The sequence below is a fragment of the Electrophorus electricus genome, chromosome 15 (genome assembly GCF_041902795.1).
Source record: "Electrophorus electricus isolate QZ-2024a chromosome 15, ASM4190279v1, whole genome shotgun sequence".
Lineage (NCBI taxonomy): Eukaryota > Metazoa > Chordata > Actinopteri > Gymnotiformes > Gymnotidae > Electrophorus > Electrophorus electricus.
In genome coordinates, this window is record NC_137511.1 from 15,924,128 (window position 1) to 15,994,048 (window position 69,921).

General features: G+C 39.9%; 5 protein-coding genes, 1 long non-coding RNA gene and 1 other non-coding gene across 22 annotated transcripts in view; 3 read left to right on the forward strand and 4 right to left on the reverse strand.

The window, feature by feature from the left end:
* The first annotated feature begins 5,397 nt into the window (after window positions 1-5,397).
* mapk8b (mitogen-activated protein kinase 8b) lies at window positions 5,398-17,343 on the forward strand. 7 transcript variants are annotated; one of them, XR_003410303.3, is made up of 13 exons: window positions 5,399-5,562; window positions 8,711-8,887; window positions 8,992-9,121; window positions 9,681-9,739; window positions 10,090-10,228; window positions 10,472-10,637; window positions 11,853-11,924; window positions 12,269-12,451; window positions 12,808-12,932; window positions 13,639-13,702; window positions 14,046-14,123; window positions 14,411-14,704; window positions 15,879-17,343. XR_003410303.3 is itself a non-coding variant. In XM_027005050.3 (12 exons), exons 2-12 carry the CDS (start codon window positions 8,766-8,768, stop codon window positions 14,557-14,559), a joined length of 1,287 nt encoding a protein of 428 aa, XP_026860851.2. In that variant the 5' UTR covers window positions 5,398-5,562; window positions 8,711-8,765; the 3' UTR covers window positions 14,560-17,343. The 7 variants fall into 7 exon arrangements, 6 of the variants coding, with proteins under 6 accessions (XP_026860851.2, XP_026860853.2, XP_026860852.1 ...); XM_027005050.3 differs by lacking the exon at window positions 11,853-11,924 and adding an exon at window positions 11,130-11,201 and having other exon boundaries at window positions 5,398-5,562; window positions 14,411-17,343; XM_027005052.3 differs by having other exon boundaries at window positions 14,411-17,343.
* Window positions 17,344-17,636: 293 nt separating this feature from the next.
* Window positions 17,637-35,611, reverse strand: arhgap22b (Rho GTPase activating protein 22b). 7 transcript variants are annotated; one of them, XM_081698321.1, is made up of 10 exons: window positions 35,262-35,595; window positions 31,216-31,415; window positions 28,246-28,333; window positions 23,922-24,050; window positions 21,518-21,725; window positions 21,109-21,241; window positions 20,686-20,759; window positions 20,452-20,597; window positions 19,371-20,286; window positions 17,637-19,158 (listed from the first exon to the last, which is right to left on the reverse strand). In XM_081698321.1, exons 1-10 carry the CDS (start codon window positions 35,302-35,304, stop codon window positions 18,936-18,938), a joined length of 2,160 nt encoding a protein of 719 aa, XP_081554447.1. In that variant the 5' UTR covers window positions 35,305-35,595; the 3' UTR covers window positions 17,637-18,935. The 7 variants fall into 7 exon arrangements, with proteins under 7 accessions (XP_081554447.1, XP_026860900.1, XP_081554449.1 ...); XM_027005099.3 differs by having other exon boundaries at window positions 20,476-20,597; window positions 35,262-35,594; XM_081698323.1 differs by lacking the exons at window positions 28,246-28,333; window positions 31,216-31,415; window positions 35,262-35,595 and having other exon boundaries at window positions 23,922-26,541.
* Window positions 21,876-34,893, forward strand: LOC113574292 (uncharacterized). Of its 2 annotated transcripts, none has more exons than XR_003410305.3 (5): window positions 21,876-22,008; window positions 22,315-22,363; window positions 22,471-22,509; window positions 22,601-22,634; window positions 33,298-34,893. It is a non-coding gene; the product is annotated as an uncharacterized LOC113574292 (long non-coding RNA). The 2 variants fall into 2 exon arrangements; XR_003410304.3 differs by lacking the exon at window positions 33,298-34,893 and adding an exon at window positions 23,202-23,927 and having other exon boundaries at window positions 22,601-22,626.
* A 4,947-nt stretch (window positions 35,612-40,558) lies between the features above and the next one.
* Window positions 40,559-41,615, reverse strand: lrrc18b (leucine rich repeat containing 18b). Its single transcript, XM_027005060.2, has 2 exons — window positions 41,593-41,615; window positions 40,559-41,315 (listed from the first exon to the last, which is right to left on the reverse strand). Exons 1-2 carry the CDS (start codon window positions 41,613-41,615, stop codon window positions 40,559-40,561), a joined length of 780 nt encoding a protein of 259 aa, XP_026860861.2.
* A 3,513-nt stretch (window positions 41,616-45,128) lies between these two features.
* On the reverse strand, window positions 45,129-50,911 carry vstm4b (V-set and transmembrane domain containing 4b). Its single transcript, XM_027005116.3, has 8 exons — window positions 50,764-50,911; window positions 49,159-49,557; window positions 46,772-46,825; window positions 46,293-46,400; window positions 46,063-46,096; window positions 45,856-45,977; window positions 45,646-45,710; window positions 45,129-45,463 (listed from the first exon to the last, which is right to left on the reverse strand). Exons 1-8 carry the CDS (start codon window positions 50,843-50,845, stop codon window positions 45,338-45,340), a joined length of 990 nt encoding a protein of 329 aa, XP_026860917.2. The 5' UTR covers window positions 50,846-50,911; the 3' UTR covers window positions 45,129-45,337.
* A 1,671-nt stretch (window positions 50,912-52,582) lies between these two features.
* LOC113574311 (uncharacterized) lies at window positions 52,583-54,273 on the reverse strand. Its single transcript, XR_014117342.1, has 3 exons — window positions 54,045-54,273; window positions 52,771-52,824; window positions 52,583-52,661 (listed from the first exon to the last, which is right to left on the reverse strand). It is a non-coding gene; the product is annotated as an uncharacterized LOC113574311 (transcript).
* An 8,753-nt stretch (window positions 54,274-63,026) lies between these two features.
* The window catches only part of LOC113574309 (uncharacterized), a 7,845-nt gene continuing 950 nt past the window's right edge, over window positions 63,027-69,921 (forward strand). The window contains exons 1-3 of one of the 3 annotated variants that reach the window (XM_035533799.2): window positions 63,027-63,051; window positions 63,231-63,343; window positions 64,594-69,921. The exon at window positions 64,594-69,921 is cut by the window's right edge and continues 950 nt beyond it. In XM_035533799.2, coding sequence (XP_035389692.1) covers window positions 64,627-69,921 — 5,295 coding nt within the window. In that variant the 5' untranslated portion in view covers window positions 63,027-63,051; window positions 63,231-63,343; window positions 64,594-64,626. Of the gene's footprint in view, window positions 63,052-63,115; window positions 63,344-64,593 lie in introns of those variants that run through there. The other 2 variants (XM_027005129.3, XM_081697806.1) reach the window with 2 other exon arrangements.

Below are 69,921 nucleotides of genomic sequence, written 5' to 3' on the forward strand. Positions count from 1 at the left end.
GCTAACTTAAAGCTGTATATCCTCTTTATACACAAACCAAGTTTAGGAAACAATCTATTACACTAAAGCAATTTCCATTCCCTGTGTTTTCTTGATTGCTATACAATGTGTGGTGTTTAAAATTATTTTATTGCTGGAATAACGAAAACCATTAATGTCATTAATTAAAGCCAATTAATGTATTTTCTGATGATGTATTGGTGTCATAAATCTACCCTAGTAAGGATGCCTTTGCCAATATTGTGGCAATATTAACAACAGATAATTGTTGCAGTATAACAACAGTGTAGCCTTGAGACTTGCTATCACAGAAGATGCCAAGCATCCACATTAAACATTTTATTAGGTGTGTTGTCATCTGAAACCCTCTGTTGTCACAGTTCCTAAATGGTTTATGTTTACACAAACTTATGGATCACAGAAAATTAACATGTGAAATGTTTTCCAGCATTGTAGTGCTTAGTATTCTCAATTCAAAGCCACATCCCACATCCAAGGTTTACAAATAAACATCTCAAATTTTAAACAGGAGGAAATGCTCAACAGCCACATATTCCTACAACAGAGACCATGTCAATGTCTTTTATATATTTTCTCTAATTGTATTTGAGTGTTATTAGTCAGCCAATAAAGATTGAAGATTTGCACTAATGAGGCACTGCTATGGCCTTCCTTCTTTCCCTCCATTCTGCCAGCACGGTAACAGCATCAAAGAGCACATGAAACATAAGGTGACTTTAACCGCATCAGCGAGAGGTACTTGAGCATATCAGAATAAGGCACCCATTCACTATCTGCTACTGAACTCCTTCAGTGGGGAAGCCACCTATTTAATACAAGTTAGTTTCAAAAGGACTGGAAAAATGGGGTGATGAATTTGTCACAACCAGAAAGACATTACAGAGAAAGTAAGAACAGTGCCATTTATCAACGAACATATATTATATGACTTGTGACAATTCTTGCACTATGTTTAAGGAGTATAGCATTTTATCGTAGCCAAAAGAAATTAACATTTATAAATCACTCTCTGCTCTGACCTAAATGTTAGGACATTTTGAAAAAAACACTTAGTCATACACTTCTGGGTCATTTGAAACAATATCTTTTGTGTTTTATTATTGTTTTTTATATAAAAGATCAAAATATATATGGAAATATGTATAAAACTAGACTGACAAGTTTCTGTTGTTCCAGCTATTGGCTGGACAGTAATAATATTTATAAATTCACTCTTGGCAACATTGCAATAGAAAAAATTAACAATGAGTAGTGAACAAGTGAAATTGAAAACGTTTTATCTTTAACCAAAGCCATATGTCTCTAAATTTTAAAAGAAGCTAAAGCTTTTAGGTCTGTAAATCTTCATATAATTTATTAGTGTCCTAGTAATTATGTGATTACAGAATGCTCAACATTCACATTTAGGTGAAAACCAAATAGCACCATCCCAAATTAAGTAACATCTACACTGCTGAATTAACATCCACAGGGAATTGTCCAGGTGCAGCTGGACAAATTAACACTGTAAAAGTTCATTTAAAACTTGAGACTTTGCCATGTAGATTCCAAATTAACACTTATATTTAAAACAAACATATGGACACAGTTTTGGAGTTAAAATGATGATGCACATATGCAATGATCATCTCTCAGCATATGTTTTACTGTCATTTTGCGTTTTCAGCAAGGCTGTCTGAAGAAAAAGTCTTTCTCATGCTAGCAGTACACTCCCTGATTTTTTTTAGCATTAGGACATAATAAATTAAAAAGCAAATTCATTATTTATATGTTAGCTACTCTAACATGTCAACTGCCGGTGTCCTGTCTCTGACTCACATCATGGCCAGCAGTGCTGGACACACTAGGATGCTCTGCTAGCTAGGTTAACTAATGTCAAAGTAAACAAAAGAAAGAATGTAATTCTAGTGGAAGCTATTTTATTCAAGTGTATCTCCCTGTATCAGGACTCCGGCCCGTTTCATGTGGTCAAACAGGAGAGCCGAATATTAGAGGGATAATGCGGACAATACAAGGGGCTGAAAGACTTTTCTTTCAATTACACCTCTATTAGAGGGAACAAACCTGCCATTTGCTGGAGTTCTGTAAAGTTATTGTAACTGTCTTACATTGTTCAGGGTGGCCAACTGACTGTGTAGATAACTACTAGAGTTAATGTATATGAGTAGATAACTACTAGAGTTAACGTATATGTGTAGATAACTACTAGAGTTAATGTATATGTCTAGATAACTACTAGAGTTAATGTATATGAGTAGATAACTAGTAGAGTTAATGTATTTGAGTAGATAACTACTAGAGTTAATGTGTAGGTGTAGATAACTACTAGAGTTAATGTATATGTGTAGATAACTACTAGAGTTAATGTATATGAGTAGATAACTACTAGAGTTAATGTATATGTGTAGATGTAGATATATTTATTATAATAAGGTAACGGGAGTTTGGGTTCAAAGCATGCACTTGTTTTGTTCAGCGGTTGTAAGGGGACGACTTAAGAGTCGTGCCCAGAATTGAGGGAGCTGTAGTTTTGGTTCACGTTATTGAAGCAGGTAATTTTCCAAATAGAAAGGGGGAGGATAAAATTGTGATTAATGGTTCTGTTTTTGGATATTTGGTATATTTATTTTAATAAGATAATTTTTGGATAATGGGAAATGATAGCCTTTGTTTTGAACCATAGGGGAGAGATATTATGAATTTAATAAATTAGGTATCTAGAATGGTACAGTCTAAGGGGCGAAGATTAAATATAAGGAGTGGCGATGGAATGTAAGAGAGATGTATTGATTGAATGCCATAATTGGGAGCACCTTAAGTTGCCTTATTTTTTGTGGAAATTTAATTTTTGTCTACTTTTGCCATCATGCCCCTGTCACTGGACTTTTTGAGGAAAATAAATCTCCATTATTGGCATAATTACTACTGGAATCACCCTCTGTTTGATCTTCCCACGCTATCCTGTTACACTCCCCCACAGTTAAGGCCAGACTAGCAGCATTTAGTTATTTAGTGTTATATTTAATCGTTATCATCTGCTTCACTCATCACTGTCATTCTTTATTTTCTCCTCTTCATTTTTGCTGACTGGCTTTTGTTGTTGACACTTTGTTGTCATTATTAATTATGCATGCAGGCAATGGAAATGAGTGGTCAGGCGGGGCTCCTTAGGGATTTCAGGTCTCATACTGTCATTGCGAACTTTTCACATTTCCACTGCTATAGTTTAAAGTTTGTCAACCCTCATGAGCCCCGCAATGGCCCCGGGCCCCAATGTCCTGAATCACAAATCAGTTGCCTGCTTTGTGTAGTAGGAAATGGTGCTTCAAGGTTCAAGGTTCAAGCTTGAAAAGGCTTTATTGTCATTTCAGTTATATACAAGTACACATCAAAAATGAAACAATGTTCCTCCAGGACCATGGTGCTTCTGATCACACAACAATTAGCTGAGAAACTAAGGCCCACTTTCAGACAAGACATATCTTGGAACATCCCATCTTGTGAAAATCTCTTAGGATTCTGCAGATATGATGGCTTAAGCTGTCTATCCCTAGATAAAGATCAACCCATTTAGAGGAATAATCTTTGATTACAAACATAGAAACATTCCCCCTTATTTTGGGGGGAAAGGTCTCATGAGGATATAACCTGGCTCTTTAATCTTTGTACTCTGTAGGTACCAAATGGCTTGTACTTCTGACAGACTGGGCATTCTTTGAGATATGAGCACACATCTTTACATACTTCTGTCCACCAAGCGACCTGAAGGATTTTCAGAAGGGCCTTCATTCTGCTTAGATGTACTACCAGGGGATTGTCATGGAATTATTTAAGAAAAGGTATGGTCAAAGACTTGGGCAGTATCAACTGGTCCTTGACATCCCATGACTCAACTCTATACAGTATGTATATACAAACGTCCAACCTGACAGGATATCTACCAGTCCCGTTGTTTGACACAGGCATGGTTACAAACAAGACACATTCAGTGAAGAACTCCAGCGGCAGGCCATACCATGTGACCAGTGGAAGGGGAGCGTTCCGTGACAACCAGGCAGGCAGAAAAGTCTACTCATTCAGTTAGATACTTTAATAATGCCCCTAAGGGCATCTGGGGACACGGAGCAGAGAGATTCAAGGCCACTGTGCAGAGTAAAGCAGATTATTCTGGTTTGTTGCTGTATTAAGTACTAAGTGATACATAAAATTTACTTATCAGTTTAGGGGAGGGTAAATGAGATCTTTTTTTTTTTTTTTTTTTTTAAAGGAAAATCTATCATATAATGGTGTCAAATTTCAATGTACATAATGACCGTATAATGAATATTTGGATATAACATAAAGGTGGTAACTTCAGACTGGAATTTAAAAAAAAGGAGGGACAATTACCTCATCCCTCTGAAAACTGAATAAAAAGTGGATTTTCTTTGTGTAAATCAGTCATTCTCTGGAGCGTGCCTCAAACGCATGTTATCTTTAATCTGCAATAAAGAACGGTACCACCTAATTCAGATAATCCTTGAGTCTGAATCTTTATTACTTATAAGAATAACAACTAAAATACCAGCAAACTGAAGGATTTAGGAACCACAGAATCCAAACCCCCAGCTGCAGCCCTCATTTTTAAAAGAGGTGGGCTTGAATATATGGATGTACTGGTGACCAAGCATGGGCACAGAGTACAGAGAGGATAAGGGGAAGGGGAGGGGAAAAAAGGATCATACTCCTTTGACTGGCAAGCGTTCCTCTGCCTTGGTTCTATACAAGATGTCCACCACTTCAAGTTATTACATAAAACAAGAGTTCTGACTGGATCAAACAGGAAGCAGTTGCAGAACAAAATACTGTATAAACATGTAACAATGTAAACACAACAAGCAGTCGCATATGATTTTCTTTCCTGTGAAAAAGTACATGAAGATAAATTAGTTTTTTTTTTTTTTTTTTTTTTTTTTATATTCTGGGATATCCTACGTAACACTATCTAAAAATCTGTCCCAGTGTTAATTATTGAAACATAGGTACTCTGCAATGGTAGTGTATGGTAGTGTCACAATACTCTGTTTATGCAAAGCAATCTAAATTACCTGTGTATATGAAACAAGCCATATAATAGCCTTGCTTCTCATAGGCATATGATTACAACTAGTCTAATTAAATTATAAACATGCATATATGATCATCGGTATAATATTACATGTATTTGTGGTGCTATGCAGTTTCTATGCTCACAGTTTAGCGTGATGGTTGACACCACACAAACAGTCCACAAAGGTTCACTAAAACAGCGTGGTTATTCGAGTGGTCGTCCACAGTTATTAGCATAAAATCGCAGAAACTGCTTATGTCACACCAACGCAAAGATTACGTGACGTATTACACGAGTCTCAGATCCTGGCCTGCCAGGGGAAGGAAGCGCAGTGGACGCAAGGGTTTTGTCTCGAAGTGGAACATAGCTGGAATATTAAATATTCTGTTGTGTTTGTTTAAGAAAAAAGAATATAACCTTTTCTGTCCGTGGGAACAAATATATTTTAGAGGGTAAGTAAACATTGCTTATTGTGAGCTTTTTGTTTTTTTGGTCGTGGGAAAGAGTATGAGTATGAACCAGCTAGCTTAGCTAAGCAAACTAGCTACCGATTACTGATTGTTGTAATACGTGTAGTAGGCTAAACGCACTAGCCTGCCAGCAAAGAGTACGCTAAAGGTGAATGTGGCACCATTTGTTAGCTGGTGATAGCTATTTAGCTAACTAGCTTCCATTTATCCCTGCTGTTATATATGTTAAGATAGCTAGCTAGCGACTTTTGAGGCGTTTTGCCGTTACGTGTCCAAGCATATATCGTTTCTATGCAGTCTAGCCAGTTTAGCCAACCGCTAACGAAGTAGCTTCATATGAGACATGGTTAGCTAAAGTTAATTGAATCCGCTAACATTTGGTTAATCCTTATTAGCTAGCTAGAAAGCCAGCAGCTATGCTTTAGATTACCCCGGGATGGCTGTTGGCGTGGCTAGCAGTTTTCCATGTTAGCCGTGATATTGACAGGAAACAGCTAGGAAACGACAGGGAAACTTGATTGTATCTGAAGGCTTACTGTTTTGCTCATGGCAGTATGTCTGTACACCTTTAGATAATTTAGAATGATTATCTGTGGTTATTCAAAATGGGAGGTGGACGTGGAACATATCTAAGAGCTAAACGGAACCCTAGCAAAACAAATACGATTAGTCCAAAATCTGTGCTGTATGTCCTTGTCAATTATTTGACATTTCCTTTGAAAGTAACACTTCAAGAAGCATATTTTTAGAGGTCGGTGTTTGTTCTGCATTTAGGCCGGTACGAAATGATCTTTGGTCAGTGCTAGAAGGCTAGTAGAAAATGCACCCGTTTGCTTTGGATGAAACGTGCTGGATGCGCAGTGTGTTTCGGCAGGTCAGGTTGGGCTTGTATTGGCTATGTTGCCTTGCCTTGGGGTTTTGACATAACAATGCAACCATGGTGTTTCTGCTGAGAAGCTGCATTGGGGAGATGCATTTCCTATGGTCAGCGACTCTTAGAAATCATTTTGGTGCCCTGAGTTCTTCTGAGTGTATGTATTTTATATATAATTTAGTGAGTGATATGCACCTGCCTCATGCATGTAAACTTGTTCAGCGGTCCAGCGAAACATTGCATACTGTGGGTCTGGCAAGGTGTCTTGATTCAATGGTGTGTGTTAGACTGGAACAGATTTTGTTTCAAAAAATAGTTTGATTATTTTTAAGTTACATTAGCCTTTGTCTAAGGGTATTGGGAGCATGCCAGTGCTGAACTATGTGGATATATATATGTATATGTATATATATGTATGTATATGTATATGTATGTGTGTGTGTGTGTGTGTGTGTGTGTGTGTGTGTGTGTGTGTGTGTGTTATCCAAGTATATTCTTTTGACAACTGATTTTGATAAATTAGCAGGAACTAGTACTGAAAGTACTTTTTAACAGCTAGATATTGTCTAATGAAAGTAATCTTTTTTTTTTTTTTTTTTTTTTTTTGAGGCAATGGGATGTATCTTGAATGATATATTTCATACTGTAACCCTAGATGAGTGCACAGATGAGTTCATTGCTTTTGGTTGCTTGGTCTGTTTTGATTGTGAAACAGGACTGTTTGTCTGCAAAATGACACACAATCCTTATGAAACGGACCTGTTTCTGCTGGCCATGCACACGTGCTCATATTGCTTTCTCATTATTTTACTTTGGCTCAATAAAGCATGTAGTGAAAAAATTGGAAATCTTCCCTTAGGCTTTGCAGCTCATGCATGAGCCCCAGGCCTTTGACATACCTTTTTTTTCTGAGGGTGTGGGGATCATTTTGCTTGGAAAGACAGAGAGGAAAAGCAAGAGTGAGGGATGTGTGTGTGAATGCACGCCTGTGCTGATTGGTGTGCACTCATGCAGGTACTTATGTTGGTGTCTGTGCTTGGGTCAATGTGTTCATGTGCGTGTTTAGAGGGGCTTTCAAGCATATGTGATGTTATAGGCCAAATTATATACTGTATACTACAAAAGGAAATGTGGAAAATATGAGTAACCAAATGTTGTCTTTTCACATATGTGAAGAAAGTGGTCATTTATATTGGACCAGTCAGTTTAGTCTCAAGAGGGTTTGCCTACTTAAATAACTTAAACACTCACTACAACAATAGTATTTAGCCCAGCTTATATTAGCCATAAGGTACTCAGGTATTATTGATACCAAAGATTCCAGTAACTCTCAGTTCATGGGTTTGTGTTTCTAATAAAGTTTCTGTTGAATTTGCATTTTTTTATGGTCTTGGTGTTCACTTACAGGTTGTACACTAAGAAATACTGTAAGATAATTAGGATGTGTGCTGTTCCGTTTGTGGTACATGGCCAGAGAATTGGTACATTAGTGTTAATATACACTCACACTACAATCTACTTTATTAGAAATATCTACCTGGTGTCTACACTAACTGACCCCTTCTTGAAGGTACATTTTTAAGTATACTAGTACAGACAGCACCCGATATGTTGGTATATACTCAATTAATTAGCTGCCCTGTACCTAATTCATCAGTGGTCAGTTTTTCACCACAGACCTTTGCTGACTATGCAGAATTTGGGTGTCTGGCTGTTTTAAATAGAGCATTAATGCTCACATGGTAATGGCATTTTTGTAATGGTTAGAATAGGTCACTCAAAACATCCAGCCAACAGCACCCCTGTGTTCAGAAGCCATCAATAAAAGGCTAGTAAAGGACTAACAAAAGCAGTGTATGGAAACATATAGTATATAGACTGTTAAGACTGTAACTGTACCCGTACAAGTATATAATTTACAGTTTCTAATAAGTGGCTGGTGAGTTTGAGTAATCCTCAACAGTAAAGCACAGCTCTGTCATGAGTGTTGCAATGCACTAAAGGTTTAAAGTGTACTTGATTTAAATCTCTCTTAGACTCATGGAGAGTAGCATGTGCATTATGGATGTAGTACCTACCACTGTTCTCTTGTGTTCATTTGAAGAATGAGGTACCATGTTGAAACACACTCATATAAACTCTGAAATGTCCAGCCATTGGTATATAGTTTTCAGTGCTATCCTCCATCAGCAAATTCATCTTTTGTTGCTATATGTCCAGAAGAACCATCAACATTACTATGTCTTTGTCTTTCAGATCTTGTCACAAGTTCCATTTGAATGCCCAAGACAAAATTAATGCGAATATCATCATGAATAGGAATAAGCGTGAGAAAGAGTATTATAGTATAGATGTAGGAGATTCAACATTCACTGTATTGAAGCGCTATCAAAATTTAAGACCCATTGGATCTGGAGCACAAGGCATCGTCTGGTATGTTATGAGAGTTATGCAGTCAATTCTGTGCACAATATGAAATGCCAGTTTGCTCTCCTTGGGCAACTAAAAATATTTGTAAAAGTGCTTTTCTTCTTTAGCTCAGCATATGACCACATCTCGGAGAGAAATGTTGCCATTAAGAAACTCAGTCGACCCTTTCAGAACCAGACTCATGCAAAACGGGCCTACAGGGAGCTGGTGCTCATGAAGTGCGTCAACCACAAGAATGTAAGCAGCATTGCTGTGTCTGTCTGTGTGTGTCTGTTTTTGTATCTGTCTGTCTTTGTCTCGGTCTGTCTGTGTCTGCATCTGTAGCTCACCTGGTTGGGCAGGTTATGGTTTCAGTTCTCAGGGAGCACACATATACTGTCATAATAAATATGTCAATTACTCTGGATAAGAGCATCTGCCAAATGCCATAAATGTTAAATGTGTGCACGTGAGGGTGGGAGTACACGTGTTTGTGTTTGTGTTTGTGTTTGCGCGTGTGTGGGTGTGTGCGGAGAGAGCTCTTGCATGTGCATTTGTCTACTTGTCAGTTCATTCATGCATGTACAGAATATAGGCTTATATAGGGCCTGTCACATAGGCTATTATGCCTGTGCATTTAGGCGCTTTATACCTGCTTATAAGGGTGCGTCCACATTTAATATGCACTGGGTGTTGCATGAACATTACTGATCCATTAGCCAAGATTTATTTTTTAAAAATATTTTTGTTTTAAAGCATAACATCGAGCAGTGTGACGTGGAGCACATTCATAAAAATGTTTCATTGCCTTTCACAGATCATTGGCCTATTAAATGTATTCACACCACAGAAGACGCTTGAAGAGTTTCAAGATGTGTGAGTTATGTGCTGTTTTTGACTGAGTTTGAAGTTATTCATGCAGCGAGAAGCAACTCAGCAGTGGTACAGTTTGTTCTTCTCTCTGAGTCCAATTACGCATAAAAAGATCTAGAAACAGAATTGATCTTGGGTGAATATGCTCATCTCTGGATGAAGTTGACAAGTTTATTGGCTGACTTGTACATTCGTTACTGCTGCATAGAAGAAAGTAATGCAGTATTGATGCACAATCTGCAGTTAAAATCTCACTTAAATTTCTCATTTGTTCTCTGCATATTTTATTCCTTCCTGCTTCTGTATAATGATTTTGTTCTTGAATGGATCTTGTGCTGCTACTGCATATGTAGTTATCTGGTGATGGAGCTGATGGATGCCAACCTCTGCCAGGTGATCCAGATGGAGCTGGACCATGAAAGACTGTCTTATCTCCTCTACCAGATGCTCTGTGGCATCAAGCATCTACATGCTGCTGGCATCATACACAGGGTGAGTCTTGAGTATTTATCATAGTTAAGGATATTTGCTGCACCCCCCCCCCCCCTTCTTTTTTTTTAACCTCTTGTTCTTTTAGCTTGCTCATGCAGTCATATATGTCAGTGTTAATGTCAGATACATGACATTCTCTAGAATACATACATTCAAGCCCCTTGTGAGTTTTGGATGTGAATGAGTTGGTTCAACTGGACTGATATATCTGTCATGTCCTTCAACGTCCATCTCTGCTACCAGGACCTGAAGCCCAGCAACATTGTTGTGAAGTCTGACTGCACGCTGAAGATCCTGGACTTTGGCCTGGCCCGGACAGCTGCCACGGGCCTCCTCATGACTCCCTATGTGGTGACGCGCTATTACCGGGCCCCCGAGGTCATCCTGGGCATGGGCTACCAAGCCAATGGTGAGTGCCAGGCTGGCACCATGCCATAGCCTCTTCATGCCTTGCCGCATGCCCAGACACACCCTCTTTTCTGCTCCTTTCCTGTTCCAGCATCCAGGGTCACACCTTCACAAGCACCTCTCACACCTCCCAATCTCAGTGTGGCTATTGCATTTTGGCAGCCAAGGCCTCTGTGCAGGTTCCTTGGTCCGAGCTGGGCTGTGTCGGAGTCGGTTTATGCATGGCTTTCTCTCACTTGGACACATCCCTTGCTAGCACTTAACATTGTCCAGCCAAAATGGCCCGTGAGCACATGCAAGGAGCCACGATTTTCAAGCCCTGTCTTCTAACATGAAATTGGCCTGAGGGTGGATGTAGTTTGGAGGAGTGTTTGACACAAAATTAGGCGCTACAGTTAGAGTTGGAATAATGGAGCAGGAACCCATGGCAATGGACTTGATGTTTTGTTCACACAGTATGTTCTCTTCTTCCTCCTATGCTACACACGTTTAGTGGATATATGGGCTGTGGGCTGCATAATGGCAGAAATGGTTCGCCACAAAATCCTTTTCCCAGGGAGAGATTGTATCCTTGTAATGGCTGTCTGGCATTGAGTTTTCCCAGGGAAAGATTGTATCCTTGTAATGGCTGTCTGGCATTGGGTTCCCAGCTTATATCATTTGGTCTCATAAATAGCTTTTCAACACATTTCATACATACCATCACATTGTTACATAAAAGATCTTTTTAAAGATAAATGTAAGCTGTTAACTTGGCCCTGTTTTGCAAACCTGTACAAAATATAGATATTGCAAGAGAGTTGTACTGAGACATTTTAAGACACTTGTAAAGAATCACTGATCTTGTGTACATTTTGCAATAACAGCATATCTGATCTTCCTTTAAGCATATTTAAAGATTCTGTGTTTTGTGACACGTCAGCATGTGCGTCTCCATGTCTTGTCCGACAACATTGCATTCACTACATTTTCTATCATTACAATGCAGTTTCTGCAGGCTTTGGGAGTCAATGTCCTGCCCCCTTACCAAGTCTTAGGAACTGTGGACCTAAGGAATAATACTTTATCTTTATCTTTATTTGCATGTCTTTTTTTTTTTTTTTTTTTTTGTCTTTCTTAAATTACATCTCCATCACCTTGTCTGGCTATTTTAGTTTGTTTGCATTTAAGCATGTGGTTTTGCCTTTATAATTTGGGTTGTCATCTCATTTTTCAGTTGATGTCTGGTCTATTGGCTGCATAATGGCCGAAATGGTCAGAGGCAGCGTGCTGTTCCCAGGCACAGATCGTATCCTTACGTGTACTTCATTGTTCTTCCATTGCGTTAGTATGTGTGTGCCCCCCCCCCCCCCCCCATACATCCTGCACTGCTAAGGTTTGCAGGGTTATTTGTAGGACCTTGTTTGTTCTCAAGTGTTCACCTTGATGGAAGCTTACTTTGGTGGAGTAACCTTGACACATACAGAATGTTAATATGAATCAGCATTGACCTCACTTTGCTAATTATTACCCTGGTAACATTGCCAGATTCTGAGAATGTAAATGTCATTGTGCTCAGACTGGCCTTGCAGTCTTGAGTCTTTGCCAGTGTGTGGGTTATTTTTTTCTTTTCCTGAGCTGATTGAACTCTAGACATTGACCAGTGGAATAAGGTGATCGAGCAGCTGGGCACGCCGTCTCCGGAGTTCATGATGAAACTCAACCAGTCGGTGAGGACATATGTCGAGAACAGGCCACGCTATGCAGGCTACAGCTTTGAAAAGCTCTTCCCAGATGTGCTCTTCCCTGCTGACTCCGACCACAACAAACTGAAGGGTGAGGGTGGTTTATTTTCCCTTCACACTACATGTATAGTTTCCTGGTTTAAAAAGTACTTATTCTTACATTTTAACACTGCTAACGGAAAGAAAACTACTTACCCTTATCATGTATTACAGTACTTGCAGGTTGATTCTAGATTGCCTTTATTAATTGTTAATTTTACATTTTGTATGAGCAGTCTCAAAGGAACAAAGGTTTCCCAAATGGGCATTAAAAATAGTGCTTTGTTTTGTCTCCTTTCAATGAACAATGATGAACTTGAGTAACCTAATTGTCTGAAGAAGCTAGACAAAGAGGACAGAGAGTGCTCTTTCATATCAGTCCTCAACTGCCCTCCATTTCCTCTGCAGCGAGCCAGGCCAGAGACCTCCTCTCTAAAATGCTGGTAATAGACGCATCCAAACGGATCTCTGTGGATGAGGCCCTTCAGCACCCCTACATCAATGTGTGGTACGATCCATCCGAAGTGGAAGCGGTAAGTATTTATTTGGAAGCTGATAGGTTGGAAGGGGCGGGGGCCCGATGTAGCCCATGCGATGGTTGGGCCAGCCTTTATGTTCAGTCTAGAGGTAGGACGTCCACTGCCTTTGGAGGCTCCGAGCATGGGGTGCTTTCTCTGCCATACCACTTGCCAGACTCCTTGGCCCATGTAGCCAGTGCAGCATGCCGTGTGTTGTCACACCAGCGTTCTCACAATCAGCAGCTGGTCTCTGCACCAAGCTAAGCAGTTTCCACAGGCGTTGTGTAGATGCACATCCACTGGCACATCCACCAGTCACAGTGAGATGTAAGAAGCACATGGATAAATGTTTAAGGTGATGGTACGGCTGTCTGTCTGTTCAGGCTTGATTCAGACAGCATCAGGAATGAGTGTTCTACAGCAGTGCAGAATAGAAATGGCCTTTTTATGGGTTCTCATGATTAATACATTTTTTGTATTTTTGATATGATTTGTGCATTTTTCTGATTTTAAATATTGCGTGTCGAAATTAATCGTTCTATACATTAGAAAAAAAATCTATATTCATGTTTGTCTGGGCATTTTGCAAATAAGTCATTTGGTTAATGCCATCATTGCTCATATACCAGTCAACTGCAAAATTGCTCCAATGGGCACGTTTGTGTCGTGCAGTAGATTCACTGGTAAATGTGTCTGAATGAGAACTGGTTTTCTATTCTAGCCCCCACCGCTGATCACAGACAAGCAGCTGGATGAGAGAGAACACACTGTTGAGGAGTGGAAAGGTAGGGTATTAAGATCTTCATTATTGCTGGAGAAATGTAGCATGGATTCCCCTGTAGATGTGGGGGGTAGATGAAACGAAGTATTGGGATTGACTGTTTTTTTTTTTTTTTTTTTTTTTGGTTTTTTTTGCACATTTTAGGAAGCAACTATAATTGAGGAATTGTGAAATCACTGTATGTCTTTTTACTGAAATGATAAGTCTCAAGAGAAGAACTGCTAATTGCTCATTATAACCTTCTGAAGACACACAGAGAAGCTTATCAGTTTAGTGCTTATAAAAAATGTCCAGTGGATTTTCTGACCATACTCTCTCTCCTCTCCATAATTTTGCTCCCTATTCAGAGCTAATATATAAGGAGGTGCTGGACTGGGAAGAACGCTCGAAAAATGGGGTTATCCGCGAACAGCCCGCCCCAATAGGTTAGTTTTAAAAAGCATTCTTATTTACGTGTGTGTGTGTGTGTGTGTGTGTGTGTGTGTGTGTGTGTGTGTGTGTGTGTGTGTCTGTGTCTGTGTCTGTTGGGCCTTTTTATTTTATGTGGTATAATGTTTAAAAAAGTGCTGTTTTATCATGTAATTGTCACAATTTAAACTTTGTATAATCATATATATTTAAGGTGTTTTGGAATCAGAATGAAAACCGATTACTATTTCTTGGTACAGTTCCCAGTCTGATATTCTCATGTTCTCTGTTTCTCATAGCACAGGTGCAGCAGTGATGGGTGGCTCCCATCACCCTTCTACATCCTGCACATCTGCTAATGAAGCGTCGTCCATGTCCACCGACCCCACGCTGGCCTCGGAGACGGACAGCAGTCTGGAGCCCTCTGCCGTGCCGCTGGGCTGCTGCAGATGACCATCGTCCTGTTCCCCTGTCCCCGCTTCCACCTATGTCCACTGGCAGAGAGTTTACACCAGTTTACACCACTTCAGAAAGATGCCCTCCCCCCCGCCCTTCAATTTCAGACGAACAGTTTCTTCATTGGGAAAGGCAGAATAAGGTGAGAGTTTTTGAGGGCACCTTTAAAAGCTTTTACACCAAACCAGCATTACTTTGATTACGTTAAATTCAGGTCATTTGACTGGGTGTCTGATTGAAGCTATCACTACATCTTCCCATGCAGTCGAAGACTGCTCTGAGGTCATTTCTCAAGACTGTATTCTAAATCTCATTTTAAGGTGGTTTTGAACTTCTTACTTTGCAGTGAGCACTGTTCACTGTGATTTAGTTGAACGTCAGCAGAGTTGAGATTTATTTGCATGACTCCACCCTCCCACCAGTGTTGGGAGATGAAGAGCTCTTCCATTCTGTTTCTGTGTTTTGGCGCTGATGGTGTACAGAACACATTTTGTTTGACTGAAGTTCTAGCTTCATCATTTGTCTACTAAGAAAATATTAGGATATCGGCTGTCGCATAACTTCATGCTTCAGAGATATCAGTCCACTCATTCGATATTATCTTACAAAGGATATCTTCAGATTCTTTTAGTGTTTAAGATTCTGATTTTGTCCTCGTGTGTGCGTGTTGTTTTTTTTTATTTTTTATTTTTTATAAATACTTCAGCCTCAGTACTTCACAAATGTTGCTGTATGATCTGGACTGTAAATTATTTTAAACAAATAAATAATACAAAATAGTGGGCAATATAAAAGTTTTACAAGGTCATAAAGGTTGAAGATTATACTATTATTTGATTTAGTTTAATGTGCATCCCACCACTGGAATATATCAGTGAGTGTTTTGAGATTCTTGTGTGCACTTATTTGATACCAGATGGTATTTGACTTGGAGGATGAAATGTCAGACGTATGAACAACAGTACAAATGAAAAAAATCTTAAGTGATGTTTTGGCATTGTTTGGGAATATGATAAAATCTAATACATAATCTAATCTAATTTAGAAGACTATACTGAAAGGACTGCTTTCACCCATTTTATTTTCTGATGATTTAGCACACAGCCATATATTTTCAGCAACAAACGTCCTAATAACATTTTAATAACTATGGAAGAGTACAGCTCCATTATAATACTGTCAGCAAAGCTATGACTAGACTTGTATGCATGTATGTATGCATGCCCTTGACAGTTCCCACAATTACTTTGAATGCAACAGTATCACAACCAATGTCTGTGCTACATTCTAAAACTGTATGCAATTTTTTTTTCCAGAGCTATTTTAATTTTGCTTATAAAAGGATGAAGTGCCTGGGTGAAATATTCATTTGCAAATAACTCATAAAAGGAGAAAGTGAAAACTCTTTCAGGTGGACTGTTCTTAAAACCTAATTAATTCCTCAAGACTGGATTATGAATTTAACAGTTCATATGTATGGATCATGTATTTTTAAATTTTTATTTTATTTTATTTTTTTTATTTAGTATGAAATTTAAAGATTGTTGGAATGATGGGATGTTTGGATATTGTGACTTAATGTAACGTAGTTCTTTTATTTGAGCAGGGCAGTTTTTAGCAGGGTCTTTCATCAAAGTAACTGAATTTTAAATGTTTGGCAGTGATAGTAGTACATGGTTCGCAGCTTTACTTAATGAAAACATGCATGGTTCTACAGCATATGCTAATGCTGATGTGGTGGTGTTGAAAATGAAATCTTCCTAGAACGTAAAATGACAAGTTATTGAACGTTTGTGTATGTTGTGACTGGTGAAGAATGTTGGAAAGGTGAATGGGAATTGAATGCTGAACAGTTGGCCAACAAATTGTATTCATTTTGAATGAGGGAAAACAAGTTTCTACATTTTTGTTGTTAGCTTTTACTTCTTTTTTTAAACAATAAGTGCTCTTATTGTTCTTTACCCACCAGTAGGGATAACCACGGTATTGGTTTTGTGCTGAGTTTGCTTTAATTACAATTACAGTTCTGTCATGTACTAATTACATTATGATTCTAATTATGTAGACTTTGATGAACTACCTCAGTCTAAATTTCTAAAAGTTCTTGAATATTTAGCTGCCCGTGTATTAAATGTTGAAATGTTGAGGACATGTTAATACAGATTCCATTATTTATTTATTTGAAAGTAAACTATTGTTAATAGTAGGAAACATCTAGTTTTGTACAGTATGTATATTTCATCTAGATTTAAAATCTCTGTAATGTAAATTTAAGGGTATTTTTTTTCTTTGTTTCTTTTTACAGATCATGTGCAATACTATGCTATCTGTGCTTAGTTGTAGGAGTTTTATCTAGCTACAGTGTATTAGCTGTATGTAGAACTGTTTGGTACTGTTGGTTTAGTTAATTTTCATCCAATTAAATTCATTTCATGGTTTTTATTTTTAAGCATTTGGATGATCATCTCTGTCTCCAGTTAACTTGTCTTATCAAAACTGATGATCTAGGACTAGGATTCAGCGCATTGGGTTATTCTGTTAAGGCCAAAAGGTTGGGTGGGGTGGGTGTGAAGGATCTTATGTTATGCCTGAAGCCAAATTATATAAGCTGGACTGTATTTTTGCTAGCAATACTGGCCCTGCAAGTAGTTAAGAATTCCTGGCTGTGTGTGCACCTTACTGCATACACACAATGTGAAGTGCACTAATAGAATACATGCACTGGGATCTCACAATGCCAATGTTACAACATGTACTACAAATAAATACTTCTGTTTCAGACATGCTGTTTTGTCTGCCTGTGTCTCCTGAAGCACAAATTTGAGAGGAACCCATGTTGAAAACCTTCACTGAACAATTTATAGCCATTTATCCACTTCATTATGATCTGCCATGTGAAGAGAAGTGATGGCTGGTATTCCATATGCTGGAAAAAAAGATATAGCTTTTGTAAACAGGTAGGTCAAATGTGTAAGTTAGTATGTGAAAACAGAAAGATGGTGATATTCACTAGTAGACAAAATTAAAAATGCTTTTAAAATTAAATGAAATGTAAAAAAGGAGCAGGGATAATGTTATTTTCAGATTTCTGTTTATTGTATGTTTGAACAGTTAAGCAGCACCACATGGATCAAGGAATGGAGGGGGGGTGAAAATCTTCGATATATTTAAAACCCCATCATAAACTCAGCATAGCTGTAAGTGGTTATGATGAATAATGTAAATGTTGAAGGTACTGTTAAATATTTACAGGTCTAATATTTGATGGGTATTATAAGTAAGAATAGGTCCAGCTAAAACTTGTAATTTGGTCAGGTCTATGAACAGATGAAGCATTAGCAGCATTAAGCATTGGTTGTCAGTAAACACACAGATGAGGCACTGCAAACAGCATTTTTCTATATCCCACAATTCATGTATTACTTATAGTTTAATACAGATCCATAATTACTCACTGTATCAAGCACAATGAAAGTTACACAACTTTTATTTTTCAGGTGTTATCAAAAAGATTATTTAGCAACAAGTGTGGGAATTTACCACAGAACATGAAATATTCACAGGGCTTTCCCATAATTTTGCAAATTCTAAAATAAATTAGTGTCAGTCAAACAACACAGTGATCATTTTACTAAACATTTTATGGAACATACCTTGTAGCATTATATTAACTTCTGAACACTTTCCTAAAGTATCTCTTAAATTCTGAGAATAGTAACATCCCATGTATAATATATGATTTATAATCTGTCTTTCCATAATGTTGAATTTGAATTTCAGAAGTCAATCCAGTTTAATAGAATATGCTATGAGATCAGGAAATATTTCAATTAACAGTTAATATTCCAAAACTGGGAACTATTCTAGTCAAACAAGCCCGATACCAAGATGTTTCATTATAGTTCCATGTTTTTCAGGGCAGAGGTCTGCTTAATGATCCCAAACTAATTATGGCAGTAATTATGTATGTAGGCTTTGGTCTTTTGCATGGTCTTTAAAGGTTGCATTAGTTGGCAAATAATTCTCTTGGCTAGAATAAAAGATGCAGATGAAAACATTTACTATACAGCAAAGTCACCACAAAATGCTAGTGACATCTGGAAAAAGTGGTTAAAAAGCCTAACATTACTTGTAGGAATTGGCTGCCTTACATCCACAGTGATATGTTAAAGTTCTGGATGAATGCAGCCTAATGTACAATCATCCTTTATGTCCTGATAAAAACAATCAAGTAATATGAAGGTAAAGAAACTGCCATGGAACTTATCCCTCCATACTTCTGGAGAGGCCTGAGGAAATGAAATCCTGTTGCCCAAAGTTACTAGAGATACATTCATGGCTATTTCACCTCTTCTTTAAGACAGAGAAACTTGCTAAATATCACTTGTCCGAGCTCCAAGAGCCAGGTCCCCGAGTGTGGAGAAGAAGTCTTCCATTTCTTTTTCCAGGAGCCGGTTGCGGTTTTCAGCATCCTCACGGGCCCTCTCAGAGTTCCGTAATTTGATCTCCAACATCCTTTTCATTTTTCGCTCCTGTTCCATTTCATGTTCTAATCGCTCCATCTGAGCACAGAGTACTGCACTAGACTCCTCCAGCCTGCAGAATACAAAGATATTTTTGCTTTCCATGTATACATTTGCATTTTTATTGGAATAGAGCAGAACACTTTGACACCATGAAGAAAAGTTGGCCTGCTTTTTGGGGAAAGAGTAAAAGTCATGAATTACTTTTCTTTAATAAAGTGATATTCACTCCTAATTAAGCATCCCATCATTAAAATTGCAATATGACTGAACGATAGCACTTACTTTTTGATTCTTGATTCATATGCCTGTTTCTGCTTCCTCAGGTTCTCTCTCAGTTCTGCCACCAAGCTGGCCAGTGACGAGGGGCTTTCTTCATCATCTTCAGCCATAACTTTGATGATTGGCACCATGTTGCTGTTGTCACTACAGCAAGTAGTGCTGATGCGAGCCTCCATGGAGATGCTAGCATCCTCTTGCTCTGCGGGCTTCACTTCTTCTGCACTCTGTGAAATATCTGCAAGGTTCTCCTCAGGCTCCAACCAGTGGTCCTTCTGGGAATCGGCATCTAAGGGGTCACAACACGATTCTGGTACAGAGAACTCGCATGATGAGGTGGACCATGGAGCACTGTCTATGCTCAGCATGCTCCCTGGGCTCGAAGATGATGTGACATTGTCATAGGTGGACAGCCTCTGGGATGTCCCAGAGTCTTTGGCACGTTCCCCAGTGGAGGTACGGCGGTGTCCTCTCAGTGATGACAGCCCATTCATGAGCCAGTTTCCACTGGAGACACCACCCATGTCTGATGATGAGCTGCCAGTTTTGGCAGGCGGTGGTCGTGTTGAGGAACCTTTGAAAGTATACTTCCATGAAGGCAGTGTCTTGGCCTGCTTGCTAGGGCTGACAGCCGTCTCGCTCTTTCCCTGAGAACCTGATTTAGGAGAAGGACCTGCTGGGCTGCCATCCAGGGATGAGGCACTACTGCTGGTAGGGTTGTCACTTGGATTGGAGTTGCCTGCAGGTGCAAGGCTTTGGAGGTCTTCCTCAGAGATCCAGCCAACCAGACTGGACTGCTGAGGCTGCTGGCCCTGAGATCTCACCTCTAGGCAGGGTTCAGGAACCTCAGAGTCCTGCTCAGGATACAGCTGATCATGCTTACTGATGAGCACTGTCATGAGATGCTGGACAAGAGATGTCCCTGCAAAAAAAATTAATTAATTAATAAGAAATTTACTGTCTGCAGGAGCTTCACCACATCATATATAATATACTAGAATCTGTGGACCAAACTGAGGAGGTCAAATCACACGAACAGCATATTCAAGGAACATTCATTCATATGTAGGAGAAGTATGGAATTTACCTGTAGACTTTCTGCGAAACATACCTTCCATGATAGCTACTGGGTCCTCCATTTTAGGACGGAGAATATTTGGTCCAAACACAGTGGCCAGGTTCTGTACACTCATTTTGTTTTCAGCTGAGTGTGACTGTACTTCATCCAGGAATCTGAAAAGATAGATGATCACATTTGCTAGTTTAAGGAAAATTTGGTTTAGATTTTTGCCATCTCCTAATGACTTCACTTTGGACATACTTGCATATGTATTTCAAGAGGTTGAAGTTAGCAGGAGGAAGGGTCTTAACTTGCTGCCCTAATTCTCGCAGTCCCTGGGCAAAAAGGAGACACACAAAATGAAATCATGGAACTCTGAAACCACTGTACATCACAAACATTCTGCTCATGATTGCAAAGGGGGAATAAAACAAAAAGTATCAGTTAATAATTCTGAGAAGTAAAACAATGAATTAACTTCCATTTCAAATACACATTAAATCAGTGAAAACCTTTGCCCTGGATTCATAACCAGACATGCAATGTGTTACATTACTGGATCTCTTCCAGCACAGTAGTTTGTGCCCGACAGTCCCTGTTGGTGTACGGGCTACTGCCATAGTTCTTGCTTTCAGCTCAGCTGAGGGACATAGCACCAGATAGATGTCACTGAGAGGTACTTACCTCTTCTTCATCTTTCGCCAGGAGCTTAGCACAAGTAAGGAAATCTTCATATTTGCCGAATGGAATGACCGGTTCTGGTAGCTCCCTGAGGTACAGCTTCAGCAGGGAAGCCACAGTGTGGACATCAGTGTTACTAAAACAGCCATTATAGTGTTAGTTAGATCAAAATCATAAATGGGCAAATCATTTAGTAGCTTCAGGAATATCTGATAAAGTAATGGTAATTTCAAATAAAGACAGGCAGGGGTGTGTGTGTGTGTGTGTGTGTGTGTGTGTGTGTGTGTGTGTGTGTATGTATATATATATATATATATATATATATATATATATATATATATATATATATATATATATATATATATATATATATATATATATAATATACACACACACACCTGTGTATATATACCTGTCAAACTGAGGTTTATCTCCGCAGTCAAAAGCATCTTGAAGCTCCCTGACAAGGTTGGCCTGACCAGGCATCCTAAAGAGACCCTCCTCACCAAGACCCTGCTCCCTAATAAAATCCACACACTGTTCAACTAAAAGAGGTGCGAGGCGAGGACCAAATTTCTTTTCGTGCTGAACTGTGTCCTCCAGACGTTGTCCAAAAATCCCTGTAAAGTTGTAAGGAAGGAAAAAGGTTAGTCAACACACATAAAGCAGTTAAAACTGTAACACTTAAGATCTGAGAGCAGTGCCTAACAATATTAAGATACAAAAGTCATCCGCACACCTATACAAAAATCCTCCGCGCACCTGTAGTCCGCCAACCAACGTCCCGACCACATTTCTCTGGGCAAACACGGCGCGCTGCGCAATCACAGTGATCATACAATGCGCAGTAATCATAATACTTCACATAGGAACATGAACCAGAAAGAAACACCCGTTTTTCAGGTAAAAAAAATCCAACATATTTTCGCTTTTCTTTAATATGCGGTCGCCGCTGTCTCATTCTGTGCGTCCAGTAAAACTCACGTGCGCGGCGCCAGCTACGGCATGGCACGCGGAATCTGCTCGCGTCAAGTCTAACGGCAGCTGAAAAGCGAGATACGACTTCAAAAGATAAATACTCGCACATACACTTTATAGACGTTAAAAAGTCACAGGTTTAAACGGTCCTAGTTTAGTCAAACGTGGCGGACTTTTAACGTCCAGTAGTGTTGGTAAGGTACGTCTTGATGTCTGTTCTATTTCTGATAGCGAGTGGGAACTCGGAAACATTCATGCCGCCCATGTCAAGCAGATCATGGTAAGAGAACAATTCTGTCGTATAGCTGAAAATATAGGCTATGTGATATTGGTCATAAAGTCCTTTTGCACGGCCTCCAAGTCAGTAATAATTCGTTTTGCCTGAAGACGTACTTTTCTCAAGAGAGACTACAATACCTTACTCATGTGCGTATCATGTCTTCGTGGTTCACATCTAGCTATCTTTGCATTTCATGATCTTGCTATTAATAACATACTCTTTGAAACTTAATTCCAGGGAGAGACAGCCACCCAGCCATCCAGGTCTGCAAGTATGATATTTTTATTTGAATCGATGATGTCTGACATTGTAAATACTAGGATTAATCGGTATCAAGATTAAATGTTTGTAAAGAGATACGCAAATGTATGTAAACCTTTAACATGAGTACTAATGTGTGTAGTAATCCATGTAAAGCAAATTTAACATGTACAGATTCCCCAATATTATATATATATATATATATATATATATATATATATATATATATATATATATATATATATATATATATATATATATATTTTACACATTTAAAAAAAAATATTTCCTGCCGTTTCATAATAGCATGTGTAATTTCAATGATTATGTAGGGGTTTGGATTTAAAAGAAGTGTGGGATTGGTACTCTTTTCTTTAGTTTTAACAGTGTGTATGGATCAATTTTCTTTACTTAGAGAGCCTAGAATTTGGACAAATAACTAAAGGGCATATAAACAAAATGTGAGATGTGAAATTACAGAGTTTACTGGTGCTGGAACCAGTGAGATACCACCAAGACCAGCTCTAATCTTTTTCTCTTCTTTCCATTCTGTTACACCATATATCTGATGATATAGCTAACTGGAGTGCCACACTGAAGGGGATTAATTTGGAAGAGGGAGAGAGAAGGTTAAACACCTTCCAAAAATGTTAACATTTTACAAGCAATATTTGAAGAACAAGAAGAGAGTTGTCTGATTTCTGCAACAGACATTGGTGGAGTGGCATGTGTGGGTGGGATTGGGGAGGTTTTGATGACAGATTCACTGTTGAAGCTGAATATTAATAACTCAAGGAACTGGATTAATGTTGACTGAAGGGTAATGGTCTAATGCTTGCTTATTTTCCTTTAATCATATTTGGTAATAAGCTAATAATTGGCAGGCTCATTTATTACTTCAACAACAGAGACACGGACAAACACATGCAAATGAAAGTATCTGTCTTTCTGCACCCTACCATGTAGAGGATTCTTGGCTCTTGCTATAGCAATATATTTATATCTATATATAATATATGCTATATCTTAATTTTAAGGCTGTAATGCAGGTCAATGGGAAAATTGTTGCAAACTTTGTACCTGGGTAGTACCAGTAACCCACCACAAATCTTTCCCATCTCAAATCATAAAAAAAAGTGATGCATGGTTGAACACCAAAGAATGGAAGGTGTGGTTACATGTAAAAAGCTAGATTTCTTACCTGATGCTTTCATCAGTTGAACTGAAATTGGGAGCACAGTTAAGCTAAATCAACCATTCCAGTGTTGAATGAGCTAAAGGAATGTCTCAGTTTTACCTCCTCCGAATGGAGCCCAGATGACCCTCCTGATAGCCTTGACCCAGTCGTCCATATCAGTCTGGGAGTTGGCCATAAGCAGTAAGGCCTCGTGGCTGACAGCCGTCCTGTCTTTCTCCCCAGCGGCACCTGAGATGTAAAAAAGACATTTACATTCATACTGCCCTTTTTTTTTTTTTTAATTAATTTATTTTTTTTTTTACATTTTTTTGCACTGATGCAATTTTGGAGGATGTATCTGGTAGATGGGAGTGAAAAATCCTCATAGACCCAACCCTGTGTGAGATTAGATTGTAAAGGTGAGTGTTTGAGTTTTTATTGTAGATTATGGTGTTTGGAATAGGAAGTGAGACGCTAGATTGTTGCTTCAAGTTCACCGTGTTGTGTCACTTTTACCAGTTCAACCCTTTACAAAGCTGTATTACAAAAAGTAAAAGCATTGGCTAGTGATCAAATAAACCCGATTCTCAAATATAATAACAAAGTATAACAAAATGTTAATCTAATGAATCTCATCCTGGTTCGAAAGTGCATTTATTTGATTTTTAATAAACACCAAATAAATGTATACAGGAGCTGAATCCACATGATCATTTTAATGTACATACACACAGAACCAGAAATCAAAACTTTAGAGGAAAATGTGTTGGTCTACTGGAATGTTTGTCATTTTTATTAACAAAAGGCTGTGGAAATATAGATGTTTCTGACATTTCTTAAAAAGTTTACTGAAATGTTAATGAAATATAGCAGGAGGAAAACCTAATGCTAAAACCGGATTTGTGTGGTTTACGCTTATAGATGAAAAGCAGAATATTAATTATTGCCACCAGATGGCACTGATGTCTTTGAAAAAGGCAGAGATCGCTCCTCAAGTTGAAAAGTCACATTCGCTATGATGTCAAAATAAGCATTTGATGAGAAAAGATAAAGAATATAATGGTGTTCTAAAACATTGTTTTAAGCATACAAACAATTACATGTATGCAGTTCACTGACAAAGAATAGAAATACAATGATAAATTATTTAATTTTATTTTAATGTTAATTTACAAGCAGAACTCCATGTCAGAACATTTTATATTTATTATAATCTACAGTAAAAGATAATTAAATTTACATAAAAATAATAGAAACTTTCCATAACATAAAAATGACCTTGCATGTGTCATCTTTGTCAGTGCACTGGAGACATTTAGCACATTTAGACTAGAAAATGGTTCATAGTCAATGAATGAAAAGACAAAAATTTTTTTTTTACATTTACTTAGCTTTACCAAGGCTAATTGTCAGTGTACTATACTATACTACTATAATATGTACTATACACATGACCGTGTTTTGTGGCCACAACTAAACATTTGAAAGCTAACAGATTTGCAATGAGCACATACAGAGAGACTGGTGGCTCATTTCCCACTGTAGTGAGGCTTTCCGGGTCTGTGAGTGTCCCAGTACCCACTGCTCTGGGGAGGAGGGTTAAAAATGTCCTTTGGGGCACATTTGTGCTATGCCTGTTTAACTGATCAAATTTCAGACACCATTGTCATTCCACTATGAAACTCTTGTGGGTGCAGAGGAGCATGTGTCCCTGTGAATGTGTGCACATATGTGTACACACGAGCACTATTCCTGTGAGAGTCCTGTCCAGTGTTGACAGTGTGCTATGTAATTTGCTGTTTAATAATAACCTAATAAGAATGGGTTATATCAAGTATTCCAAGTGCACTATGTTTGAGTGTACTTGGAAATTTGCCATTCAAACTTCTCAGCTTTTCTAAGCAAATGAGAAAACAAAAACAGCCAACTTTAGTCCTCTCGCAAGTAAATCAGTATCCTTTAATCAGAAGAAGTTTTACATATGCATTCTAATTGGTCAAACGGTGAGATCACAATTTTTGGCCCATATTAAAGCATCTGTGTAAATGTGGTTCGGAGTGCTGGCTGTACCTCGTGGGGGTTTGGCCCTCCATCGCTTGCAGCAGCCTTGCCCCATGCTGTTCTCTGGGGCGAGGAGCAGCGAGAGCTCTATGGCAGGGCTGTGCCACGTGTTCCAGTGGGCAGCCCCTGCACACCAACCCAGGTCAGGCACCTACGGCCACAGCCAGGGAACTCGATGCCAACGAAGCCATTAAACTGCACCATTGCTGCCCAGAACTCGAAGAAAAAGTCCTTATTTTATAATCCTCAGCTACTTCCCAATTTTTCTGTTTAATGATTGGATAACTATCAGTTCATCCACCAAAGTAAGTGTACAGGACAGCTCAGCTCACTCCACAAACTCCATTTCAGCTTCACCGATGCCACTCTAACTGTAGACTGACTGAGGAGACAGTCTGCTTTGTCCTTCCTTGTCAAACAAGCACCCCCTACCTAAACAAACAAACAATCAAACAGACAAACAAACAAAAGCCAAACCAATCTTCCCAGGAGCATCTGCTAAACCTGTGCTAGAGCTTATAGTTTACTTTCTCTGGTTATCCTCTCCTGATGGAAGCCAGCAGCATTGTTTGAAAGAGCAGAGAATGGGCTGTATATCTGAGGCTTGAGTTCTAAGAGCCTGGTGAGCACAGATGCATGAAATTCCAGCCATCCAGCAGTCTTTTCCCACTGGTTTTAAATCTAAAGAATTCACCACCCTCCCCATTTCTGGGGAACCAGTTCTCATTTGTGCCTTACTAAGGAACAGTTGATGAGGCAGTTTCTGATATGTTGTGCATATGAAGTAATCAGACCTCACAACCTGGGGCACAGGAAAAAACCACATCCATGCAAAGCCTGTTCTTCTGAAATGCAATACATTTATGCTGTTTTAGAGAGTAGGATTTGTTGAAGTGAATGGTATGAACTGGAAGAGGCGCTTCACTCTGTTCAGACTCCCATTTGATTTGATGCCTGTGTGCCATTATGTCATCCACTGATGCCCTGCAATGTTCATTTAACATTATACAAGGGAAATATGAAACTATAGAGGTTATCTGAGGTTTTTATTTCCCTTCTGGCAACAGAATCTGTGCATTCCTATATGGGGTCAAATGGCAGATCCTTCAGAATATGGAGTGTGCCAGCCTGACTGTGGTTAAGGACACTCCTAATGGGGGAAGGTAACACTGCCTGATCTGTAACGAGAGTGTGACACTGGAGAATGGGGACTGGCCACAGAGAAGATTTGCCCCCATCCATTGCGTGGGTGCTAATACAGTACACTAGGAGGTTAAAAAAATGTGTGCGTGTCTGTGTGCTTGAGTGAGCATTTGTGTGATGTGCTTGAGTGTGCATTTGTGTGTGTGTGTGTGTGTGTGTGTGTGTGTGTGTGTGTGTATCTATATTTGAATATGTATGTGATTTGAAGTGGAGGGGAGAGAGGTCGAGTGAATGGCTGGTTTCTGGTTTTGTCGAGAGTGATAATGATCTGAAAGCACAAGGTCTACTAAGCTAACACATTCTCACCAGATACGTCATTGTAGGAGCTTAGATTGTTCTATCACAAATTCACATGGTTGAGCTAGCACCACAAATGTCTTCTTGATAAGTGCCTTCCAGGCCACTGCTGTGTTTACTTTCTCTCTCTGTACATGAGAAACCTAAATTATCTATTATATGACAACAAAAATTAAGTATTCAGAACACTTGTAAGCCTCCTCTCAAATTTTTGCCCGATCTCTTTCCATTTAGGTGGGTGCCTGTGCTTTACAGTTTTCATCTGTATGCATTTACTGACCTTAATGGCTCTTTTTAAAATTAAATATTTCACCCTAAACTGATTACTGAAGTAAAAGAAGTAAAACATGTAGGGTGATTGAATTTAATAACTCACAAACACTGAGCAGCTTTAGAGCAGTGTGCAGGTTGAAGTGGGCTCACGATCTAGTTGCAGCATACAGCCGTAATCTAATCATTTTTCTTTTTAGCTCTGACTGTGTTTTCTGTAGTGAGAGCCTTCCATCCAACCAGGCCTCTATGCTTCCAAACTCATTCTCAGCCTCTGAACACTGATGGCTGTCACACCCTTTTAACATATTTATGTGCTATAAATAAAATGCACATGGACACTCAGTAGTCAACTTCAGTAAACAGGAATGAGAGAACCCACACCATGTTTGGGATTCTCGAAACATGTGATCTAATATACATACAGTAGTAGTATTAACTCTCACTGCTTAGTACATGCAGATTCTGCCATCTGTTCATACTACATATGTAGATTTGTAGGAACTGCATGAAAACCAGTAGGTATGCACTGTTTATCAGTAGTTTATCAGTCCCATTTTCAACTATGCGAAGGTCATGCTGCTTTTGCAATAGGAAAGTGATTTTTGCTTACCTGGAACAATCTCAAATAAGTGTCTGCCAGGCTCTTCTGGATTAGCTGTAAGCTCATTCACTTGGCTGCCCTTAAGTGGTATACAGCCCTGAGTTGATTAAGTGGAATAGAAAACATTAAGCTTTTAGATATTTCTGTTCAACAATCATCAGCTATCATACCAAATAAATACTGATGTAACTGGATTACTCTTTAAATCATTTTTGCAGAAACAAGTCATTTGTGCAAGGCATTGTAATTTGTGCAAGGCTTAGTCTGTTGGTTTAGTTTGACGTGTGCGTCTCCTCTAGTAAGATGAACTGCCAAGTAAAAGAAATGTTCAGATTATTCACCATGACAACAGATTAGTTAGCACCTCAGCTACGCAGGTGTCAAGCCATTATTATTTCATCACTGCTAAATCCTTTATATTAACATCAGCCCACCGAGCACTGCCAGTGCTCTGTTTACATTTCATTGACATTTACAGAATTTGGCAGGTGCCCTTGTCCAGAGTAACATACAGCAGTGATTTGAATTCTCTATCAAATTCACATCCTCATTTGACAATAGATTAGTCAGTGTTAAGAATACTACAGGGCCTTGAAAAAGTATTCATACCCCTTGAACTTTTCATGTTACACCTCATTTTTTCATGTTACACCTACAAACTTAAATGTATTTTATTGGGATTTTATGTGATAAACGAACACAAAGTTGCAAGTAATTGTGAAGTGAAAAGAAAATGATACATGATTTTCAAATTTTTAATAAATAAAAATCTGGAAAGTGTGGCATGCATTTGTATTTAGCCCCCTGTACTCTGATACCCCTAAATAACATCCAGTGTGACCAGTTGCCTTCAGAGGTCACTAAATTAGCAAATAGAGTCCACCTGTGTGTAATTTATTCTCAGTACAACTACATAATCAGTATAACTACAGCTCTGAAGACCTCAGAAGTTTCTTAGAGAACATTAGTGGTCAACCAAGGAACACACCAGACAGTCAGGGATAAAGTTGTGGAGAAATGTAAAGCAGGATTAGGCTATAAAAAATATCCCAAGCTATGAACATCTCATGGAGCACTGTTCAATCCATCATCTGAAAATAGAAGGAGTATGGCACAACTGCAAACCTACCAAGATATGGCCGTCCACCTAAACTGATAGTCCAGGCCAGGAGAGCACTACTTAGAGAAGCAGCCAAGAGGCCCGTGGTCACTCTGGAGGAGCTGCAGAGATCCACAGCTCAGGTGGGACAATCTGTGCACAGGACAACTATTAGCCGTGCACTCCAAAAATCTGGCCTTTAGGGAAGAGTGGCAAGAAGAAAGCCATTTATAAAAACAAGCCATAAGAAGTCTCATTTGCAGTTTGCCACAAGCCATGCGGGGGACACAGCAAACATGTGGAAGAAGGTGCTCTGGTCAGATGAGACCAAAGTTGAACTTTTTGGCCTAAATGCAAAACGCTATGCGTGGCAGAAAACTAACATTGAACAACACCTTGAACACACCATCCTCACCTTTAAACATGGTGGTGGCAGCATCATGCTGTGGGGATGCTTTTCTTCAGCAGGGACAGGGAAGCTGGCCAGAGTTGATCGGAAGATAGATGGAATTAAATACAGGGCAATCCTGGAGGAAAACCTGTTAGAGGCTGCAAAAAACTTGAGACTGGTGCAGAGGTTCACCTTCCAGCAGGACAACGACCCTAAACACACAGCCAGAGCTACAATGGAATGGTTTAGATCAAAGCACATTCATGTGTTAGAATGGCCCAGTCAAAGTCCACCCCTAAATCCAATTGAGAATCTGTGGCAAGACTTGAAAATTGCTGTTCACAGACACTCTCCATCCAAACTGACTGAGCATGAGCCAATTTGCAAAGAAGAATGGGCAAAACCTTCAGCCTGTAGATGTGCAAAGCTGGTGGAGACATACCCCAAAAGACTTGCAGCTGTAATTGCAGTGAAAGGTGGTCCCACAGAGTATTGAGTCAGGGGGGCTTAATACAAATACATGCTACATTTTCCAGATTTTTATTTATTAAAAAATTTGAAAACCATGTATCATTTTCTTTTCACTTCACAATTACTTGCTACTTTGTGTTCGTTTATCACATAAAATTCCAATAAAATACATTTAGGTTTGTAGGTGTAACATGAAAAAAATGTGGAAAAGTTCAAGGGGTATGAATACTTTTTCAAGGCCCTATATCAGGCTAAAGCCCTGGCAAGAATGAAAAAAAGTAAAGGTAAAAATTAATTCTGTTAAGTCCTGTTATAAGTGCATATTTAAGTGCTTAATGACACAGTAACACATATTTCAGTTTTATTCACTCACCAACTTGATGAACATGTCAGTTTTTCTTTGCCCACTTTCAGTTAATGTGTCAGGCAATCTCATACAAGGCCTGGTACTCAAATTCAAAATCACCACAGAGTGGGTAAAATATCTGCATCACTCTGCTCACTGTCTCCTCCTCCATATCCTTTTATCCCAGCATGAGATTTGCTATGTGATTTGCCTATATAGCTTCGCACCTTGAATTCAGTTGATTAAAGGTGGGAAAAGAAGGTGGGATTGACATTTTCCCAGATACCCTGGTGAGAGGCTTGGAGATGAATCAATTGTGACTGGCGCAGTATTGACAGGCTCTGATGAGAGAAACTGTCCATCACACACTTCAGTTTGAATGAAAGGCATACTATAACTGAATGGCACTGATTGACAGAACACAACACAGTCAGTATCTAGTTTACAATTAGTGCTTGGATTTCTATTCTGCCAAAATTGTCAAGCAATCAGCTGCAAATGGCGGGAGAGCGGACACTGTCTAATGCATAATCCACGGTGGATGTCACAAAATTAATATAACAGCTTCAACACACCTTTTATTAGGTCTTTAATGTGTTTCTTTCCGTTATGTAATTTCACCTAATTGCTAATATAGCAACACAGAGGCCTTTGTGTGTAATCTTCCTCTACCTGAGGCTTGGTCTCCTCCTCATCCTTATAGAAGTAAAGGAAGTCAGAGCGTAGCACAAACCAACGCAGCTGCCAGTTCTTCATTATACTTCTCTGTTTCTTCAACCAGCCAGCCTTTAGCACCCCCTCCTGGAGGCCTGGGGAAGTGCACTGAGTCGATCCATGGGACACCTCACCCATCACCATACTCTTGGACCTGGCTGTAGAAAAGGACAGCAGACACATGTTTGAATGTCAGCTAAATTACACTGCTGTGATGATCAGTCAAAAACAAACAAACTAAACAAACAACCCCCCCTCCCCCCCCCCCCCCAAAAAAAAAACCCCAAAACAAAACAAAACAAAAAAACCTAACTAAATGGTTCAAGTGACTCAAATCATTGGCTAATGTCACTGGGTATTGATTCTAAGCGATGTCTCATTAAAGCAGTGCCAGGGAGCATACACATATTTTGCAAGGTTAACAGGGATTTTAGATATTAGATAATATTGTTTTCTGTTTTATCACTTGAGGAGCTACTGAGGCAAATTGATGATCATGAGTGTGCAGCTTAGGTTGAAATTGTGGAATCTGATTTTTGTGGTTTAGCCAGCTATGAACAGCAATTCATTGATTACATAATGTCAAAAGGTTTTGAGCCTTTGTTTTATAAAACGTTTTTAGTGTTTGTTTATATGGAAGTAATTGAGATAGAATAAATGACTGAAATATTCGAATTTGATCAAGTGTAATATAAATATAATGTAAAAAAACAAAACAAATGGAATTTTGCAGCTTAGCCCTGACCCAAAAGCTACACCCCCATGAACAACAGGGGCTTCAAGGACAGTCTCATCATGTATAATTTATAGAAATCAATCCTGCACACACATAGCATGCCTTGTGCCTTCAGGCTGTAGACACTCAATCAATGTGTGTGGCTTTCTGATAGAAAATGCTTGTTTTTCTTTTTGCTGCCTTCCTTTATTTTATGCCCTTATACACAGGGTTCAGGGAGCTTAGCAGAAGCTCTGTTTTAGATAGAACAAAATGAGATATTGAAATGAGTGCCATCTGAGGTTGGTCCAACAACCAGGATTCTATGTGGACTGCAAATGGGCCAGACTAAACTGTAATTTGGTGTGTTACTCATTCCCTTTGCTGCCTGCACAGCGACATTCTTACTTTGCAGTGGAATAGTGGCAACATGACCATGGCACCACAACAGTGGTGGCAGGAGGCTGCCATTCAAGCAGACTGCCAGTATGAGGGATGGCCGGCTGTCCTCCTGTCTCCACTGCCTGTACAGACATTTCTCTCTGCCTGTCATTAATCTGGCAGCCTTGTGCAGTGCGATGTTTCTGTAGCAGAGCCTCACGCTTCTCTATAGGCAGCACAGGAAATGAGTGGGCTGTGTCAGTGGAGTTGAAGAATCTGAACTGCACCCCTTAAGGCAGTATTAGTTTAGTGTTTGACATGTTGCAAAAATACTTTATGCTCTACGCTAACTCAGTTGTGTTAACTGGTGCCATTTAGATTTGCTGAATTAGGTAGGTTGGGTGGATAGAAATTTATTGGTTTTGAGGCATTTGTAATGCATTTGGTTTATGAAAAAGGTTTTCAGAATTTTTTTTAACATATTTTATTACATAACTTCCTACCTAATTACCTACTAGGTTTGGCTGGACCGGTGGAATGTATGGATCTCTTTGGATGGCAGAGACAATATAGTTGCTATTATGTTTTGTGATTGTAAGAGATTCAAATAACTTTTAATTGGGTTGTTCATTGTTTTTGTCACATAAAAAGTGTGCTAATCTTGATTTTATTCCACTCATAAATGACTACTTGCTGAAAAGAAACACCTGCTGTTACCTATTGGTTTGTGTTTTGAACCGTCCATGTCATCATTGTGCATACATACTTCTATTAGAGCAGTATTTTATAGAAAAAAATACTGTAACAGTAGCACAGTTAGTGGCTATGTACACATTTATATAGCCTTTGTATTATGCTGTGTTCTGTCACTGTTCTGTGTTGGCTGTCAAATTGCGACAGAGCTGTTTACACTATGGTCCATGTCTTTTCTTTCTTTCTTTTAGAAATCAGTGAGCAATAACCCAGTTTCACTGCACAATGCAGTGCAGCACAATACCCCACTTTGGAGTCGTTTGGACGCAACGATTCATACCTTCCCTCTTTTGCCCTGGGCGTTTCTAGGATGTGGCTGGTAAAATGTCTACTTCAGCACACACCAGCCCAGCTTTAATATCATTTGCTTTCAAAATTCTGTATGTTTATGATAATGATAATAATGTTTATTATGAGCAGGGGGATTCATCTGGAGGATATGATTTTACATACTTTCATCTTGCGGCAGATGTTATTGAAAAACATGAATAAATTCTTCAGAAATGTAATGTGACAAATATGGAATATGTTTTACAGAAATATCAGTGCATAACAGTTTATGTCTAAATTTGAATATAAAATAATGTTTAGGATTATTTCTCCATTACATTGAGGTATGGTTACCTCACAGACATTTGTTCTTGTCCATAGTGTAATATTTGTTCCACCTGAACATCTATATAGATGAGTACTGAACAATAATATAAAAGATAACTATCTTCTCAGTAGCATTTCATGAAGCATGCATGAAAGGTGTTGTGAACCATACTGGCAAAATCATGCCTGCCACCACCTATATCATCACCCTGCCACCACCTATTCCAACCCTTCCAGTGACGCAACTTATGGTCATCAAAACCGGAAAAAGCAGATAAAATGACAGCTTTTTCCTCAGGGCTGTGGATTCTTTGCACTCTAGCCTAAAGCCTATAACCTAGCAAACCCCTTTATAAATTTGTTGCTTGCGTATTCTATATCATCCCAGCTAGAACCATGTATCACAGCCCATATGTGTCCCCAGACCTTAGCCATACGTACATATTCAGTTCATGTTTTTTAATGCTGTCCTAATTGTCTTTTATAATAAAACATGTTTTTATTTTATCTTTATTTTAAGTTTATTCTCTCTTCTGTGCATCAGTAAACAGTCCAGTGTATCAATCCGTTTGGAATGTTACATGTACACTCACCATGACAAATTCCTCATACATGTAACATACCTGGCAAATATAACTGCCTCTGATTCTGAACTTGATACTGATCCTGATTCTGCTTCCGACATAAAGGATGTCTGTTGAACTATCCTGCTCCAAAAAGTAGATTATGTATACTTCTAATATTTTGGCCATGCAGGAATTTAAAAAATCAGCTCCATATGGCTAGAGCTTTTCTGTCCTAATGTAGTTACGCTTCTAAAATTCAATATCACACACAAAGCACACAGCTTTTGATTGCTGCCACACATCACATTCTGATATTTTTGCCTGAAATCTGGGGTGCTGCTGGGTAATGACGCTGGACCAGTGGTGGGTGTGTCGGAGTGTGTATACCCTGCCATGAATGATGGCAGGTGTCCCCTGAGCTGAATGAGGCACCATGCTCAGCTGCTAAGAGCTGTAACCTGTAGTGTCTCTATGTTCACGGTCAGCCACAACACAATAAGCGCGACGCAAGTGGATTCTAATTTAGGAGTTGTTGCAGATTCTTTCCCTTTGCAGAGGGTAATGACAGTGTTGTTAGAATTGGTAATTTCATGATGAAGCAGTGTAAAGAATAGAACATTATGGTTGACTATGGTGTTTTGTGCCATTTTTAAAATTACTGCGTGAAATCTTTTATGGATTAAAAAAGAAATTGTCCATTTTTACAGTGGTCAGTAAATTTTTGACCATCACACTGCAGCAACACTGCCATTATTATTTTTTTAATTATACTACATCAAATCATATCTGTTAGATTCAAAAAGCAAATAATTAGAACTCTATGAGTCTAGTACAAAAGATCAGGCATACTAACAGCAGCTGTCTCACTCGTGAGGGTTAACGGATGGTCGACCTTCCTACAGAAACAAGTGGATATGCTGAGAGATGAAGGCGTAAGTGATGACTGCTTCGAGAGCAGAGCTGGTGGAATGAGAATGGGAACATCACCATACCTCTCCTGGTCTGCCTGATCTTAGGGCTCAGCATGGCTGTCATCACTGCACGCCGTTTGCTCCACTTCGCATATTCGTCCTCCGCCCTGCGTTTGCCACTCCGCTCTCCCTCCCTCTGCCTCTCCCCCTTTCTCCTTCTCTATTTTCTCCTCCTCTGCCGCGACTCCCTCTCTCCCTTGCCAGTCGTTTCTCTCCCGCTGAAGCTCTCCTGCCGACCTCACGGAGAAGGCACCGGCTCGTCGGGGGTGGGGGCGGGCTCCCTCATGCGCCTCCAGGCGCATGCCCGCATGTACGATTACACACGCGCGTGCACGCCTGTATGAGCCGTTCGGTGGTCCACGCCCACCCTCGGTGCATTATTCACCCCAATGCTCTGCAATGACCGCTCATTGTCTATGTGATTATGACAAGGTTCTCTGAAACAGAGTAGCACAGCCACTCGTCTCTTAATTGGCCACAGGCATGTGGGCTCAAGATCTTACAGCCTCTTTGCACTCTAGGGATCCCCCCACCCCCGCTCTCTCTCTCTCTCTCTCTCTCTCTCTCTCTCTCTCTCTTTCTCTTTCTCCCTCTCTCATTCTTTTTCTCTCCCTCTTTTCTCTCCTCCTCAACCTCTCTTTTTTTTCTTCATTCACCCATAAATCTCTGCCTCACGTCCTCCCCCCACTCCCTTTTTCTCCTCAGACCTCGCCCTCTGGTCCTCCTCTCTTCTCTTTCTCCCTTCCTATGGTCCTCCTCTCTTCTCTTTCTCCCTTCCTCTGAGACTGTGCCCTCATCACACCACCCCCAGTTTGGTAGATAATAGCTCCTGCTCTGCCACTTTAATTGAATCAGCCCTGCAGACCACAGCTGGTCCTCATGTAAACAAGGTGGGGGAGGGAGGGCTTGCAGAACCCCAACACCAGCTTGGACGAGGCAGCAGTAAAAGCCCCCTATAGCGACCCCATCAGCACTGTAGATGGGAGCTCTTGGATCAACCCAAGTCTAATTGCTGCACCAATGGCGATTCACATACATAGTCTATATCCTCAAGGAAAGCTCTTTTTTGATGTTCCTTTGTTTCTATTCATCTCTTACTTCTTTTAACATTCAGTGAAAACCACATACATCACTCATGAAATATGTTAATTACTAAGAGCAGTTTAGAACTACACCTTCAGTAATGCATGGTCTGCCTGTTGAATTTCAGGGAGGTTGTTTTCCTGAACTGTTTACATTTCCCATGAACATTGGGTGTCCAGTCACATACTTTTTCAGAGATGCAGCTCTGTTGAAATGGGATGTTTTTGGGATGCAGTTTAAATTTTGAGTATAGGCAAGAGGCATTTCTGCTGAACCAAAACATGCATTTTTTTTGCTGAGTTCATAATTTTAGTTACATTTTAAACCATTTGAAATCTGAGACACCGCACATGGTATAGGTCTGTGGTCTGTTCAAGATGCAGCTTACATGTTGTCATTACCTCCCAGCTATTATCTTTCCAATTCTTTAAAGCAAACAGTGTCTGCTAAATCACTTGGTTATCGAGGAAATGAAATGAACTGAGTGTAACATTCTTCTTGTTGTATGACACAACATGAAAGAGATCACAGCCTTTCTACTCAATAAAATGGTGTAACAGAGAAGGAAAATTAAGTAGTGTCATCTTTATTTTACAAAAAAATTGTTACTTTATTTTAATTTGCTATAGTCCTGCTGTAAAGATGTTCTGGCCTGCGTGTGTCAGGTGTCTGCTGCTAGAATCAAAGTCCATTTAGGGCGTTACTGGGTTATTAAATCACCTCAGAATGGTCTTTGTTTATTAAGTTCTACATTTGGTTTCACTGTATGAAACAGAACTTTACTTGTAACACATGATATTTGGTTGGCTTTAAGATAAAAGTTCAAAGACTTTTTTAAATACACGTTTTTTATTTTATTTTTTTCCAGTGTATTGGTGTGCACTGCTCGGTTGCAATAGACCTTTCACAGGCACACACCAGTCATCAGTCTGATTTCATTTTCGAATGCGCATGGGCCAGTGTTTTACAGCACACATGCTGGGTATCATGTTGCAATAACATGGAAAGATGAAATGTGATGATCCAATGAGAAAACTGATAGGTGATACTGTAGAGATTTTAATCATATTGACGATATTACCTTTGGGTCAATTATCCCCACATGGATTTGTTACAGCTAACATGAATGTTCCAGTAATCTCATGGATTTGTTCATTTACCCAAGGAGGAGAAATGATCCAGGACACCTTCATTATAACATGCCTTGTGTAATTGGCACTGGATCTGCTGCCTGTCTTTTTGCTTACAGTGACTGTGCAAAATAACTGACAAGTGACCTTAGCTTTAATTAGACATCTCTCATGAGAAATGCAAATTAAACCATCAAGCTTATATGTAAACTATTAATTCATTCATAACTATATGCTCTTTCAGTGATTATATGAAATTGCGAATTGCATTTTTTTTTTTTCAGTAGCTCTCAGTGGTGAGTGGTTATTAGTGGAATTTTTCAGTGGTCAAAGGTTCTCAATTTAGGTTAAGATGAAGATTAATATTGGGATCAAAAAAAAAAAAAAACCTGGCTTATTATCTTTCAGGTAATTAAACATTCAGGTATCTGCAAAATGTGGAAGGGGTTAACTCATTTCCAATGCAGTGTCATACTGTGACAATGATAGTATCATGTTTCTAGATTTGAGGGAGGTGGTTTGAATGGGAAGGATTTTAGATAAAAGACTGGAGCTTCCTAGATCTGTGGTGCTCCCTGGTGTTAGAATTAGGCCATAGCAAGACTCAGTATTCCATGATGAATGGTCTTAAAACAAACATTCAAGGAAATGGTAATGAAATCTTTTGCACACAGTGATATTAATAAAGGATAGCATGTTTATACTTCAGTGCATCATTGGAGATTTGAGCTATTCAAAAAGGCTGCACTCATTTGATTAGCTCAGCAGTGTAAACGCATGTTTATTGGCTCGCATTCAGACAGTCGATGCCATTAATTCTCTGGACACATTGGCAGCTTATCAGTGATATTATGCAGGCACCTTTATATCCTCTGTTGATGAGCCGGAAGGTAAACGCCCCTCAGTTGTGGGAGACTCATACAGCTCATGATGAGAAGTGGGACTTCTGCCTTACTCTCTCTCTCTCTCTCTCTCTCTCTCTCTCTCTTTTTCTGTCTTTCTCCTTCTAGCATTCCCTTTCCCACTCTCTTTTTTCATGGTACGTCCTCCTCCCACCCCGAAACATCTCCGTGTGTGTGTGTGTTCCTCTGCATTGCCACGCCCTCTTGTGTTTCTCACCTGATCCTTGTTGTGTGTCATTGTCGTGTGTGTATATAAGTCCTTTGTCTTATCGTGGATGTTTTCGGTGTTTGAAACTATAGCCTGCATGCTACGTCCTGTTGTTAAGTGTGTTAATAAATGTCTGTTTCGACGGGCCTTGTCCCTGCATCCTGCTTAAGCCACTTAAGGATGACCGACGAAGGATGACTGGGAAAGGAAGAAGGGAAAAAAGGGAAGTAAACGCTCTCCCACAGCCTGGTCAGGGAAGCCCCCTGTGTTCTTGGGCACCCTCCTGACTCCCACAATAGGGCAGAGTGGTCCAGGTGAATGTGGCCTAGTTGCGGAAGCGGAGGAATTGTTCTGAACCACGTCTGGCTACCAGGACTGGTATAATGCTTTCCAGTCCTCGGAGTTGGACTCCGTGGACTCCTACTATCCCGCGGAGAGACCTTCACTCATCCTGGCCTCACTCCATGGATCTGCAACAACTCGCTGGACGATTTTGGGGTCCTGTGTATGGTCCAGGGTCGGAATCTGCTGAGTCCTACGGAAACCAGCTGGACTACGAGAACCGGCACTCGGAGGTGGACTCCGCTGGGTCCTATGACCCCTACCTGGACGACTATAGCGGCTACGGTGATTATGGGAAGTATAGCGACATCAGTCTGTGATCGGACAGGGGGTCCGATCATGAGGAGGACCCTTCAGTGGAGGTAGAGGAGGTCCCTCATAGGGATCTTCCCTCTCCTAGCGATGCTACAGGTTCCAAGAAAGACGAGCCCCCAGCACCCAAGACCCCGCCTAGGGCTCCGCCCAGGGCTCCGCCCAGGGCACGCCACCCTGAAGCTAGCAAACTGCCCTGGGTGACTTGCAGGGAGGCATCGCCAACAGAGGAGGACACTCCTCCCCCTAAGGTGAAGAGCCCCAGAGCGCATGCACCTACGCCTAAGCCTCGTAGGGGGAAAAAAGGCAGCAGCACCAGTGCCTTCACTGGCAAAGTGCAATACAGCTGGTGTGCTTCCCGACGCACATATGCCAAAACCAGAACAGCCGCCGCTACCCAGGCCGGCGAAGGACAATCCTCGCCAGGCTGGTCGGTCTCCAACCCAGCTGACGACTGGGGGACTGGCTGGGGTTCCTTCTCCCTTTTCCAGACTGTTTACCAACCCTATGTGTGGTGTTGTGCCTGTCCCCATCACCGTGCCTGTCCCGATTACGTTGAATGTACTGATCACTTTGTCCACCTTTGTGTCTGTGCCTGTCCCCGTTAGTGTGCATCGCTGTGTCTGTTGTCGTCCTGGTCCCTGTCCTTCCCCCTGCTGTCCTGCTTGCGCTGCCCCATGGCAGGTTATCCAGTCCTCTGGCCTCGCCATTTGGCGTTGGTCTCGGGGCCGCAGCCCGATAGGCTGGCGTGCCGGGAGATGTGCTGTTTGTGGGTGGGGCTCTGTCACCCCCCCCCAAACGTCTCCGTGTGTGTGTTCCTATTGCCACAGCCTCTCGTGTTTCTCATCTGATCCTTGTTGTGTGTCATTGTTGTGTGTGTGTATATAAGTCCTTTGTCTTATTGTGGATGTTGTCAGTGTTTGAAACTATAGCCTGCATGCTACGTTTTGTTCTCTTTTTCTTTCTTTATCTCCCTCTCTTGCCCTCTCTGGGGTTTCATTTTTCTCTTTCTTTTGATATTTGTGTTAGATATTCCTTAGATATTTTTAGCCTTCATGTTACACATTATAGTTTTTTTTTTTTTTTTTTCTTGATTTGTGACTAGATCATTCATAAAAAAAACATTGTGTTTATTATTTAAAATACAGGTAACATTACCATCCTGTTTAAAAAAAAAAAAAAAAATAAAAAAAAAAATATATATATATATATATATATATATATATATATATATATATATATATATATATATATATATATATTTATATTACGAATGCTCACTTTTCACAGTTTGTGTACGCAGCGGATGGCTCATTTGGCTCGGTTTTGCAACCGCTTTCATCAGCACCTTGCATGATTGGTCTGTGCCACAGAGTTTGGACTGGCCAGCCTGGCATTGACAGCCGTCCTCTGGACAGGGGCTATGCTCGTCCTGCTCTCCATCCTGCCTTTCTCCTCATTACATTTCTGGCAGCAGTCACTGCACAGGCAGGTCTCCCTGACAACATAGAGGCAGTCCACCCTGTTAATAGAGTCCAGCTCAAGAGGGTGTTCTGGGGGAAAGGGGTTGCACTTAACATTGAGGGTGTGCTGGTTTGGTAGTTGGTGGAGCCACTGTGGCAGGCGCATCAGCAGGTTGTTGAAGAGGGAAAGTTCATGGAGCTCCTTGAGGGCGCCCATGGAGGGCGGCAGGCTCTTGATGTGGTTCAGACCCAGGTTGAGGCTCCACAGGTTCCTGAGAAGGCTCAGCTCATGCGGGATGCTGTGGGCAGTCAGCAGCTTGTTGCACAAGTTGAGTTTGTGCAGCTTCAGCAAGTGCCAAATCGCTTCGGGGAGCTGGTCCAGCTGGTTGCTGTGGAGGTCCAGCCAGCGCAGGTTGACAAAGATGTCGATGCTGTTGGGAATCTTCTTCAGCATTTTATGACTTAGGTCCAGCTCGTCCACGGTGCAGAACTTCAGGATGCAACTGGGGAAGGTGGTGATCTGCATGTTGCTGAGGTCCAGACGCTGCTTGCCATCCACAGTGAGTTGCACAGCATTCGTAGCCATCTTGAGAGTGATTTCTTTGCCTTTTGGTTCACTTGATTTTTTTTTTCCCCTTTGCCATAAGGCCAGTGAATATCAAGGAGCAGAATGTTAAAGTCAGTATTTGTCTTGTTTGGTCCCTCCTAGCATGCTTATTGTCATGGTTACCCTGTCTCATGTATTTGTTTTGCTTCTGTGTTTTGTTTCTCTGCCCTTCATTTGTAGCATCTGTGTCTTGTTCAATTCTTATTAGTACGTGTATTTAAACCCTGTCTTGTTCCCTTTTTTTGTTGGTCAGTGTGTTTTTTCTAGCCACTGTTGTTATTCCAGTCCTCGTGGAGGGGCCATACGTAACATCGTATTTCCATGCCATAGCTGACAGCTACTGCAGATGGAATCCTTTGAAAACCAGTAAGCATTGAACAGCTGCAAGGAACTCCCAGTTTCCTTTGAGAACTCCCTATTATCACCATCTGAAGCTGCTCGTAGCCTGGGCATAACTTTGGACAACCAGTTGTTGTTCTCAACTCATGTTTCAAATCCGACCCGGTCTTGCAAATTTCTCCTTTGTAACATATGAAGGATTTGGCCCTAAACTAAACTAAATGAAACTAACAGTTCAGTAAGTGCTGAGTCCTTCCCCAATTCACACCTAAGACCAAGCCAAAACTACACCTTCAGCAAGTAATTACAGCTAACAGGAAAGAAGTAACTAGGTTCAGACAAGAAGCCTTGAATTTAATAGGATCTAAGGCAAAAGTAAGTAAACTTAGAGCCTACCTCAACCAACCAGAGGATAAGCCAAAAGGATAACCAAAGCACACGGCCTACCAAAGACTACCATTTGTGCTTCTGTTTCTTTTTATTAGTTTTTACCAGTTACATTATCCATTCTGTTAGTCATTTATCATTCCTTTTCCTTGTTACGGCCTCCAAGCCCAGACAGAGGTTCAACTGCTTTTAATCATGTACTTTGTATATGTTATATATGTCATAGACTTGTTCAAACAGCATCTGTTGTACATGTGTTACAGTGTGTATATATGTGTGTGAATGTGTGTAAATGTATGTGTGTGGGTGTGCGTGCGGGTGTGGCATGTCACTGTACATTACGGGTGACTCTGTGAAAGGTGGTCAGTTCTAGGGAAAGCTTTTCAGAGCTTCCATAGTCTCCCAGCCCTGTTTGTGTGTCATCAACCTTGAAAGCACATGGCAGGCTCTGGTTTCTGGGACTGAGAAGTCCATTACAATGTCTCCTTGTCTCCCATGTTCCCTCTCTCTTCTCCTCTGGTTAAAACAGCTCTGATGGAAAGAATGATGATGACCTGGTGGTGGTTGAAGGAGGCATTGTTCGCTACTTTGTAACAGAATGAAGCCAAATCTAATTGGTTGTGCTCACCATGTGTGTTGCAAAATGGACTGACTGATCCTAGTAAATCCAGGCCTAAAATAATTTATTTTATACATGCTACCACTTCAGCAAAATGAAAAGGCTGATTCTACTTCATAAATATAGATACTATAATACAAAGATACATAGACTGGTCTATGGTTAATTTTAAGATCTTCAGGTTGCTGTGGATATAAAGATGTTTGTTTACAAGGGACCATTTGAATGATAAAGCATTATATTTAGTCTGTCATATATATATGACAGTCTATATATATATATATATATATATATATATATATGAACAAAGACTATATATATATATATATATATATATATATATATATATATATATATATATATATATATATGAACAAAGACTATATATATATATATATATATATATATATATATGAACAAAGACATGAGACAAGGATGCTAGGAGGGGCCAAGTGTGACAATGAGTTACAACATTTTAACCATCACATTTTAACCTTCTTTTGCAAAAGGCATAGTTGATTCAGTCTCATCAGTAAGCCTATTTAACGCTCTCAAACGACTCCTAAGTATTTTCAACTTCTCATATCAGTTTGCATTTGATCCCTAATATATACAATACCTTCTTGTAAGCATTATGTTTAATTTTTTTTTTTTTGCACTGAAAAAAAAGGCAGTGGTGTGAAGATCTAAATTAGTCTCTGAGACATGTGCTGGAAAACTGGAAGGAGGGGACCTAGGAACTTTCTCTGTTTATGTAGGCAGCAGAAGGATGTGGTTTGCACTCGGTTTTGTCTCAGTTTTGTCTCCACTACACCCTGTCTTATGGAAGGGTACTGGCGGCAGCCTCAGTTGACCTATTTCTTAAATGTTTACTTGGAGGCTGTTCAGAGGCTGCTGACTTAGAATCATCCATTAGCCTTATTTGAAAATCTTATTTTTCTAAGCTAATTTCCACCTATTCAGCTAGTTTTGGATTTTTCTTTTATTTTTCAAAAAAAACGTAGGCTGATTTATGACGATGTCTAGCATGGTTTACTGTTTGTTGACATATTAAGGAGAAAGACAACTAATGGCTCTGAAATAGTGATGTCATTCTCTTGGAGCTTTCCAGAGCGGTACAGACTGTTTCATTAGCTTTGGTTTCATAGTAGAACACTATGAGCTCATTGTAAATCTCAGCTGAAGGATGACAGGAACAAATGCAACCCACTTTTAACTTTTAAGATTTCCTAGGTAATGAGGAAAACAACGTGTAACAAGGCTTTATATCAAGCATTGGTAACATGGCTTGTGTTTGTCAAGTGTACTTTGACAGCTGTGGTTACAAGTGACATAATCAGTAGTAGTTCATTAACAACTTTAGATGTACAGTGAGGCATCTTTTATACTGTAAATACTACAATCTGTGTTATATTTGATGTCTGCTTGCTAATAAAAAAAGCAATTTCTCAATTTCATTATTATTTTATGCCTATTGTTTGAAGTTACATCAGTACAAACCAAAGGATTACATACAAGGTACACATCAGTTAAACAGGGACCATGTCAGCTTATTTAGAACAGTAGCACAGATTCATATCTCTTTATAAACTCTCTCCAACACAGTCACCATTGGCAGTATGCTCATGAAAGTAAGTGGATAGGAAAGTGTAATGTGATCAGCGTGCAGTGGTGTAGAGGATGGTGTTTCCATGCTGAATTCACAGATGGTTCTTATTAGTGGTGAAGACAGTGCCCCCTCCCCACCCTTACACTCAGTGTGCGTTAGGGAAGGGTTTCTTCTCTTTTTTCACAGTTGAAGAACTTTCCTACATGCTTGAGGTTTATAATCATGTCAATACCTCCTTCTGAATGGGAGGGGGATAATGATGCTCGACAACATATGTGCACTGTGAATAAGTAGCGTTTTACTGTTTTCCACGTTTCAGAATAAAGCACACCTCCCCCCACCCCGACCTTTTGTGAGAGGAGCAAAAAGTCTTTGGTGTTTCAAAAGTTTTTTCCACGGTAAAATCCAAAGGTCCATTAAACTAAAATAAATAAATAAAATAAAAAACATCAAAGGCATTAGACATGTAATTGTAATTTAATCTAAGGAATGTTAAATGTAGGCTTCTGTGTCTTTGCTGGTAGAGTTCAAATCTGTAAACACTGATGCATGCAGATATGAAAGTCATTATTGAACAGGCGCTTCCTCATGCATTCATTTACCATCTAGTAAAGGGCTAAGAAAATGTTACTTGCCGTTTGCAGATTAAAGTGGACAAGATTTTTCAGGGTTTGCCTAAATCTAATTCTCGAACTCAAGATAGCAATTAGTCTACCTTGGATCACTAATTTGGCCAGGGCTACAGAGGGAGTTAATCTCGTATCGCAGATGAGAGGGCAACTCTGATAACAGGACTAGTTTTCTGTGAGTGGATGGCTAAAGATGGCTGTTTATAAAACCCACACGCTACTGCTAGCCATGGACATATCAGACATAACACATTGGGATGTTTATTACTGATCTTTATTCATATAATCAGTTTGTCTGGTTTCTTGTGTCACAGTGTGGAATGTGTTTGAGTGCTAAATATATGTACAAAAAGATATGTACAATTCAAAATTCTGTGCTTGTAAATGTGGTTAGCAAACCATAACAGACATTGACAATAATAAAGTATTTATAAATAATAGAGTTCAATCAGTGGAATGACTTAGTCCTATACCATTTTGTCCTCAAAAAGTATTTGGGCATAGACAGTTCCTGTCTTTGATGTTTTGGCCTCTGGTATTGGCTTAACCAGTTCCAGCTCTGCATATGTCAGGTTCTCCTCTGCAATCTTTGGCTGTGACATCAGTTAGAACAGAAGCAGAATGAGCTCAGCTCATTTAGTGGCTGATGATTGTATCAAATCTAAGTTGTGCTTAGAACATCACAGTCAGGACTGTTACAAAGCCAAAGCACAACTTGAAGTGAACTACATCATCATTTAATTAGGAAACATTTAAGCATTTTCAAGAAACTTACCAAAATTATATTTCTAGGCTGAGGTTTTAAAAGTTTTGGCTTTCTCACTTTGTCCGCAATCGGGGCTAGAAGGGGAAAGATCAGGAGAGTTAAAAGCATACCATTAAAGACACACTGCTGTTTTAGTTTGCTGAAAATTAATACTCAAAAATCAGTGCCTTGTAGTAGCAGATTCAGAAGACACCATGGCAAAAAAAGATCCTGGTTTACCTTTAGCAGGGATCTCTGGTGGCACATCCATATGATCTATAGTTTTCTTTGTCCTGTACTTCCCCTGTTTCTTGGGTAGAGCTGGAGACAGGCTGACTACACTAGTCACCGTCTCCCCGGAACTGAACACAGACAGACACGTTTACTCAGACCAGTCTGCTCTCTGTCCTCTGTAGCAAATCTGTTTGTTTTCTCATGCAGACTCACCTGTTCTGGGGGCTCTTGACCAAATGATAATTTTCTTAACAGATAGGAGAGAACAGAGAGAGACAAGGATAAATGATTAATCATAAAAATCACCTTTCTGATCTTTTTTTTTTTTTTTTTTCTCATTGGGATACTTTAAAATTAAACCTGATATACATATCATTACACAGTATTCACAGTCTTGTTTCGTGGTATAGAGACAATATATTAGCTATGCCCAGTGCTTTTACCTTTCAAATGCCTCTTCCTGTGCAAATACTGGCAGGTCACAGCCACGGTAAACATACACATACACAACAGCCCCACGCAACAAATCAGCACCGCACACAGGTATACATCTGAAACAAACATAAATCATGAACACTCTTGAGTTTATGTTCTAAAACATTCTAACACGTGCTGCCTTTGACATAAATGAGGATACAGAGCAGGATGATCGACCATGGCACCGTATATACAAAAAGACCACAGCAGGTATTATTTAGCAGCCTCACCATTGCACAGTTTAGACTAACACGTCCACATCTAGTGCTGTGGAGAGAATGAGTAGGAAGTAGTTTATTTTCTTGGATTCATTTTTGTGCCTAAATCTGAAAAGGAAAGTAACCGTTCCTTCCGCCTGAATAGCCAGTACAGCATTTTTTGGAGCACCACTGTGGTGTCGTTTCTATGCAAGACAATGTGGGTGAAGCACGGCTCTGTGGCTTACCTTCAAACAGACTCCAGAGTCCCTCCTTGGCGCTGTTAGCCGGGAGGACATGCACTGCAGAAGCAGAAGGCAGAAGTGCACACTCATCACTGTGGCTCAGCCCTGGTAATTGCACCCTGCGCAGGGTTAAATAAAGTTAATTACAGTGGGCCATGTGTGGGGGATGACAGCACGGATGCTGCCCCTTTCTCTGGAAGGTCCCTCCCTCATCCGGCAGCTAGTGATGGCTGACACCCACTGAGACGCCCTCAAAATACCCATAACCACCAGCAGTGGCAGACGACAGGGAGGTTAGCCCGTCCCGCAGATGGCAAGACCTGGCCAAAAGAAGTGCTGAGAGATTGGAATGGCCTAGCTGGGTGTCTGTTGTGCCACGACTGGTTCATACAATACCACTTAAACATTTTGAAATGACATTTTAGACCAAGTCTGTTAAAATGGCATTAAAGTTCACGCCAGTCTGACTGAAATCACAGTTCATGTTTTAGCATTAAGTTAATTCCAGCAATGTATATTTAAGAGAGCAGCAAACTATCCCCAGAAAAAGTTGTGCTGAACTACAGAATTTGGTTTTATATGTCACCATTCATGAACTGTATAATAACGTGCTCCTTCATTCATGCATGTCCGAAATGGAGAACGAGAGAGAGACTCCCTTCTGTTAAATCACTGAACATATTTGGACAAAGAGCAACAGATACAAACTGGTTTACCATAGCGCCCATTCTCTGTGAAGTCTGTAAGAGGCATAAATTGAACTGTGGCACCAAGAGATGCCCACCTGCCTAGACTATTGTGTGAGATACAGAGTGAGCCCCTTAGACTATGGCCTCAATTGACCGGCTGCTGCGTTCAGCCCTTCAGTGATGCATTGCTGCTGTACAGAACGTTTGACTAATGGAATAAACATGGTTGCTCGCTCAAGAGCTTCTACTGACTTCTGATACCAAAGGGATTCTGCACTTTCACCTGCGCTCAAGGCTTCATACTGAGCTTCACGCTGAAGTCCTGTGTGATCCATAAGCTGCTTGCGATTTTGCCTAAATGGTCAAAAATGTACATCTCAGACTTGGATCTTATTTAGATCATTTCCAGTGGCTCTAGCTGTATGTCCCAACATGCCTTCTGCTGTATATTTAATGCCTGCTGTATATTTAAATCCTGGCAAAATCTCATAAAGATCCAAACAACTTGCTACTATATCAGTTAGCTCCTTACAAATATAATCTACAAATGATGTTACAGTGATATTGATTTACAAAGATATAGCCTGACTAGGTGTACAGCCATAGTGTTTCATCCTTTTGTTTAGGTACTGGCTTAGTTATAGTTTGCCCTTTGTTTCAGGACACAAAGTGAGGGTCTGGTCTAGATGGTAAATGTGCTTAGATATAACAGCACATTCAAATTTTGCCAGACAATTTCAGTGCTATGTTTTTATCTGTAGTTATACATTTTATATGAAAAATCTTTGTTCCTCATGTGGATTGACAGCTAAATCTAAATAACAGAGCATTTCCAAATATAAAATATAAAAACTCCATATCTGTGACACTTCTCACCTTTCTGGAAATCACATCTGGGAATCTAGACTTTGGATGACATCACTAGGTATTCGGAGTGATTGCCAGATGGCTAATTTATTACTCTTCTGTCCCCTTATCTCCCCCCATGCCCCAATACACACACACACACACACACACACACACACACACACACACACACACACACACACACACACACACACACACACACACACACACACACACACACACACACACACACACACACACACACAACCACAACAACAGCAAGGCTTATTTTGTCCAAGAGCCATGGAGCCACTGTCTTTTTGGCCTCTCAGTGTTTTTGTGTCTGTGTTGTAAATGAGGAAAGGGAAACTCCATCCTGCAGCCAGTGTCAATAGTGTTTAGCTGTAAGAATGCCAGCAATCCCTGTGTTGTCTCTCTGTACCCAACCACAGCTCAGACTGCCAAAAGACAGATAGATAACTTTTATATCACATTTCCCTATATTTATTTGTACTGGGAAATCGAAAATGGAGCATAATATTACAGATTTCATGGGAGGGTATATCTTGTAACAAAAAAGAACTCTTCTCTGTGGGGACAGTTAAGGTAGACCTGGTACAGTTGGTGAACACATTCCCAATATTACACGGCTTCTTCCTGCATTGAATAGTGTGGTAGAGTGTGCTCACAGTGCTATATTGTGTTCAAAAGTGATGGCCCAAGGCCTCTGACAGCAGAGATTTTAAAGCAGAGATTTCTTTTTGACATATTTAGGTCAATACTTCACAGGAGCTGTGGGAGCGGGCCATCAACCACTAGCAAATGACTCACTAAAAGCTAATTTGTTTGACCTACCTCGAAGCTCTGTAGCTGCTGTGCAGTTGGTAGATGCTTTCCACCGGTCATGATGCTTCTTAAACTCCTGTACCCTGCAGCTGTACATGCCTCTGTCCTGATTAGTGATGTTGAGGATCAGGAGGTCATAGATTATCCCTTGCTTCACCACTACCAGCTTCATCTTGGGTCTGGGGAAGCTCTTCGTGTAGTTCCCATAGAACTTGGCCCGCCGCATGTTGACTTTGACCAGTAGCTGCTCAACCCCACCGCTCTCTGGCAGGTACACCCAGCGCACCACAGGCAGGCTGTCTGACCGGCGCCACTGAGTCACCTGACACGACAGTGTGACGTTCTCACCTTCCGCTGCCACTGTGAACGGTGCAGGAGTGACCGTGACATTGACGGCGGCGCACAACTCTGCGAACGGAAGATGACACATCCTTTACAGTGTTGTGAGGATAAGGTTTGCCACTGGTTATTTGTTCTACAGCTCATGGTGTTTTAATATGCTGGCTGAATAAAACGAACTTCGCCTTGGGCCCAGTTTGTATTTTAGTTTTTAGTCTTTTTTTTTTAGTTTTCAGTGTTCTTCCATGAATGTGAACCGCAATTATATGAGTGTAAGGAGGTGACATTTTTCAAGGCCATCTGCACTACTTATGGAACCTTTTTGATAGTCCATCTGGAGATACTTAGTGGCAAGACCCTCCCACGCAGGCAGATTACAGAAAATTAGGAAAGTGTCACTCTATTAAAAAAAAGTATCTATTGTCTTATATTTTTCATGTTTGCTTCCACATCTGGCTTTCCAGCTTTCCAGTCAAGAAACTTTCCACAAAATGTAAATGCATTTTTAAAGAGCAAGTACATGTAACATCCAGTGGCCTGCTGGGGGACAGTGCCATGGAGCAACAGATATTATGGCTACATATATACATACACAAGTTCTCCTTCAGCTTCAGAATGCCTGCTACTGTTGTGGCAAACACAGTTTCCTAATAAGGGGGGAGTCAAAAACCACAACATACTATATGGTAAACAAATGACTGTTTTCAGAAAGTCTTTTTTTTTTTGGATGGGGGGCAGGAAACTCTCCTTGTTCTTTTGTTTTATATGTAAATCAGCACATTAAGTTTGCAGCTCACACCCTGCATTCCTGAACTGTATTTGTCTTGAGGGATAGAAGTTATGCTCACTGAGAAAGATTGTTATTTTGTCATGAAGTGAAGTTCAAAATCAAGGCACTTTTTAACTTTTTTGTCAACACTCATTTTGCACACGTCCATTGAATGCATCTTAAATGTCTTAAGTGCACAGTAACCCAAAGACTCAGAAATGCTGTTTTTTGTCCACCCTGCACATTTCAAGCAGGCCTCTACTTAACATTCTGCAAGAAAGTTTTGCTTTTAATGCTCATCAGATTTTTATGCAAGCAGTTGCTGACACTGGTTGACTGACCATTTGAACCATTAAATGCTCATTTAATACACATGGCCATTTAATAACACTTTTAGCAACATTACATTCTGCATAGATCAATACACTTTGACAAAGTTCTTTTCAGTGTTCCTTTCAAACTCACATTTTGTAACATAAAAATGTCTGTTAACTGAATGTACTTACCCCCAAAGAGAACACTAGTCAGGAAAACTGTTACCATCGCAGAGCTCCTCATTCTCCAGTCTGATAAAACCTCACTCTCCATAAAACCTCAGCTAAATGTTGCCACAGAACGGCGCCTGTCGAATCCCCCCTGTATTTTTTTTCCCTCCGCCTCCTTTGTGAATTGTGAGACAGGGCATGCCCTGTTTCTCCCTCACTCCTCCCCCACAAACATCTACTGCATGCTGTGAACTACAAGTCATTTTCTGTACAGAAAAAAAGCAATTGATAAGGTCCTGGTTCCTTTCCTGTTACCAAGTTACATGAAATTCAAAATGAAATCCAGTCGTGAGTCATAAATGCAATTGCTGTTAAATTAATTCCTATCTTTAATCTGTACCCTAAAGGAGCCCCATAAGAGTTACTTTTACTCTTGGTAAAAGTGGTAGATTTCCGACTATTCTCGTGCTAGTAATCTGTTACTGCAAATGAATGGGCTGTCATATCATTGCTTGGATGCTATTTGTCAAGAATATTTTTGATTTGCTGCTATAGATCCATGGCCATTCTTGAAATTTATAAGGGCAAACTTGTCAACACGTTACAGCTAATAAACAGACATATTTACAAGGCAATTCTGTTACTTGAAAGACATTTGGATTGCTTTATACAGTACTCCATCAAAAACTCTAGGCTAGAGAATCTAGGCTTTGACAGGAGAGGTCTGACTGCCCTCTTCTGGATGTAGCTTGACATGACGTTCCTCAGAGTTAATACTCCCAGCTAATTTCATGAAGCTTGTCAGCATGATGGCCTGCGTTCATCATACAAATGGGTCTCTTGGTAATGCCTGTCAACCCTGTGAAGGAATCTTAATAGCTCCCAAGAGTGATGCAGCTTAACATTGTAAGATTGTTCAAAAAGAGCTCATTTTAAGCAATACATGATGAGCGAAGAATGAAACAATTTCATGTCAAAAATTCCATTATTTGGAGTTAGTAATGACTGAAATCTATGAAGTTTTATTATTTATGCCACTGAAAACAATTCATAGCTCTCTCTCTCTCTCTCTCTCTCTCTGTCTCTCTCTCGCTGTGTGTGTGTGTGTGTGTGTGTGTGTGTGTCTTCCCACAGGCCCTCCAAAGGGAGATAAGGCCTGTCAATGTACAATTCATTGCCTCATTAAACCACTCTGTGCAAGACACTTTCAGATGGTTTATAGCCTCAGCACTTCCAAAAGCACCGCTGATGAATATGTTTTCTGCCTATACACTAGAATGGGTGTTACATTTTTCATGCTGCTTGAAAAGAGAAACATGCATAGATTAACTTTACCTTGATAACAATGAGTTTAGTTTAATAAAAGATGGAATATTTATTTATTTAAAGTACATGATAATGATATGACCAATTGACTGACATTTATATAAAAATAATTTGATTATCAGACAGAAAAATAAGGAATGATAACAATAGCATAATGGTTTTCTGATAGCATTTTTTTTTCTGTGGGATGTCTGGTGAACTGATTTTCCCTGTAATATGTAAACCTGTCTCCTGAAATGTGAGCTGTTCCTTCTGAGATTTAATGTATACTATAGGTTTGCTTCATCAGTCAGGAGATACTGCTTTACATGACAGTAAATACAGTAGACAGATGTGAGAATCATGCTTACTCCATATAACTACTTTTGTTGTGTAAAGGATCTTCTTACTGACTCATCTAAAAGAAAAGAAATTGTGATATTAAGTTTAAGAATGTTGTGGAAGGGAAATTTGGCATATATAACATGCATACTTACCTGATGGCTCGTTGTCAAACATGTGTCTTTTGATCATGCAGAGCTTTACTGCAATGAAACAGATTGAGAGAAATACGCCAATCCCTATTCCGATTGCTGCATATTTCACTTCGGAGGCTTGGGGATGATTGTGTACATTAAGAATTATATAAGTTATGAAGAATAAAAATGTCAATGTATATGCTTTAATAATCTCATAATCTCAATGACATCCAGCTTCTCTTACTTGGCTCATCTGTGGAGGAGTTGTCATCTGCTCTCACATGCAGGAATAGTGTGTCTGTAACAACATTATGGGTCATAAAAGTCAATGTAATACCTTAATAAATTTCATCTTAATACAGTAACAGGACTGAAACTTGGAAGTCTTAACTCCTTTCCACTGAAGTGTAGTCCCTTATGACACTCATGCAAACCTGACTTATTAAAATTTTGCCTTTTATGTGCTCCTGAACAGAGGGCAAGTAGCCTTACATATGCACTTGCAGAACATTTCAACTACCACAAGCAGGAAGTGACCTAAATTTTATATTGTCAGGAAGTGAGATGAGATCAATGATAAGTTTGTACAATATGCATTTAACACAGCACTGACACCCTTTGGAAAGTGTTTAATGGTGCTTTTGAAGTAGTAGCAGTAGTACTGTACTGCCATTTTGTTATGCTTCTGAGTTGATGAAGGAATGGTTAATTGTGTGCTTGCTTATATGCTTGATACGCAGTAAGCAGATTGCCTGAAAATGTGTCAATTCTGGAAAGCATTATTAGTTTGTACAACAGCATGGAAGAGAGATCATTTCTAGATGGACCCTTTCTCTAAGTCTAGAACAGGAGAGCCATGTATAAAAAGGGACGTAATTCTTACTCTCTTCTTTCACACAATATGGACAATAATAGACTCAAAACAGTGTACACTATCATGAAGTAGGAAACCAAAACAACAAAAAATTGCCTCACTGCCCAAATACTTCACACTACACTGTGATTTTAGTATATCTTCTCAGGGTGAGTTATGACATTTGTTTTCTCTGTTGTATATCTTCTCAGTTGTATATCTTCCCGGTTGTTGTCTTCTCAGTGGTATTTCTTTTCTCAATAGCCTAATTAGAATTGGTGAGCTGAGTATACCAGTTACAACTGACCTAAATATATTTACTTTGCAAACATAACAAAAACATATAACAGAAACACAAAGCCTCTTGATTCTTTAACAGGCAACCCCAATCATGGCATAAAATTTGCAGATGTTGTAATGTTAAGGTCCCACCTCTGATGCAAATGATGTTTCAAAACACCATATACACCATATCACTTGCAATGCTTAAATTTCGAACCAGACTATCTTAAACATAAACTTATCAATAAAACTAAACTTATCAATAATACTAAATTAACACCATGATAACAGTTGATTTTTGGCAGCTATCGAAACTACCACATTTTGAAATTGTTAATTAAGGAACTAACAAAACACAGTAATAATTGATAATAATGACTTACCAACAGTGACAAAAAACATAAGGACAGAGGAGTGTCTTGTATCTGTAAAGATTTTTTGAAAATCTTGTCCGAACATTGTCTGTAGTTTTTCTCTTTAGAGAAATGGAGGCTTTCGTGTCTATATACTGCAGTGGTTTGCAGATAAGATCAAGAGGTACCAATTCTGTGTCTCTGCAGTTCTCTCTTTTAACCATTAGCTGTAAATGGATGAAAAAATAAAGGAACTCTCCCACTCTATATAACTTAGTTCCCCATTTTAGCAACAAAACATTTTCTGAGTTGAATTTTCCTTTCTCTAACAAATAAACTGATTTCCTATTATTAGTTTAATCTTATGAATTATCAGTATAGGACCATCAGTCAGTTTCAGGAGCATCTGCAGGAAATTAAGAGAGCTAGAAAAGAATGAATTGCATGAGTTCAGGGATATGTTACAACTGTCACACTGCATGCATGTGAGTTATGGTATTTGTTTTGAAACTCATTGCCTGTTTATGTGGGACATCTGATATTACTTTCCTCGTTTGCATGCCACTCAATGTGTAAAGTGCACTTATGCTGATTGCACGATGCAGCCCTTCATGTTAAATTGGTGTCTCAGCTATAGCAAACGCTCTCTGAGTAATAATAGTTGAAGCTGTGATTAGAGATATAAACATTAATTAATTTTAGTAAGTGCAAGTGGTGTACTAGTTTTATAATAGTGTAGGAACTGTAGGAAATACCTTCCATGTAAGACAACAAACATGGAATGGCCACTTTATATATATATGTTCTCTGTCTCTTTCGCGCTCTCTCTATGTATATATATATATATATATATATATATATATATATATACACACACGTTATACTTCATTTTACCCTCAGAGCCGCAGTGATTCGCTGTGGCACAGATTCCACTAGGTGTTAAAATCGTTCTGCAGGAAACTTGGCGCGTATGAACAGGATAGCTTCTCACAGTTGCCATAAAATTAGTTGGAGGTACCAACATGTTCTGAAAAGCCTGTTCTACCTTGTCCCATTAATGCTCTACAGGATTAAGACCTGGGAACTGTGAGTACAAGGAAACAAGGAAAACTCACTGTCATGTTCCTGGAACCAATCCATGACTATACAACTCATGTGGCATGGTGCATTGTCCTGCTGAAAGTGTCCTTCTGCCATATGGTAAACAGCTACCTTGTAGGGACGAACTTGGACCAAATTCTTAGACAAAATTCTGACACTACCATCAGTGTGGTATGACAGAATTCTGGGTTCTCGGTTTATCTGACCAAGTAATGTTTTTTCCACTGCTCAGTGATCTAGTTTTGCCTACTGGTGTCTTGCCTTTTTGATTCGCTTAGACATCAATGGCACTCAAACTGGTCATCTGCTGTTATAGCCCATGTGTTTGGACATGTTAGTTGGAACACCAGTATTGTATTCGGCTCCAGTGTGCTTGACTGTGCACCACCTGTTCATCAGAATGATTCTACCTCTGACCCCTTTTGTTGATGACTTGTTTATTTCCACAGGATCCCCTTTCGCTGGATGTTTTTCTTAGATCACACCATTCTTAGTATACTCTTGAAACTGTTGCATGAGAAAACCCCATGAGGTTGGTAGTTTTTGAAATACTGGCCTCAGCTAGTTTAGCACTGATGACCTCGTTCAACGTTGCTTCAGTATCTCAATTTTCCCAGCCTAATTCACACTGAAACTTTTCCATGGAAAGCTTGCTTACCTGACTTTATGCTGCATTATGATTTTATGCTCTCTCTCTCTCTCTCTCTCTCTCTCTCTCTCTCTCTCTCTCTCTCTCTCTGTGTATATATGTAGAGCGAGAAGTATTAAAAAGTTCAGTGTAGTACCCAAGGTTTCCACAGAAAGAACATCACTGGTACAGCTGATGAAGGCCCTCTGTCCAAGGTGTCCTGTTTTACTCTCACCTTTTTTGTACATTTACATCTTTAATAGAAAGAGCGATCTGATGCAACTTCGCTCTTCAACAAAACTGTAGAAGAGAGTGAAATAAGCAACACTTGATGACGAGAAATCCAATTCACAGTTCATTTTTAACCAACACTTTTCAGCACATAAGCCTTTATCAGGGTCAAAGGCAATAGTAGGGATGGGACACTCAATAGTGATGATTTGATGCTGTGTTGAACCTCTGAAGCACAAATGTTTTAAAACACTGCTCCAAAGTGTGGATCAAAACACCCATTTTACAGGAACATTTTGCCCGGTTCAACAGATGGCATACCTGCAGCTCCTATGTGTGATTCACATTGTCTGAAACAAACCCGATCACACATCTGTGTCAACATCTGTCTAAAAGTCAAGCAAACACATTCCAACTGTGAGGGGTTTGTGAAAGAAGAGAGATTTTTGAGAGATGGCAACTAGATACAATGCATCCAGAAAGTATTCACAGTGCTTCACTTTTTCCACATTTTGTTGTTACAGCCTTATTCCAAAATGGATTAAATTAATTTTTCCCCTCAAAATTCTACACACAATATCCCATAATGACAAGGTGAACTTAATTTTTTTTTTTTTGAATTTTTGCAGATTTATTAAAAATAAAAAAATCCCCAAAACACATGTACATAAGTATTCACAGCCTTTGCCATGACACTCAAAATTGAGCTCAGCTGCATCCTGTTTCCACTGATCATCCTTCAGTTGTTTCCACAACTTGATTGGAGTACACCTGTGGTAAATCCAGTTGATTGGACATGATTTGGAAAGGTACACACCTGTCTATAAAAGGTCCCATAGTTGACAGTACATGTCAGAGCACAACCCAAGCCATGAAGTCCAAGGAATTGTCTGTAGACCTCCAAGACAGGATTGTATCTAGGCATAGATCGGGGGAAGGGTACAGAAAAACGTCTGCAGCATTGAAGCACAGTGAGCACAGTGGCCTCCATCATCCATAAATGGAAGAAGTTTGGAACAACCAGGACTCTTCCTAGAGCTGGACGCCCGGCCAATCTGAGTGATCGGGGTAGAAGGGCCTTAGTCAGGGAGGTGACCAAGAACCCAAGGGTCACTCTGACAGAGCTTCAGCATTGTTCTGTGAAGAGAGGAGAACCTTCCGGAAGGACAACCATTTTAGTAGCATTCCACCAATCAGGCCTGCATAGTAGAGTGTCCAGATGGAAGCCACTCCTCAGTAAAAGGCACAAGACAACCCGCTTGGAGTTTGCCAAAGGTACCCAAAGGACTCTCAGACCATGAGAAACAAAATTCTCTGGTCTGATGAAACAAAGATTGAACTCTTTGGCCTGAATGCCCAGCGTCATGTCTGGAGGAAACCAGGCATTGCTTATCATCTGGCCAATACCATCCCTACAGTGAAGCATGGTGATGGCAGCATAATACTGTGGAGTTGTTTTTCAGCAGCAAGAACTAGGAGACTAGTCAGGGTCGAGGGAAAGATGAATGCAGCAATGTACAGAAACATCTTTGAAGAAAACCTGCTACAGAGTGCTCTGGACTTCAGACTGCGGGGAAGGTTCATCTTTCAACAGGACAATGACCATAAGCACGCAGCTAAGATAACAAAGGATTGGCTTCGGGACAACTCTGTGAATGTTCTTGAGTGGCCCAGCCAGAGCCCAGACTTGAACCCGATTAAATATCTCTAGGGAGATCTGAAAATGGCTGTGCCCCTATGCTCCCCATTCAACCTGATGGAGTTTGAGAGGTTCTGCAAAGAAGAATGGGAGAAACTGCCCAAAAATAGGTGTGCGTAGCTTGTAACATCATACTCAAAAAGACTTGAGGCTGTAATTGCTGCCAAAGGTGCTTCAACAAAGTATTGAGCAAAGACTGTGAATACTTATGTACATGTGATTTTTTGGGGTTTTTAAATTGTTTTTAAATTTGCAAAAATTCCAAACAAACTTTTTTCACTTTGTCATTATGGGGTGAAAAAAAAAAGAATTTAATCCATTTTGGAATAAAGCTGTAACATAACAAAATATGGAAAAAAAGAAGAACTGTGAATACTTTCTGGATGCACTGTATAAGGATAGTGTTGGGACATAACTCTATATAATTTGTCAATGCTTGCCTGAATCATGTTTCACAAAATAACATTGTAAAGATGTGACAATAGCAAAAGTGGCCAGTAGTTATCACCATGGCGATGGGTATCAGATTGTCTTGAAAGCTCAAAACAATTTGCATCTCAATTGCTTTTGAGTGTTTCACAAAGACTCACTTGGTTTTCTTGTCAGAAGAGACACATGATGCATGGAGCCTTTCCACTGAAGTTAGTTCACAAGGATACACAGTGACAGAATGGGCAGAGTCCACTGAATCAGTCCTGCCATGGATTTAATGGTACTGTAAGTGGAATCCACTCTGAATTCACCCTTGTAAAAGCTTACATCCCAAGAAATTATTAGTTATTTACTGACTTCAGGGCAATTCTAATTCTTTCATTTGTCTCTTATACTTATCTAGCTGCTGAACTAGAAAGTCATCAGGCAGCGTTAGCTCTGAGCATAAATCTGAAGAGGAGATAAGCAAAATAGTCTAAATAACGAAAATTTAAATTGGTTTAAACTAAAATAAAGATATTACTAACCACTCCTTGGGAGTCATATCTACTCAAACAATTTGTGATTTTTTAAAACTAATTTGAATTCAGTTGCGGCAACATAATAGACGTCCTTACCTTTTCTAAAATCATGGCAAATTAGCTCGTGAAAATTCAGAACTCAAACCTTTTATGAAAGCATGCTCTGCTTTGGAGGCAGAACGAACCTAATTGGTTAACAGTCAGTGGGCAGAGATTAACATGATTGGTTAACATGTCATGGGTGGAGATTATCAAATACGTTCACCCCACATGGTTTTATGACTCCCGGAGATGACTATAAGGGCAAGTGTATAAGAACGTATCGCAGGAGTCGGTGGAACTAAAGCAGCCATGTTTGTATTTGACATCCCTACATACCGTTCATATACAACAAATCCAAACTTTTACAAAGTCATCAGGACAAAGTATTAGAAACGTTAATATATCTGTACAAACATTTTTTTAGCATAAAATGGTGGCTATCTCCTGCAGCATTATTCTGCATCATCACCACAGGGAACATTATCACTATGCCAATATTTTCATGGATGGCACATTTACCCTTTTTTTATGCATGTGGAAAGAGTATTCAGTGTATGCAGGCTTCGACATTTTCCTGCATAAATCTACAAAAGCTTGTGCTATCACCAATAATTTCAGTCTCCTTGAGAAAAAAAAAGATTTTTTTCTTCTTCTTATACAAACCTTTTAAATCTGGCATGTATCTTATATTTGCTTTTCACAGATCACACTTTGTGATTAGAATTTGGCACAGTTCTAATATTATTGCTTTGTCTTGAGCAGGGATTGACAAAATAATCTGATTAATTGACCAAATGTTTAGACAATGGTAAATCTTGATATTTTGGCACTTACATGTGGTCTGTCTGTGGTCTAGCTGTGGTCATGTGTAACACTGAGCAGTAAGGTGGCGGAAGCGTGTGTGGAGAAGAGCGAGATTTATTAGAGTCGTAGTCATTGGAGTAGTCATAGTGGTCATAGAGCCAATACAGAGATTATGGGGATACATTATAAACAAACAAACACTTGGAAGGCAAACAAGGGAAACAGACTATAACATAGGCTAGGAAAGGCTAGGAAAACAAAACAGGCTAAAATAAATAAAGGCTTTGAAACACAGACGTGCTTTCAGACATCCACCAAACACAAGGCTTCAGACAGAGTTTAAATACATGAATTTAACAAGGTAGAAACGAAGGGCAGGCATGAGCAATCAAACGAGGGGCAGAGAAAAAACAATAGCATGGAACTAAAATACACAAGACAGGGAAAACACGGAACATGGAAGCTGGGAGGGACTAACCGTGACATCATGCCACTGGTTACAGCCCTGCAGGGCCAAAAAAAGAATGCCCTGCTGAGCGGAGGTGTGATAAGGGAAGACAACGCAGCATTTACACATGATCAGGATATTTATAGGCTGTTACCATAGATTACAGCCATCATGCCACAGGGTGTTTTGGTTTTGATAATTACTGCTATTGTATGGAAACTATGATGCAGAGACAGTGTACCAAAATCTAGCTAGAAAGTGGTGGTTTATTAATAGAGAACTACAATGCTTGTGTATGTCTTTTTATAAGTCTTACATAGATTAACATTTCTATAAATACCTGAAGATAACAAGGCAAAATCTGTTTGAGTCAGCAAAAGCTAGCCATTTGCCTTGTTCACCTTCTTGACCTGATCAGGTACAGTTGATGAACTGTTTGCTGTCCTCAGGAGCAAAATGTGACACATGCATTAGTTACCAGTTCATCCATAGTTACATCAGTAATGTGAATGTAGCCTTAGTATTGCGTAAACATATTGCTCATTGTTTTGTAAAATGCACTTTCAAGAATAGTCATGTGACACATGTTATTTTCTCAAGGTACAGCTGCCATCTGTATTATTCCCGATATGCAAGATGCAGATATTCAGGCAAACAGCACACATAACTGAAACAGTTATAATTAAGCACATTGGTTCATCAGAATTGACTGATTGACTGCTGAGAGTACACCAGAGTGTATTTCAGTTCCCAGTCACAAGATGGTTTGTTTGTCTAGAAGTCTACAGTGTGTTGAAGGAAGCTTGCCGGGGCTCATGTTTTGAGGCCACTGTTGATGTTGACATTGCAGCTGACTGCAGTGAGCTCCAATCTGTCCACCTGACAGAACAATAGGATGACTCCACCAACTGCAGCACAGCAAAATGGTTTGCAGGCATTTGAGTTGAAAGTGTTGAGTTCTTTGAGAGATTTTTTTGAGGATGTTGGTAGATGTTAGAAGCGTAATAAAGTAATAAAGAGTTGTGTTTTGGCATTGCAGATATAAGGTGAACCACATTATTGTGCTTATGCCTCTATGGTTTGCAACTATTGCTGCTAATCCATTAAAACTTTAACATGCTGTGGTTGATTTAACTACATATAAAATGTGGTGAAAGTGGGTGAAATTAATGCTTGCCACAGGTTTTGGATTTGTTTTAATATTTGAATAAAAAAAATCCTGTGCAATGCACTTTTATTAGAGTGGCTGAATTCTTGTTTGTAGTTTTATTGAATATTATATAATCTGATCATGTTTTATGCCACCTGTTTATGTTCATAATGTCAGACATGCTTATCTGCTCAGTAATGAGACCATCTTCATCTTAGTTCATCTGGGAAGAGAATCAGTGTACCAGTGTTATTTTGCTGTGACCCCATCTCAATTTTTACCTTTGAAGCCAACATATTAACCAGTATACTAGAAGAAAGTGAGCCTGTGGCCCCAGCCAAGCCTGGGAAGGCAGCAACCGGGTGTTTGTGTGAGCTTTGAGTCCTTGTTCCAGGCCAATGGGTCAGACATGCTTCCGCATGCCCCCAGAGTAGCTGCGAGCGACGCTCTGACCGTGCTGCTCTGCTGTCGGCCCATATGTTGATGTCCGTCACCTGGAATGCACCATGCACACTTCACCACCCTGCACTTCTCGGGCAGTGGGGGGGAGGGTGCTGTGGAGCTCCAGTTGTCCTATTATAGCCTTGGCTGCCTGCTTGGAATGACTTGCTGTCGAGATTTGACCCAAGAACCATTTGGAAATGGCCAGAGTTAGTTGCTAAGGCTAGAGAGCCATCTGTCTGCTCCATCTGACCTTCCTGTCTAGGAGGTGGGCACTGGCCCATAGAAAAATGCTTTGGTTCCAGGTCATCTTCTCTCTGCTGACACAGAGGGAGTGTCATACTCCCAACATTAAACTAGGGACTTTCCCTGGAGTAAATTCAGGCAGACAAAGCACAAAGAGACTTGCTCTATTTTGAAGTATGTCCATTTATTTAAATTTATGGGTTCATATCATTATCTGGGAGAAAGATTTTGCATAGGTTCTACTGAAAAGCCATGCATATGTTCAGTTCCACAAGTGCTTTTGTTCCATTGTGAACTCATACTAAATGTTTTACTTGTAGTATTAATTATATAAACTACCTGTAAACCTAATGGACTTACTTTGACCTTCCTTGACCCAGTCAACTTCAAAATACAATAGGCATTTTCCTCACCTGCGTGTGTACATTTCATTATTAAGTGTTTGCCAGATCAGAAGGTAACCTTTCTGAGCTTCTTTTGAGTGTCTGGACTTAACCATGTGACATGTAAGCTAAGATATGGAAGGTGTGACAAAAAGAGGGGCAGGCGCTCACGGTAAGAAATGCACGACGCTGGAAATAGAGCAGCATAAATAACACAACATGGTACAGTAGACCTGCAAGTAAAACACAGTCTCATGAGTTAGTTAGATATTGAACCAGCTACACTGCTGCAGAAAATTCTCAATATATAAAATATGCAACACCCTGAAACAAAAATTCAGTTGTACGCTTGGCTGAATTATTAACAGGTCACCAGCAAAGGGGAGAGGAACTTGAAAAGCAGAAGTTTTCCCCATTCACAGCTACCAATACAGCTAGTAAGGTTCCAGACAGAGGGTAGTAATAGGAACAGCTATTGTGAGTGATAACCACACACAGCCTCCCATGGTAATCAGATTCCATTCAGTCCTCATTCTGCACTTAAAGTTGTGTGACACTTGTTCGGGTGATGCAAGGGGCTATATTTGACTCGCTTGTTTGCAAAAGACAAATGAGTCACTCGCCCAGACTCAGTGCAGCCACCTACATCCCAGCAACCCCGAATGTCCAACAGGAGAACGAGAGTAGTCGACTCTTGCTGAGTGAATAGCTGTTGTTGTCTCTATAGGGGGCTGAGACGTAATAAGTGGACAGTAATAGCAACTATGCTTCCAACACCAAAATAGCAGATGACTGTTTCCATTTCATCTGCCTGCCACCAGACATCAGCAGGCTTCACTGATATGTGCATTCACTAGAGCCTTCCCATGTAACTCCTGGGTTTGGCCTCACTGAGTCCTGCATCTATTTAGGTAGGCTGTGTTCTGTCTGCTCGCTCTCTCTCTCTCTCTCTCTCTCTCTCTCTCTCTCTCTCTCTCTCTCTCTCTCTCTCTCTCTCTCTCTCTCTCTCTCTACTTTTCATTTGCACATGGATTTCTTACCACGCCTATGTGACAAGGCCTACCGTGCTTTTGCTGTCATTGTTGACCAGGGGGCTCACCAGGTGGCTTGCAAAAAGGGCCTGTATGGATTTCTCATGGTCATTTTTATGAACTCTATGTGATTGACTTGCGGAAAAATGGAATATGAAAATCCAGACAAGAGGTAAGAAGCAAGTCAGAAACATTAGAAACACTGAGAACTTTAATATGATCTTTATTATGATTTAAAATTTTATTAGACTAAACATGATTTAGCACATAAGCTTGTGTTCCTACTAGCAGCTTTTTATAGATATATAAGTGAGACGGCACATACTAGAGAACTCTTGAAATATTTATTTATTTATTTTTGGATTATTGTGAATTGATCAGCTGTATTACAAAAAAAAATAATTTTCATGTTATCTATGATGTAATTCAGTATTGATATCCTTGAATGTTTAAAATGTTTTTTCCTTGAAGTTTTACTTTGAATATTTTTCCTTGAAAGTTTTTCCTTGAAGGATTTATCATGGTAATATAGTTCTTAGTTGCATGTCAATAACAGATATGGGGAAATCTTCCAGACAGCAAGTTGATATGAGATCATGAGCTGGAAAAAGTTGTAGCATCCAAATCCTCTTGGCTACTGGATCATGGTTCATAAATTTGTCTAGGGGTTTGGTAAGCACTGGAATTCTATCAAGTTACCTAATGTACAGAATTCTAGCACAAATGCAGGAACACATGTACTGAACGAATACTCTTTATTCTATGAATCAGAGTGGTTTACTGCTCAGAGCTGTTTTAGGTTATATTGTACCACTGTTACTGGTCTCAGATCAGGAGACAAATATGGATGAATGAGTTACAGGCTCATAACACATTAATCCATAATGGTCTACTGCATTGTACTTTGAATGATGATAGTCTTTACTTTAGAAAGTGAATTAAGCTCAGAAATTCTGAATAAGTTATAGATAGGCTTGTTGTATTTACAGATCATGACGAAAGAAGTGTTACAGGATCTGTGATGTTACAATGTCAAAAAATGAAATATATAATTTTGCCAACGATGACATCTAGTGTCAAAAAAGTACTGTTTTGGATCACACTAGTGAAGAAATGCATTGAAGAGATTTTTCTTTGTCAGACACCATTTGAGTTTGCAGCTCCTTGGGCAAAGCCAAGCAATTAAAGTTACTTGAATCTTCATGTTCGGGGTCAAAGCTGGAGCACATGGGTTGTGTTGGGAAAGGAAGAAAGTCATCTGCACCCTTCTAAAAATAGATTTGTTTGGCTTAGTGTATTTCTCTGCTGTGCATGGCCACCATAAGATGGCTAATCACATATCGCAAAATAAGTTTAGTGCCTAAATAGCTTGGATAGAAGAATCAATTCATTTTAACAAATTTAATCTTTTTTTTCTTATAGGAAAATCTTGAGGTAGTGGTAACATTCTGGTGAATGCTACCTAAGATCGCAGTCATCAGACTGAAGAACCACACTAACACCTTAACTATGAACTACCTGGAAAAGCGACATAAAGCAGGCATGCAGCATTTTAGCAACTTGGACAGCTTAATGGATGAGACTGACCGAGAGGTGATGAATCTTACAGATCGTGCCTTTAAGAGCCTCTGCATTGGCGAAGAGGCAGTCTACAATGATACAGAGTTCTCACCGCCTCCAGTAAATTGCCGCAAGCCATTAGCTGAGGAGGTACCAAAAAAGTCTCAAGACAACTCTTCTTCGGTTGCCAAAAAGTATGGGACTCATCGCCCTAATGGTGTGAATGACACATCTTGGCGAGCGAATAAAAGCTCAGCAAAAGTGTCATCACTCTTTGCTGCATTCACAGCTGAAAAGAATGGAGATGCCACCAAGTGGACGAATGGGGACTCATGGGACAAATCTGCACTGCTCAGCATCCAAAGAGAGCTGTCAGAGTTTTCTTCAGATTATCAAAACAGCCTTTCAGATGAAAACTTTACCCGTGTCAAGAATCATCTTAAATCTTCTGAGAAAAGGACTGGCAATAAATCAAGCAAGGACACATCTTCATCTGGGAACTCGACAAAAAATAAACATAGCAAATCCAGTAAGATGAGAAAATTAAATTCTAAAAACTTCTTCCTTCACAGTGAATTCAGCCCATTTCAGTCCTGGGTGGACTTAAATAAGTTTCCTTTTGGATTGGGAAATATAGAGATTTTTCCAAACAAAGGCCCACCAAAATGGTATGATTCCCCACTTTACAAAGAACTAACATCACACAGATTACATATTCCAGAGTCAAATAGAGGAAAGAAATATGAAAACATTTCAGCATCATCATCTCAATATGTATATAATCATGAGGTGTCAGGACACATGACACAAACTTTGAAAAATACAACTATAAAATCAGAACAAAACACTGAGCTGAATAAGCCTCAAATTCATATAAAAACTCATCAGCCTCAAGATCTGCTAACATCCTCTGGATCTGAGCAGAGGTGTCAGTCTGAAGGAGACTTTTCTGCTCCCTGGAGGAAAAACCGAAGGAGGGCAAAGAGTACAGTTCCTGCTGGACAGCCCTTCATAAGTTCTCCCGCCTGTGATAGGTCAAATGCTGGAGAGGAAGGTCTATCAAATAAAAAGGAGGTCAGGACAATGAAAGAACAAACCCCCTCAAATCCAACTCCTTTTAGTATTTTACAGCTGCTGACTCCAGCTATACCATCCATACAGGAATCTGTGAGCTCTGACACACTTCAGGCTGTTCTCTCTTCCATTGCCCTTGACTTTCCACCACTTCATGACACAGAGATGTGCCCATCACCTGAAATTAAACGAGAAAGCTACAAATCTATGGCATCAAGTCTGCTGTTCAATCTCAAAGACAACAGAAAAAGGGTCAAGGCAAGGTACAGCCCACCAAAGTTCAAAGGTTTGGACAAAACAGATCAAAAGAGTCTCGAGTCTCCCAAAACTTCAGATGCTAAAACCATCTCACCTACTCATCAGAAAATGCTTGCATCCCCGATGAGTCCTCTTCCAGAGAACATAGACCTACAAACCTGTTCTCCCAGTGTACATATAAATGGCGGTTTGCCAGATGACTACTTGGCACTAAGTCTACTGCAAGCTGGAAATAGAGGTTCACCTAATAAACCTCTGAAGTCAAACAGGGGTGCTCTACTTAAAGCCTCATATCCATCTCTACATTTGTACAGTAAAGCTACTTTAACAGAAGTTGACACTAAAATAATGGATGACCCTGGACCTCATCTTACCAGAGATAAAATAATTAAACAAGGGCAGAGCAAAGATAATTTACAGGATGACTGTAAAATCCTGCAAAGAAAAGATAGCATAATTAAACCAGAAATGCATTTGAACAGTCATACTGACAGTATGAACAGTGAAAATGCCCACATGAACCATCCTGAGATTACAGAAGAACTACTGGCTGAGAAAACTAATGCTGTTTCTCTAAAGGAAAATTACCACCACACAGTTGTAAAAAAGAAGCACAGTACAAGACAAGATCCCGTGATGGTGTCAGGTAGCAAAAATCAAGACAAACTGAACATGGAAGTTACAAACAAGTTGGATCAAAGATCTGTCAAGGATAAGGAATGCCTAAGAAAGGAACCGAAACCTAAGCATGAATTTTCAGCCAGGCAGAACAACTACATCAAAAGTCAAAGATACACGAGTGGAGATGATGATGAGGAGGATTTATGTAATGGAGGAAAAGTAGATCCTGGAGGAAGAGATGTATTGAGGAATAACAGTGTCATATCAAGGAATTCAGAAAGTATAAATGCTAGGGACGAAATAAAATGTGAAAAGAACGTAGCTGTGCACAAAGAAAAAGAACTAAATCAGGGCAAATTGGATGGAGCACTTGGCAGGGAAAATATTGAAAATGGTGCTTCCATCACAAAAGACTCTATGCTGCCTTCCAATGATGATTTGGATACTTGCACTGAACAAAGAGGAACAAATGATGCTCTCTCCATGAAAGGAAACACATCTGCAAAAAGAGCAATCTTTGCTTTCAAGGAACAGGTGTCCCTGAAGACAAGCCTAGCCTCAAAGAAGGAGAGTGTATCAGTCCATAAGTATGAGCAAGCAACAGCAGCTTTGGAGGAAGTGATTGCTGAGCGGGAACAAAGAAAAAAGAAAAGTGGAGCTCTTTCTTCTGCTGACAGAGATGTTATTAAGAGTTGTAAGAAGCAACAAGGCTCAGTCTTGAAAGGAGATTTCAAGCAAGAGAGTATAGCACTGAGTCAGAAGGACATATCAGGAAGAGTTACAAAAGACAGGAGAAGTCAGAGGGACATTTCTGATTTTAAACCTAGTAGCCAAATCGTTCAAAGCATGTCAGACAGGGAGACCAAACATGGTAAAAGTCATGTGGCTGAGGTAAATTTAGCTGGGCCTCATAAGCAGGAAGGAGCTGCTGAGCAAAGCCAACATGCAGCTGGACAGATAAAACATACAGAGAAGGATAGATCTGGCAGGCCTGATCAACAAAGTGACACAGATAATGGCAAGCCAGTGAATGGGGTAGCTGATTTTAGAATAAAAGAGCCCATGTCTAAATATAGCAGCGTTAAAGAGAGCTCAAGAGGTACTAATGTTGAAAGTAAGCTGACCAGGGAAGAAGAGGAGTCAGTAGTTCAGACCGTGAGCAGCTCCTGTAAACCAGAGGTGCCCCCTAGACAAGGCAAAGAAAGTTCTCAAAGTGGGGACAAAGAAAGATATAAAAAAGACAGACAAGAAAATGTTGGGGGAAATGTTTATAGATCAAAAAATGAAGAATCAGTAAGCAGAGAGGTCAAGAATGTGAAATCTAATTTACCAATGGAGAGAGGCCCAGTAAGAGGACATGTGTCAGCACTTAAGGAAAAATTTGACAAAGAACATAGAGTGGAAAGCATAATTGGTGAGAAATGTCTGACTGAAGGAGAAGATCCCAAGAACTACCCTGAAATGGACCTAATAAAACAAAAGGTGATTGTTCCAAAGGTCACAGGGAGTATTCTGGAAGGTGACTCTGTCACAAGAAAAAATATGCATGAAGAGACAGGTAGAGGTTTAGACATCAAGAAACTTCCCGATGAAGATTTCAGACTAGCAGTGAGAAACGAGGAACAGTCAGGTAAACAATGTGATAATATTCAAGACATTCAGATTCTTAAAACTGACCTTACAATCAAAAATGACACTGAAACAGATATAAACAAAATGGACAGTGAATATGCTTCTGCTCTTGTGAGGGAAGTTGATGATAATCTGAATAAATCTAAAGGTAACTGCAAAAGCTCTCCCAAAACACTTTGTGAAATGTCAGAGACGGAAAATGTAAAACCTGATTGTGAATCTGAGGAAAAGGTCACAAACCAGACACCAGAAACCCTAGAATCAATAAAAACCAATAATACAATAATGGACAGTGTTACAGTTTATGATATTTTTCAACAATCTGAACCTTCATCACTGGTAGATGTTAAACAGTTAAACCAAAGCAATCTACTTTCATCCTCGTCAAAGGAATCCTCCTTTTCTCTCCAAACAGAACCGTCACTATCTCAGTCTGAAAATGACTTGTCAAGTGAAACAAGTAAATGTGACGAGAATTTGAAGCAAATAATAGATAGCCATTCCTTTATCAAACCTGAAGGTGAATCAGGTATTTCTGACAGGGTTGTTTCTCCTCCAACTGATGTGGGCAAAGGAGGGTGGGTCCGTTGTTTGAAAGAATCAGCTAGCAATCTAACCCCACCATGTCAGTCCAATGTGTCTTCTCCTACAATGGGAAAGCCTGCTTTATTCAAAGTGAAAGACAACACATTTAGTGCCTCCCCTGTTACCAAAACAGTGAGACCCATTCTGCATAAAACTCTCACACAACCATGGTCTCCTAAGGAGAGCTTAAGTGAGTCTGACCGGGGTGAGGAGGACCTCTTCAAGGACGGTGTAGACGTGCGAAGTCCAACAATACTCTCTCCTGCTCTGCCTTCCACACCTGTCAGAAGCCCCCAGTGTAGCCAGTCATCGGTGCTTCTGTTATCGTCTCCATCTTCGCAGTTCACTACAGGCATGGAGAAGAAAGGGCAGCTGAATTGTCTCACAATACCTCAAGAGGATGAGTGGCGGTCCGCTGTCAGCTCCGTTTCTGAGGGAATAGAGGGCAGCGGAACGAGTGCGGTAAATACCGTGGAAGAGATCGTGTCTGGCACCGCACCTAGAGAGGATACGGTGGCATCTAAAGAACCAAGTGAGAGATCTGGATCTGTTTGCAGTGGCAGTGAGAATCAGCCTCAGAGCAAGCCTCCAGCTGTCCCTCCAAAAACAGAAAAAGCTCTGCGCCGTGCCATGAAGCTGACCACCAGGCGGATCCAGAAAGCAGAGGCGAAGAGCAAACTGGAGCGTATAGGCCGGAGAAGTGAGAAAAATGCTGGCCACAAACCTGAGAGAAGACACCACAGCAGTGACAGAGTGCTCAGTAACACATCTGACCACAAAAGTACTGGTAACCAAAGCTGTGGAGAAAGTAGCAGTGACACAGTTATGCCTAAAACTCACCGAAGTGAAAGACATGGCAGACTACACAGTAATCAGGAGACCCACAGCAGGGAGAAAGATGGTAGTAGCAAGCAACAGCGTGAAAGCCATGGTAATTTAACTAGTAACCATGGAGAGGATACCCTCAAAGGTCAGTTTGATATGATGAATGTAAATGCCTGTTGTGAAAGACCAGGCCGT

What these genes read in the sequence shown, in the direction of transcription:
- mapk8b (XM_027005050.3), top strand. Translation starts at nt 8,766, where the DNA reads ATGAATAGGAATAAGCGTGAGAAAGAGTATTATAGTATAGATGTAGGA. An exon ending in CCTTTTCCCAGGGAGAGATT is followed by an intron (nt 11,202 to 12,268) that starts GTATCCTTGTAA and finishes ATTGAACTCTAG; the next exon opens with ACATTGACCAGTGGAATAAG. An exon ending in CGAACAGCCCGCCCCAATAG is followed by an intron (nt 14,124 to 14,410) that starts GTTAGTTTTAAA and finishes CTCATAGCACAG; the next exon opens with GTGCAGCAGTGATGGGTGGC.
- arhgap22b (XM_081698321.1), bottom strand. Translation starts at nt 35,304, where the DNA reads ATGACAGCCATGCTGAGCCCTAAGATCAGGCAGACCAGGAGAG. An exon ending in AGGAGGAGACCAAGCCTCAG is followed by an intron (nt 28,334 to 31,215) that starts GTAGAGGAAGAT and finishes TAATCAACTCAG; the next exon opens with GGCTGTATACCACTTAAGGG. An exon ending in GTTTCGCAGAAAGTCTACAG is followed by an intron (nt 20,287 to 20,451) that starts GTAAATTCCATA and finishes TTTTTTTTGCAG; the next exon opens with GGACATCTCTTGTCCAGCAT.
- lrrc18b (XM_027005060.2), bottom strand. Translation starts at nt 41,615, where the DNA reads ATGGCATGGAAATACGATGTTAC. An exon ending in GCATGGAAATACGATGTTAC is followed by an intron (nt 41,316 to 41,592) that starts GTATGGCCCCTC and finishes CTTATGGCAAAG; the next exon opens with GGGAAAAAAAAAATCAAGTG.
- vstm4b (XM_027005116.3), bottom strand. Translation starts at nt 50,845, where the DNA reads ATGGAGAGTGAGGTTTTATCAGACTGGAGAATGAGGAGCTCTGCGATG. An exon ending in GACTAGTGTTCTCTTTGGGG is followed by an intron (nt 49,558 to 50,763) that starts GTAAGTACATTC and finishes TTCCGTTCGCAG; the next exon opens with AGTTGTGCGCCGCCGTCAAT. An exon ending in AGCCTAGAAATATAATTTTG is followed by an intron (nt 45,464 to 45,645) that starts GTAAGTTTCTTG and finishes CTGATGTCACAG; the next exon opens with CCAAAGATTGCAGAGGAGAA.